Consider the following 72,089-nt stretch of genomic DNA (forward strand, 5'->3'; position numbering starts at 1 on the left):
ATGATACACAATCGTGGGAAATAGGTGTAAAGGAGAACTTGTCTGCTGTTCATACTGTCAAGAAAACAAGAAAATGGTATGTTGTTCAAGCTTGAATGGACTGCCACAGGCTTTAAATATTCCAAGAATTTTTTTTTCTAAATTACTTGATAGAAAAGACCGTTTTTGCTCTCGAGAAAAAGTATCATCCTCCCGTCACATGCCCCATAAATATTCAGTACAAGCATCATGGATGATATCCATTTATGATGAGACACAGTAGGTATGATGGTATAACAACTGGCATGAGACGATCTAATTAGAGTTGTAATAGCAGCTCCCTACACCCATTAGTCTCATAATAATTAAAGTTAATTAATATACTGGTGTACATTTCCAGATTAGGGGAACCAATTCAGTATCTACTGTAATAAACAGTTTTTGGCCTCAGGCTCAATTAGCTCACTAAATTAAACAAAAGTTATTAAGACATCTGTTTTTGACGTTCAAATGCAGATATATTCCATGTGGAGAGTGTTCCTGTGACATAAAATCTCTTGTCATTTTTCTGCCAAGTCTTCCGTGTGACGTTAATTCAGCAGAGGAGGTGTGACTCAGGGACGGCTGAAGATGAAACTCCAAGAGGACAAGAGTATAAAATGAGTCAATCATGTTGGACAGGTGATTACAAATGTGCCCTTCACCCACCCATCCATCCACCCACCCTCAGCCCTGTCTCTGGTTGGTAAGCTGTCAATGTGCAAGTACTTATGAATCACACTGAATTTGTGCTGAATCACAGCACTATATCATACTGTACAGGTCAACTCATGACTAAATCACAGAATCAGCTATGCAGTGTTACTATGTAATTCAACAGATTCTCACATTAGGAGGGAACCTGTGAAATAAAAGAGCTTGCAAGGTTTCACATCCTGATGACCTCATTTCACAGTTCTCAAGCTGACTTCATTTATTCAAAGGTAATGTTGATGTTGGAAAGCTCTGGTTTAAATACCAAAAAAACAGCAGAGCATCATTTTAGTCTCTCTCTCTGTTGCCATTGAGACAGGTGTGAGACTTCCTTCATTGCTTTAAACCTCTTAAATGTCAGCAGAGGGAAGAGGAAAGCCATTATTGTTAATCAAATGGCTCATTATCCTGAAGTGAGGGAAACTCTGTATCATTTCTGCAGTAATTTGTTTGTTGTCTGTTGCACTGTTTACATATTTTAGATGTGAAACAGGTCTCTGATGCACAAAAGCTACTCGTTGTCCACCCATCTGCCTCCTGCTGGTCGTTAGGAGTCATGACATGCTTACAGATATACACTGCACCAGAATCATTAATCATTACTCACCTCCTCTCAGAGATGATGCTTTGTGGGGCGCTTCATACCCATGACACTGTCCTGGTTTTAGACTTCCTGTGAAACCAATTACCCACAGGGAAAATACAGCTGACAAACCCTTCACATCTGGTTGTTGTCAGAGGGGACTGCATTAAAGACCCTGATTTTACCCACAGGTGCTTTTAGCTTTTTTCTGGCTGATGCAATATGGACTGCGTCAGTAAGAATAAGATGTAATACCACAACAGTGACAATCACACACATCCTGTCCTTAGATGAAGTCTAATTAGGTAAAATGAAATCACCTGTGTATGCAGGGGCTTTGTACATCCAGACTTCAGCTGTGTATGAAGTTGGGCAGAGTTACTATGTGTGAACAAAGTCCATGTACAATAAAAAATAATAGTTTAAGATCTAATAGAAGTCCAAAAGTAGTCTGTACACACCCACACTGTATTTAGGAGGTCTACTCAGGCATCATAGCTTCGCATAGCTAACAGTTAACGAAAGACCAATGCACCAAAGGTTCAACTCCTGCTGGCATTTTCATATAGTTTCTACATTGCAAATGCCATAAAAATAAAAATAAAACAGCAAGGTGTTCATTTGTCACTTAACACATATTTTTAGGTGTCAAACTCAGTCATTCCTACTGAAGATGAATTCTTTAGAAGTACACCACAAATATACTTTAAGCTTTAAAAAAGGGATGAATAGTTCCCTGTAACAGCCGGACACTGTTGTTTTTAGCAAATGTTAGTCAAACAGGAGTAAGTAGTACATTTGTTGGGGGAGTATTTTCAGCCACAGATTTGGTGCCATGGTGGGTATTTAGAGCAGCAGGAAGGTGTGTGTGGGATTGACTCAAATAAACTACAGTACTCATGTTCATTGTAAAACGGCAACATCTGCAACGCTGTGGCTACTTTGGTGTTTTTCATGGTTTTTTAACGACAATGAAGGTGTGTGGCATAGTGGAGTTAACAGGACTTTACAACAGGTGATACTTGTTAGTAGGATCGATTAATTGCTTTTTTGGCGATTTTTGTTTTCAAATAAGAAAAATGTCGAACATTATTAGAAGCAGTGGGTTTTAAATTCTTGACAAACGTGATGACATGTATTATGTAAACTACTATTACTCACACTGCTGGCATTTGAATACTGTGCATTTAAACCAAGGCTCATAAAACAGTTCTTCTTCAAATAATGAATTTAAATAATGAAATGAAAGTACCTTTCCCCCACAAAATGGAAATGACATTTCAGACACAATCTTTTCCAAAACAATCTGTTTGGCATTTAGGTATCACATTTAGAAAAACACAACATAAGGCAGTGCTGTTGGTCTATATGTTCAATAACATCTCTTCCTGAGTTTTATAATATTGAGTTGAATATTGTTTGCAATGTATGGCAACCTTAAAATAATGTCTTTCTTGACATAAACAGACATACCACACACACACATACACAATCAGGACTTGTACATGTACACTTGCACCGAAATCAGGAGACTGAGAAGAATATTGGTTTTGAATTTCATATCCTGGTTTATTGTTCAAACATGGCAGAACAAGATATACAATACGGTACAAACAATGCACCCACGCATTCTGACATACACACGGATAAAATGAAAAACAAACAAAAAAGACAGATGTTCACACACGCACACAGCTCCTAATCGTCATGATTGATGAGAGAGAAGAATTTCTCTGGGGAACCGCTGATCAAATATCCCACAGACACACCGTGTGAATTCATACACACACATACACTCACAGACAGATGAACAGACTAACCATACAAGCCAACAGGACAATGTGTGTATTAAAGGGGATTTTAAGGAGATTAAGGATCTGGTGACAGTAAAAGATCAAAACGAAAATGTTCAAAGTCCACCTCTAAGACAGAATTCACCTTTGTTATTGACATTTCAATGAGCCCGCTGTGGCAGGACTTAAGTGGGTTTCACAGGGATGAGAGCACATTTTCCAGCTCACATCTGTTCGTACTAGAGGGAAACAAGCCTCATGTGGCTGAAAATCAGAGTTTCTCTGTGTTCATGTACACAGAAAATTGATTTAACTTATACCAGAAATAACAAATTCTGCTTTATGGTGGATGTTTTTTTTTGTTTTTAACATTTAACTCAAGAATCCAACTCTGTAGCCACAGGTTAACATTTAAGAGACTTTGGCAAATCTCACAGCACAATAAGCCATCATCACCCAATCACCAATGTTGGCTAAAATGGTCACCTTTGCATTGTCACCATGAGCACTTACAAGAAAACAAAAATCACATCAAACTACTTTAGTGACTGAAGGCCACTTTTTACAAAGGTGATTGGATTTTAACAGCTTGTATATATTTACCTGCTCTCTGAAAATTGAAACCAAAAGACAGAAATTCATAAAAGAAAAACAGAAATTAATAAATGTTGTGCTTTTTTTTTCCACCTTCAAATGCAGAATGAGTGTTCTTACTCTCATTTAAAACTAAAATATATATTTTTTTGTTCACAAAAAATTACTTTATCGAACAGGGAAGCCGTTCTGCTGCAACCGCAAAGCAAATAAATAGTTTAAAACAAAGGATAAAATAACATTTAATTTCAGCGTAAATCAATCACCTTCATCAGCTGTATCATCATGTTGCTGTCAGTTGAAACCCTCATCTTCAGGATGTCACGTTTTTTAACAAACCCAGACAATCTCCCTTAATTTCACAATGATGCCCACGTGTTTTGTGAATGGCTAGAATAGATGTATGAGCTATGAGGTCACACCCAGCGCACAAAAGGCCAATTTCATTTTCAAGTTTAGAAAAAAAAAGAAAGATGGAAGACACTGAAATTAAGAGCTGGAGGGTTTTCAGCCGACAGCAGCGATTGTCTGAGTTGACCTCCCGACATCAGCATTACCATCTGAATGACGGCGTCCATAGTCGGCTTGGCTTTAACTGATCTTACATCTACAGTACTACTAGTCAGCATAAATACTCCCAACAAACACTTAGCCTCCAACAGTCTGTGTTGCAGACTTTAAGTCGACTGTACAGAAACCACAGAATGGATTTAAAAGAGAAAATAAATCATCTGTGCGGTCTGCTGCCGCTTTAAACTCATTTCACAGAGGAAAACTGAGAATATATTATGCGTAAAACTAAATAATTATAAAAGTACATTTATGCATGATCAGACAGGAAGCTTAGTGATGAATGTAATGCCTGTGTCTAACAGCAGAATAGCCTGTCACATTTAAAATCTGACAGTTTTAAATGACACATTAATGGAGCTTTTGGCATTATTGGAATAAAACTGCGTTCTTGACAACTCATAGTGTATTGTAGCAGTGTTACATTTTTAGTATCCCCAAATTAGTGTCTGACACTTTTTGTAAACAGACTAATTAGTGTCATTACTGGAGATAAATACATGTGACAAAGGGATATCAAGCTTATGCACGGTCTGTATGTGCAGGGGTGTTTGTCGACCCAAACAAAAAACTGGTGTCACTTTCGTTTGTGTTTCAAACAGTAAATTCAGAGCTTATCATTGAATTTATCTTAATTTGATGATTGTCTTAATGCTGCCCCTGTAGGACACACTTGGCTAACACAACAGTAATATACGATACTTAAAGCGTGGCTGGGGCCAGATCACTTTCTATAAATGTAGAAAACAGGCAGAACTGCAGTTTGGCATGCAGACAGATATCTTAAAAAGTTAAATAAAATGCTGGAAGTTTCCTGAAGTGGATGAACTGAAAGTGCTTTGAACCCAAACTCGCTGCAAAATACAAACAGTATGACAAAAATTTACACAGACCAAGTCCAACAAGCTGAAGTTCATACTGAAGTCTGAAGAATCCAACCAGTCAAGACTCTTTTGTCTATGAAGACAAACACTGGTTTGCCCAAATAAAACAGATGCTCAAAGAGAAGTAAGAATTTTCTTCACCTTAAACAACCAAGTTTAGAAAAAAAGGAACATTTTCTTTCTTTTTTTTCACAAGGACAAACCAAACAGTAAATCAAATTATCTACCAAACATTACATATTAGTTAGTCTAAAAGGGCAGTTTGTAAATGACAGGTCACAGTGAACCTTACATGTGCACATGTGTCTCTAGAGGAGTGCTTCACATATGTTTTCTGGGTCTGACGTGCAAACATAGACCCACAGCTGAGGGACGCGTCCTCGGATCCTCGGACATCAGACTTACTGAGTTAACTAGTAGGCTTAGCTAGCTGGCCTGTTTGGGATGGTCACCTAGCGTTGATCTCGAGCTACATTATGTATTTAACTAGCACTGTTTCAAGCTAGGTTCGGGGCAGATAGCTAGCATGACTGGCTAGCCGTTGGCATTGGCTAGCTTGGTTAGCTAGTCAGCATACTGGGCTGACTGGTTGGCTGGTTCAGGCTTTGAGCCGAGGGCTTACTGACTTTTCTAGCCAGGCCTGGCTGATGTTTTCTGGGCGGCTGGTTTTTCAGTCTCTGTGCCTCAGACCAATGATGTCACTTCCTGTTGTCTGTGGTGGAGTTAGCTGTAGTGTCCGTCTTTGTTGCAGTTTCCTCAGTGTTTCCAGGTGGCTGCACGTTCGGCCCGCCCCCATTTTGAAGTGTTTCCTGTTTGTATTGTTGCAAGGCGCGATTGACAGCGTCGTCGACCAATCGCCTGCTGACCCTCAGGAGCTCCGCCTCATCAGGCGCAGACCGATGACGCCCACCTGAGTAGAAGAAGCACAACAAATATTACATTATCATATTAAACAAATTGTTACATCTCAACATCATCACTCATTGACATAATGCACAGAAAAATCTGGGAGAATTTCTAATTTCTTATCACACTGAGCAAAGGCTTTTTTTTCTTTATTAAAGAACGCGACAGCCTTCTTGAATGCCCCTCATCTGTTTATGAAACAAAACAACCAGAGACCCAACAGATCAGTTCTAGCTGATTACTAGCTCAGATTTTCTCAATAACTCAGTTTATCTTCAAATTTGCCTTAATTCCAGTTGAGGGCAAAGGAACACTGACATAATATAAAATGGTTTCGTAAACAGTTGCTTATTTATACCTCCAGCAAACACAAAGAAACATCAGCATTCATTTGTGTTTCTGAGGCAGGCCCAATATGCGATCTCCATTTAGCTCCGTTTTTGGTCACCACCAACTCTCGAGGGAAATATCTGAGTCTTTTGCTGCTATATGCTCCACTATGTTCACCAGCTACTGACTAACTTCGTGTGCAGTTTGGTGTTGGGCAGTGTACATTTGTTTTATTTGAGCTTTTCTGCTAAAAAAAAACAGCTTCCTGCTGTGGCTTGAAACAAAAGCGATGAGATTGAATGAAACAGTCAAGTTATGCCAAAAATAATGAGCTACAATGCTAACCTGAGGGAAACTGCAGGATTGTTGACAATTCTGAGCTTTTCATTACAAGTGACCTCTTTCACATTACACATAACCATTTGACCCCTTGTCCATACATAAATTAATTAGCTGCTTTAGCAGCGTTAAAGCCAATTTAGTAATATGAGCCTGGAATAGCACTCTGTGAAATGCTCCACAGTTAATATTAATATTATTAATATTAATATTTTATCTAATCATGAAGCATTTAAGTAAATTTATTTGGGGTTTATAGTGACATCATCTTTAGTGACAAAGTCTTTAAGTATGAGCTGGAAATGTGTTATTTTAGAAACTTTAAATCAAAGTACAGCTTTGTTGTGTTACAGTGCACTGATGCCCTTTACACTTCCTTTCAAAAGCTGAGACATTACCATTTTGAGTCTATCTTCAAAGAAACAGTAATCCATTTCCAACAATATACATCCTCTTTGAAGTTAAAACCTATTATTCAACTGATGATGTCCTACTGTGTTCATGCACAAGCTGGGTGGAGTGCTCTGCTGTATGTGGCAGGAATGACATTCAAATTCTTAACTAGAGTGACCTTTAAAGACATAAACTCCAATATGGAGCCGACTGCAGCTCTAAGCCTCTTCCTGTGGTGTTTGGGTGTCTTTTCATATGATATCAGGGCTGATTTCATTCTTATATTGGTAAACTGAAAATGAAAATCTGACAGTGATAAATGACTATTGACTCACTGATCACAGACTCTACCAACAATAGATTGGACGTGATGGCAACAGACAAGATGTGACAGTTGCAGAGCTGATAATAAAAGATGGGGGTAGACAACATCTCTCAGCTACTATACAGTATATATGAATTTTGAATTTAATTTACCTCTTGGAGTGACTGAAAAACAAAAATGCTCTTTACCACATGACTTTTTCTACAAATAACGTGGCAGTGAAATACACGGGGAGTCAAACAGACATAAAGCCAGTTAGAAAAAAATAAATAAGTAGGGCAGAAAGTCAATAATTCATGTAGAAAGAGAGTTAGGCGGGCAGGCAGTAAGATAGACAGCCCGCGCTGAGCCATGCACAGTGAGAGTGATAGAGAATCACTCAACCATCCAGTCTGTCTGACACACACAAGATTACTGCAGTGGTTCAGAAAACACACCGTATCCACCTCAACATTTGATTACCGAGGTCAAGCACAAAATCCCAGAGCGAATCTTTTATACCACAAGCATCCCGCTGGGCCCATAGGTTTGTTTATATTAAAAGCAGCGTGGTGCTCCATTATTCATCATACAAAGAGAGTGAGGCAGCGAGCGAGGATGATGAAGGTTTGTTGTGGTCAGAATCAAATCCTTAGCAGGAGGAGTAATGGGTAATTTATTCTATTCAGTATCCCTCAGGGGTTTTCATAACAACCGTGTGTCTTTTTATGTTTTATTTAGTGGTTTTGTTTATCAGTTTCTTTTTTATGTTTTTGTTCTTTTACATATTAACTTTTCACCTTACACTTTCCTGCATTAAATGAAGAAACATGACTAGAATTATCTTTGTTTAGTTGTGTATATTACATTATCCCAGTTGTTTTGAACAATTTAAGAAATCCATTTTTGTAAACAACTTCATTTGGTCGCCTGTTAATGGCACCATATCCCCTTTACCTTCTACCAAGAAGTATATGTGCACAAGACTTAAACTTTTTAGATGCTGACCGTTGTTAAGTATATCTTTTAACCAAATTAAGGATTTTTGTCATTGGTTGTTTGGATCTTATCAGAGAAACAAGCTGAACAAACGTTCGGGCAGCTCGGCTCGCAGCACCTCTGGACATCCTCTAACCGCCAGACAACATTGGAGAAACACTGATTGAATGAACGTGAAACTGCACACACTATACACAAATCATTTCAATTACATGTGATTTGGGGCGACTAGCTAACCCCAACCTTCATATTAACCTGCCTTTGCCCGTTAGCTGATGAGTTGTAGCTAATCACTTCACCTTCCTCCTCCTCCTCCTCCTCTGGGTCTATGCAAATTTAGGGAGGTGTGGGTGGAGGCAGGAAAAAAACTGCTAAAGTCCCCGTCCATTTAAAGATGTGTGTGAGACAAATGTCATCAGTACTGCTACAGTCCATGACAACTTGACACTCCTTTCATCCTCTAGGTGGTCTGGTGGTTTGAGACGTGCATTCATTACCGCAGCATTTCACCATTACTGCCAGTTTGTTCAGCTGACACCAGCCTGCCCACTGCATGCCAAACAAAAACCAGGAGTGGTCACACCAGGCGGGACATTTGCACTCTTCATTTATCCAGTCACGGTCACCACGTGCCCACATCAGCATCGCTTTCTTATCTGTTGCTAAATTGATTTAAACCCACCGTGTTGCACTGTTGTAGTACATGTTACCCACAGTTTATTGAATTGTGTTTTCTAAGAAGCGCTGCTGCTGTTGCACTGAGATGCTATGTGATTACCTGTGGCTTGCTTGTCAGTCTGAGTGACTCACACCTTTGAACGCAGTTTGATAAGATATTTTTACCCTTGGGTCTGCTGCTGACTGAATATACTCTATTTCTCGGTAAACTGTGGACACTAGTATGTGGAATTCATGCAATGTTGGTGATTTCAGGGTAACTGAAACTGGCATTAATGATCAGATCATATTAACAGCTCATTTAATAGTTTCTGTACCAGTCCTAACCTCCACAATTACACAAATGAACCCAAACATATTGAAAAGATCTGAGGCACCCAAGAGGGAAACACCTTTAAAAAAAACTTTAATACTTCATGGCTAATTCAAAGCCTTCATCAGGGCAAGTACAACTTGTTGCCTTTAGGCGATGTTGGAATCACTACTACCTGTCCATACTGATAGTGTGATTACTCAACATCCACAGGCAGCAGCCTAAAGGGGACCATGTTGTACTTGCACTGATGAAGGCTTTAATGGCTGAAATGAGTAGGCAGATTTTTAACAATGACTAAGTAGCCATGAAATTAAATACTTTTATTGCATGATCCTCTTTAGCATCTCAGATCTTTTCAATAACTCTAAACTAGTAGGATGCCCAAACTGAAGAGCACCAGAGGGATACCTTTCTATACCCAAGCAGCACTCCATGCAGAACGTTTTTGACCCTCACTTGAAGTCTGAAACATTGTGGTCATGTTGGTGGTCATGAGTGTGAACTGTCCCTCACACAAAACTATATTTTTTTGTCTTGGGAACACAATTTTATATTCCTTTATCTGCTTCTTTGATAATTTGAATGCCCACTACAGGAAAATTGTAAAACAAACATCAAATAATCAAATAGTCTTCTTGTGCCATCTCTGGAAATGTGTATCCTACAAAATTTGGCTAAAATGCAAGATCAAGTAAAACCAGGACCATAATCACTGATATTTTTTTCTACAATTAAGAGTGTCTAATATAGAAACGAGCAGTGTGTGTGCTGCTGGCACCATTTTTGGGGTTAATGTAAGATTAACAGGCTAATTCTGAACACATTTTTCATTGCCGCTGGGTGATTTGCCAAACATTAGGCATAATCTTTTACTATCCTCTGTTAACTACTTAATCATGTGCAAGTTCCTACACAGGATTGTCTTAGTGGAGAATAACTATCTTTATTGTGTGTATTCACTGACCTAACGAGATCATAGCTGCATGCAGGCACACGACAGCAGCCGAAGAGAAAGGAGTACAGTGTCATGTGCCTACGATGTGATCTAATGTGACTGAATACATTTTTTTGTATCAATCCTTCATATTAGAAGCAAAAGTTGGTTTAGGAAGTATTGATTTAGGTACTGTAAAGAAATCTGCCACTTTACATGGTTTTATACTCAGCAGTATGTATGCTGAACCCAATACGAGTCTAGCAGTCACTGGACTCTGGATATATATATATATATATATATATATATATATATATTTGTGCCACACAAGAAGGCAGAAAACAGGCTCAGCTACTGAAGATCTCCCTTAAATCCTGCTTTGCTCAAGAAAAAATGCAGCGCTGTGGGGATGCTTGCTCATACAAGGCCATCAAGGCCATCTACTCACTCACTTCCTGCCTGGCTGTCCTAAACCAGAAACCTTTCATTGGATCATTTTGGTTAATTAGATTTAAACTGATGGGGGATGAAAATGATCAGAGAGGAGAACTACAGCCTCAGCTGAAAGGAAACACTGGTTAAGACACTGATTGTTGTATCAAATCAGTTGTGATGGAATCAAATCAAAAAAACATGATAATCACTTGTAATTTTAGGAAGAAATATTTCTGTAATTATATTATGCTCTATGTAAGAAACACCTCCGATATGTCTCGAAGAAAAATGTATTCAGATTATGTGATCTTTCAGTAAAATCAAATTAGTAAAAGTGATTCAAAAGTTGCAAAAAGTAATGATGTCATTTATCAGCATGGATTTGATTGTTCTGAGCAATTAGAATGCGATTTTAGCCTGTAATCAGGCATATATTTAATTAACCTTTCCGAGTCTGATTGTTGACATGTGATATAATGAGGAAACATACTTGAGTGGCGTTTGGCATGGAGTGGAGTCAAAGCTGCAACACAAGCACAAATAAATGTTAAACACGAACACGAACACACACACACACACACACACACACACAGGATATTTTGATGCCTCGTGGATTTCATACTCTCATGAAGAAGCAAAGTCATATGAGCCTCTTCTGTCTCTTAATACAAAGAAGATACTTTTGGCCAAAGCCAGCAGTGATTTTTATGATTAGGTTTGGACCCCTGGGCTACACGACTAAAATACATGCACGGAAAATTATGAGGAAATGTTGTTATGTGGAGCGGCTGACTGTCATACTGCCAGAAGCTGCAAAAGTAAAAATAGGGTGCAGGTGTGTACTTCTTTGGGGGGGTTATGTGCAAAGCAAGGAACGCCAAACATCAGAGCATAATTTATTACAAAAGCCTGCACATTGTAAAAAATATCTTAAATAAGAAATTAAATGTACTGAAAAAAAAAAAAAAAACACCAAACGAGTGGTAGAAATGCAAACACAGACAATTTTCTGAGTGTGTTTCAGATGAGGCAGCACTTAAAAAAATGAGTTCCTATATGCCTCTAAGGTAGAAAGATTAGTCACAAGAGTTCCTGCTGTCACGGACATTTATACAGCCAATAAGAAGCTTGAAAACTCAAAAATGATGGACTTCTGCTTGCTTGTCAAAGGTCTCTTTTGCAGTGGTATCTTTTAAAGAGGCGTGTGTTGGTGAGAAACAGTGTATATCTACCTATTCAATCTTGACCTGACAAAATGAAAACCTTTATGGTGGCTGTAAAGCTGCCCTCTGTACCCCCCCCCCCCCCCCCCACACACACACACACACACACACAGTCTCTCACAGAAACGCAGATAAGCCTTTCACACAGTGGATAGAAGGATTTCACAACAACAAGGCTGACAGACACAAGAATATCTCTTTCTCAACCTATCTCTGTCTCTCACACACAAGTTCAACAGTATCTCACACACAATTTCTCTCACAGTAAACAGACAAATACTTGAAGCCTGCTGCACATCCTCCTCTATCTTCTACTCTGTCCCTTAATCTTTAAACCCCCTCTATCTTTCTGTCTTTACTTTTCAAACATCTCTCTCTCTTTATCTAAACCTTTTCTTTTTTTCCCCTAGTCTGCCATTTTTTTGCTGGCAGTTGTTGTCATGGTGATGTGATGAGAACCAGACAGGCACTTCAACTTTTAACAACACAGTAGGTTGTACTGACTTCCATCTCTTTTTTTGGCAGGTTTCACTCGCTCTTGTCTTAAGTGGCCTCTTCTCACACATCAATTTGACTTTTTCCTTCTCCCTAAACCTTTTAATCTCTCTCTGTCTCTCTCTCTCTCTCTCTCTCTGAATCTGTCATGTCGTCTGCTTTGTCACTCTTTTAATCTTAACTGTCCCTCATTTGTTTGAGTAATCTGAGGAACTACATTAGCATTCAGAGGCAGGTGAAGTTTTTTGATGCACGGCAAAAGAAATGAGCTGAATTTCGTTCTAAGTATGCACCTCATTTAACTCTGTCTCTGTCGCTTAATTCATATCCAGTCAGACTAACCCTCTAAGCCAATATAGCACAAGCAAAGCCAAGTAGTTAATTCTGGTTAAACCTATAGTGGAAATGAGCTTAGTCCAGGATATGCTGTTTTGTGTCTAACAGTTATAGCATGCCAAGGTTTCTTTCTCTGCTCTGTTTGTGCCTCTGTCTTCATCAAAACATTTCAACTAAAGCCGCTACTAGCCATTATTTTCCTTACTGACTAATCTAAATTATGTTCTCATTATATCAATTGGCTTCGGTCTGTAAAACATCAGAAACTATAAAAGAAAACTCACAAATTTCCAGACCTAAAAGTGATGTCTTACAATGCCGTGATTTATCTGAACAACAAACCAAGGACCAATTTACTGTGATATAAAACACAGAAACATCAAAGTAAATCCTAATAGCTAAAAAAATAAATCACATTTCTATCAGTCTCACATGTATTTTCTGTTAATTAAAGGTTAGCATGCTAATATGCAAAACTACGACTATCATCAGCTAATCATCACCATGTTAGCATTGTCACTGTGCATATGTGATGTTTGCATTTCATTCAAGGCACCAGAGCTGCTATTGTGGCACTTCTGGTCTTTTTACTTTCTCCTTTCACTTTGTTCTTATTTAACACCTTTTCTTCCTCTGTCTCGTATCTGTCCTGGTTTTATAGTCACTCAGACGGGTTGAAAGGTTGTTGGTGCACAGATGCTGTGTTTAACACTATGACTGAACACTGTCAGCGAGCTGCCAGTCTGTACAATGTCAAGTGGCAACTACAGTGTCTCTGCTTTAGCTTGATTTCATTCCCCGCGTCACTGCTCGCCTCCTCTTGGCTCGACTGTCTTCTTCTGACCACTGCTCTGCTCTGATTTATTTTGTGCTGTGTAGTAAACCTTTTAACACTATTACCCCAAACTCCCTCACACACTTATTTATCTTGTTATAAAGGGACTCCTTCCTCCAAAGAACTAATGCAGTCCACTTCCTGGTTGGATCTGAGCTGACATTCTGCTGAAGTCTGCCAAAAATGTTTCAGCCAGCCTCTTTAAATACTTGTACTTTCCATGATGGAGTTGGAAGGAGCTGTCTGACAGTAGCTACTCTGAGTATGCGGCCTGAACACAAGCACTTCACATCCATGTGCAGTATCAAAAAGGTTCCATAATAATCTCTTAAGAATCTAAATCAAATTCACTGGATACAGCTGCCTAACTGATTATGTTTGCCTAGTCTAATAATCTGTTGCAATGACTAATTTGCTTTTGCTCCGAATGAACTGATTTTCCTGGAAGCTCTTTTAGGGCTTTAGGCAGAAAATTAATGCGGCCATCTCTTGTAAGAGGATAGAGCATAAGAAAAAGCAATAGACAGATGATGAAGAGGAGAAGAAGCAGGAGCAGAGGGGGGATTAAGAGGAGGAGGAAGATAACAGTACAGTACGTGATGTGAGGAAGAGAAGGGAGAGCACATTTATTTGCGCAATACAAGGACTTCCGAAATGGAGGTTCGAGGGAGAAAAACGGGAAGGCAAAGCTAAAAAAAAAAGGGTGCGTTTAAGGACAGAGGGAGGCTCGAAAAAGAAGCACTAGACGAGGAAGGTGGGGGGACGCAGGGGCTGTGGGGTAGGTGGGGGCATGAAGCTCTGATGGTGGGGCGGTTTCCTGAGGAAATACCAGAGACTCTCGGACACAAGATACTGACTGCAGTCCAACTCAACACATTTATGTTCATACTGTATTACGATGGCTTATATTCAGGTAACGGACATCCTATGAGCCAACCGCATGAAGATAGGGAAAACCAATGTGCACATTTACATAACTGAACACATTTGGATTTATTAAAGTCGACAAATAAGCTTACTGTACGTGCTGCTTCAAAGCAACCACAAACACACTGTCCATAAACACGCTGAATAAAATCAGAACACCACACACTCAATGGAGTTTAATCCAGTTAATTAAACATTAGACTAGAGGTGGAAAGTCAAATCAATAACTTTGAGCTGTGATCGTTTAAATGGAAGATGACTGACAGACCTGTGCAGCCCACTTTTCTCCTCAAACGGTATTTGAGCAAGGCATCAGACCCTTAACTGTACCAACTGAACTGTGTTTAATGTGTGGGAGTAACACACTATTAAGAGTTAAAGTTCTGCAGCTCTGTAAAGTACTCACTTTGCAACAAAATGTCCTAAAATACAGCCTGCATTTTCTTTTTCTTTTTTTTTTTTTTTAATTCTAGAAAGATGAAAATAATGATATTTTTTTGACAGGGTGTTAGAGCCTACTTTCCAACGGTGCACTGATCAACAATTTCACTGCCAATTAATTCCTCCATAGAGACAGTGGAGGGCATAAAAACCATCAAAGCTCTATTTCACACTTGCGCCTTTTAAGTGATTTGATGAGGATGATGAAGATTTAAAGTGGTGGTGGTGGGGGGGGGGGGGGGGGGGGGGGGGGGGTGGACTGAGGCAGGATGTGAAACTGCAAACACAAGCGATAGTTTGTCTTCATATGATACTGACAGAGAAACATAATCTGATTTGACAATAATGAAATTTGCTGGTAGAAACATTTTGTCCATGATGACAAACATCAAACACCCACCTTGCTGGGAAGATCAACCAGTTGTCCAGGAAAAGAGTGTATAGTAGTGCACTTCATTTATTCCTTAAATGATGAAAGAAGCACACTATATATTTTTTACACTATAGGGCGAACATTATTGCAACTTTTTTCTGTGTATTAAAAAAAATACTCTCAATTCGGGCACAGGACCTCTCTCTTAGCCATCTGAGAGCGGATGCAGACTTTTAAGCCGTGAAGTGGGACAGGTGTGTCGTCTGTGAGCTGTGCTTGACTGTACATCAAACAAAAAGCCCAGCCTTTCTAGTGTGAACAAACAGGCTAAAACCCATACCACGCTTTGATTTGACATATTTTGCTCCTCCAGCCTGGTGTCACAGCATAAAGGATCATAGCCTACAGTGGTCTGTTAGCTAATTTACAACAACTTAACAAGCCGTGACCCGGCTCAATCAGCTCTGCACAGCCCCACTGTGACTAACTGTGACAAAATGTTATTTTCATCTCTTAATCACTTCAGCGACAAAATGCTTCTCCCTCTCGGCTTCTCCCTCGTGTCCCCCTCCTTGTATTTGATATCTATGAGTGACTTTTATCACTTAAAATAGCAGCTTTAGTGTGTGCTGGATACCTTTATAACCAGCACAGGCTTCTTCTAGCTCAAACAGTGTCCAGCCAGGTTTCAGTTATGTTTAAAGAGCGGCATAGACGCTGGCTCTCATCAACACAGACATCGGGACAATCAAACACTGGGGACACAAAGCATACGAGAAGTGAACACCTCTTATTGATTGCAGACAATGAACAGTTTCAATTTGTCTTCGCACAGCTAAACCGAGGTCCCTTTACTCCCCTGCTAGGTGAACTTCAGGGCATGTGTGCAATTATTTACGCCCAGGTGTGCCTTCCTGCTTTGTGTCAGGACCTGACTCGGGGTTGAAGCAGCCAGGCGGTATTCAGGGGGCCAGCTTTTTTCAGCTCAGTGACCCGCCTCGCCGAGCTGTCGTCGGCTGTCAGACTCACACTTACAGACTCAGATGTAAGACAGGGATTGTAGAGCGTGAACAAGAAAAAAAAAAGGGGAATATTTCAATGTTTTACATTTGTTTAGACAGAAACAACATGGTGGTGCGATCAGGAAGAGTTAACGCAGAGCTGCAGCAGAATGAAAGAAGGAAACTTGGCAGAAAGAGCCGAATGGGAGAAAGAAATAAAGAAAAAAGAAAAAAACAGGACGAATTAAGCAGTCTCGAATGCATCTCTTCCCCTCCTCTTGTCTGCCTCGCTTTCTTCACCAGCTCTCTCCCATGGTGCATCACTCCCTCCCTTCTGTGTGTGTTTTTGTTAGTTCTTTCACATAAACATGAGAATTTTGTAACACGATTATTCAGCAGTACCACAGTTGTGCAAACCTTGACAACTAAAAGGAAAACATTGTTCCTGTCTGATTAAGGTCATTTCTGCTCTTTTGTTAGATTAATTCAGGTGAGCAGCTGCAACTACGGCCGAGAGCCGCCTTCATTTGCTTGTTCTGAGGAAGCCGTGTCACTCTGCGAAGGGCAAAGCTGCCTCTATCTAACTGTTGTCAGAGGAGGAGAATTAACAAAGATGAACAGTGTAAACAAAGGTTAAACCATTACTATGCCAGTGTGGTTGTATATTCATTTAAGAAGATCCCTGAGAGCAGCATGACGCGCTGAGTGAAATGTTTGAAATTTGTTCCATTAACAGTGTAGCTACTCAGTGAGGAAATATGGGGAGCTCTTAACAAGAAGAGAGGGGGTGGAAATAAACAATCAAGATCTCTAAATGAACAGCGGTGATGCAGTGAAAAGATAAATGTTCACTGCAGCACAATTTATTTGACTTAATGATTGAACAGAATAACTATAATGTTACATTTGTCTGTTTGTCCCATACTAGGAAACCTTCAAAACTGTTCTTACATATCTCAATGAAATTTGATGGAAAAGGAAAGGAGGAAGAGCTCATTCATTTTTTAATGCAGATCGCATGCTGTTTTCACACATAACACCTCAAGTGTGAAGACAGTAGAGCTAAAAGAAGCCCTCTGGACTAAAAGATTGATCTAAAAATAATGAACAGGTTAAACGATACTCAAAAGAATGGTTAGTTGTAGCCTCAGGCTGCAATGACTTTACACTGGTCCTACAGATGCTATCCAATCTGATTTGCTGAATTTTCAGAGTGCCTTGTTAGCCCAGTGGTTACAGCGCATGCCACATAATGGCAGGGAGCCTGTTTCGATTCTGGCCAGGGACCTTTTCTGCAGGTCATTCCCCTCTCTCTTCCTGTTTCCTGTCGGCCTCTCTGCCACCTACTAGATAAAATAAAGGCAAAAAGCCCAAAATAAATCTTAAAAAAAAAAAAAAAACCTGATTACAACACATTCTTATTGGCTCTGACTTAGAAGCTTCTGTTGTAATGATGACAGTTAATTCAGCATAACCTGCAGTCATTCCTGCCCACATTGCCACCAAATGTAAATGACATACTGTACATATATCCGAGTGAAAGTTTTACGGCATTTCGCCAAATAAGTGGTGCAACAGCAGCTTGATATATGTAAATGGATGTAAGCCAGAGGTCATACGTTGCATCCACTTGAAAGTTTGCACAATTCATCCTTGCATAACACCAGAACATTCCCTGGGTTCTTGACGGTTGCAAATGGCTGGAGAAAATGAGGATCATAATAAGATGATAAGATGTCCTCGCTAAAGATCGTCTCTCACTCTTCTTTTCTTTAGAATGGACAATAATCGCTGTGATTGCTGATATGAAAATCTTCACTGAAATATCAGTTTATGCTTTTCATACAAAGAAATTCACTCAACTGCGGGCATCTGTGTGCGCGCGTGTGTTTTTCACCTGCAGTGACTGCTCACACCTCTTTGCGACACCTTGTCATGTCGTTCACGGTTGAATTCACACACAGACACACAAGCTTGCACGCTTACACAGACACAAACGCTCGCTCCTTGCTGCGCTCACGAGGGTGACTGTCACGAGGGTGACATCACGGGGTAGCATCTGACCAACACACACTCTCCCTCTTTGTCCGCCTCCCTCCGCCTCTGCCTTTGTCTCAATATCACCGTTTCTCTTTAAGCCCATTCCCTACTTTCCCCCTCATTAGTCTTCAGTCCCTGCATCGCTCTTTCCCCTTCTCCCTCCATCTCTCTACCTCAACTCGGAAGTAGGGCACAGTGGCTCGACTGTTCATAGTGATGCAGCTGTAAGCGGTGAGAGAAGAGAGAGAGGGACACATAGGGGAAAACACAGAAGGGATGAAGAGAAGCAGGAAGAGAAGAGCGTGCAGAGTAATGTATGTGTGTGCAGGCAGTTTAAAATGTTTTAACCAGTGCAGCGCTGCAAAAAAACACACATGAACCCACACTGACAACCACACCCACACACCCACACTGTAAAGGCCATACAAATTATCAGATCATTTTTATTACTTAGCATCACTGTTAAATCATTAATCTAACCACCTTGGTGTAAATATCTACAATAAATTTGATCTACTTCAGTTTCCTGCACTAGAATGAAAACTGGGACAAACAAGTGACTAATCTAATTAACTCCCCCAAAACACAACAGGGAGAAGTATGAGTTCTGCCTTTATTGTAGCCTGAAGCCTTCCCTTCACTGCAGCTAATCCATATCACACTCTTAAAATAAGCCCATGTTTGAGCTCAGTTGAAGACACCAGGATCAACATACCAGCCTGATACAGTTACACTATTAAAAAATGTTATATTGTCACCAAAAATCCAACATGTGAAGAAGAGATTGTGTTGTTATTTTCTTGTAATAACACAGTTGTACTATTAGTTCTACTCCAGCGTGTAGTAGCATCAAAACAGAGCTGTACATTCACCCAAAATCTAAATGAACCCACTACAGCTACTACAGAACAATGGGAGACAAACAGCTGCTTAAAAGCTGTAATCAAACCACAATCTGCATTGGTAATTATCCGCCAGAGATCTTTTAATTTTATATGAGCTGAAGCAGAGCAGCCAGTTTCCACACCATATCACTGTCATCTTGTGGAAAATTTGGGCCTTTGCTTCGGTCTTAAATTGATCTGTTTTAACGTTCCTTTCACTGACCACTGATGTTGTGTAATGACACGTGTTAGATAACATCAGTGCCCGAAAACACTCATCCAGAAACAGTTGTGGAGATATGGAGATACCAGGCTAATCTGTGCCACATGGTCGTGGCCCTTGAGGAGCCATATATTAGTCATGTTTAGTGTCGTGGCTCTAAGAGAGGCAAAGTCGGTTTGTCCACCTCTTTGGTCCAGACTTCCACAGACAGAGATTCATGGTCCCCCAGAGGATGAATCATACTAATTTGAATGATCCTCTGACTTTTTATCCAGTGGCATCGGCAGGTTGACACTTTTGGTTTTTAGTAACATTCTTTGACAAGTATCATCTAGACTGCCATGAAATTTGGGACCACCATTCATGTTGCTCAGAGGATGAATCCCAAAGACTTTAGTGATCCCCAACATCACCATCAGGTCAATCTTTATTTGGCCAATACTTTGGTTTGATGACCAAACAAATACTTTTTTAACTCAATGCTAGCATGCTAACACGTTAAGCTAAGATGGTGAACAAGGTAAAAATACCTGATAAACATCAGCATGATTGCCACTGTGAACATCTTGGCATGCTGATGTTAGTATTTAGCACAAATAACTGTTTTGCTTAAATACAGCCTCACATCACCCTGCTTAACTTTCAGGCCATTCAATTTAAATGCTGAGGCAACACAGTAAGAACTAGTGACGGACGCTTCAAGTGGTTCTCCAAACAGGCTGGAAATGAAGAAATCACTTCTTTATCAAACTGTTCATCTGTTCTGTTAATCATTTTTGTTTTAAGACCACAACTGTATGGCGTCACCCTTTATTGTCTGGAGATAATCAAATCTATTTAATACAAGGTGAGACCATAACTTTAAGTTTAGTACTCAGACTTGGTATTCAAGCATAAGCTCACAGATCATAAGTTAAGCAGAGAGTCACTAAGCAATGAGAGCTGAATTACACCTCGACTGATACTCTACAAATGTGTCCACATATACAATACTGGGCTGCACACAAAGAGAACTGAATCACACTATCTGTCACACATACAAACACTCACTGTCCATCTGTAGGACACACAGTCATAGATGTAACTGCACAAACACACACACACACACACACACACACACGTATGATCGAACACTACATGCATACAGACCCTATCGACAGACAGCACCACTGAGTACATCAATCTGATTGGTTTCTCCAACAACACACACCCACGCATGGAGACACTTACTGATTTTCTCCTCGGCTTGGGAGAAAGGAAAGCAGCACAGCTGACCCATGGCGCCTCCTTCCCTCTCCTCCGGTTCCCCTCTCTCCCTGCTTTTATCCCCCTTTTTTCTCCCCCCTTGTTCTATGACAGACAGATGGAGAGAAAGAGTCCTGCCTCTGTCTCTCCCAGTCTTTCTCTCTCAGACTCCCTGTCTCTGTCACTGTTTCTCCTCCCTAGAAGGAAAGACGGACCGGTGAGGATGGAGGCAACAAGAAGAAAAAAGGAAAAAAAAGAAAAAACCCTCCCTTTCCCTGCATGCAGCCCGAAGAAGCCGGAGTAAGGCAGCAGACGATGAAAAAAAATGAACGAGTGGCTCCTTGCTCTCGCTCTACTTTGCACTGACAGGGAGGACGGGAGGAGGGGTGTGTGCGCGCTTGTGTGTAGAGAGAGAGAGAGAGAGAGAGAGAGAGGGAGAGGGAGAGGGAGAGGGAGAGGGAGAGGGAGAGGAGAGAGAGAGAGAGAGAGAGAGAGAGAGAGAGAGAGAGAGAGAGAGACAACAGGAGAACTGGACTGTGTGTGTGTGTGTGTGTGTGTGTGTGTGTGTGTGTGTGTGTGTGTGTGTGTGTGTGTGTGTGTGTGTGTGTGTGTGTGTGTGTGTGTGTGTGTGTGTGCACAGGAGACAAAAAGACAAAGAGAGTGTCATTTACAATATCAATACAAATTAAGAGTGTGAAGTGAGGAATGCAAAGGAAGGGCGTGTATTTGTATAAGACAGAAAGTGCGTGTGTTAATGTGACTGAGAGGGGACAGAGGAGGAAGGGTGTACTGTGCCAGCAAGCTTGAGTAAGTGTGTTTTTACGAAAGAGACACAGAGAGTGAGCTCTCTCAACAGTGTGGAAAGTGTGTGGAAGAGGAAAAGGGAGCGGTATATAGAAGGAGACACTACTGCATATGTGTGTGTGTGTGTGTGTGTGTGTATGTGGAGGGGGAGGGGGGCTACAAGCTCCACCTCCCCTCGTCACAGTAGCTTGAATAATGGTTGTTGAATAGCCGGGAGCTGCTGCCTGCTACTGCATGTATCTTTAATGGTATGCTGTTGTGATTAAAAAATATTCCCTAATGAAGAGAAAAAGATCAATTAAATGAATCCTTATATATAGGTCAATTTCAAAGTTAAGCATGGATTATAGTTGAGGCAGTGGTCAGGTGTGAAGATCGACATCTCAAGGTGAGTGTCAGGGGAATATATAGACATAAGTAGATTATGATCAGTTTATATTCAATGTATTTCACATTATCTTTAATGTTGCAGTGATTCATGAAAATGCAGCAGGCCTGACTAATACTCTCCTAACTATGTGACTGTGGTTTTTGACTTCATGGTTTATCGTCAAAGCTTGAAAATAAAAAGTTATTATGACTAAAAATGTATAATATCAATTATTTTTAATGCCGTAATGACACTGATTGGTTATTTGATCATGTAAACTGAAAATAAGCTAAAATATTAATTTTGAATACAATTTAATAACCAAAATCCCAAATAAAAAAGGTCCCTGTTTTTATATCTTAAACTACAGTTCATATATATTTTTGTAACAACCTTTTCACAGATACATCACCTTGCAAATTTTTTTAACAGATTTTATTTTATTTTACAGACTTCAAGGACCAATATGTAATATATCTACTGTACTAACTCTGTTCAAACTCATAAAACAACTATGATATGTTATCAGAAATTAAGGATACAATGTTAAGTTGAAATACTGGCTTCTCCGACTATAATACTACAGTCATTACGTTCTCCTTTGAAATTTCCATTTGAGCGAAGAACATCGTTTTTTGTTTTAGCCTGTGTGATTCTGCCCACTGCCCATTTAACCTGATTGTAGTGCTGGCACATTAATTCTAACACATTGTGTGCCACCACCACTTAATGCGGTGTTAAGAGGTCGGGGTCCTTTCACATATTTTTGTGAGATCAAGTTGACGCCCGTTTCGACACCCCAGGTCGCCAGATCTAAAATATTGGCACACAAACACGGCGTGCGGCAGCCATGGAAGCAAACAAAGTGGTTCAACTGAGACAGATTCAACCCAACCTAAAAACCCACGTGAGATTTGAGTCTGGGGAGCAAAGGTGTTGGGAGAAAACTCTCTCCAATAGTTTGAATTTGGACTTCAGTAGCAATTTCTAAACGCTTACTGTCAGTGTTACATATTTCTCCTTTAATGGTCACTTGTTAATGAAAATAATTAATGGTTGGGACACAATTTACTCATCCTTTACTAAATGTAGTCTTGCCTGTGATAAAGGATTCCCAAGTAAAACAGCAGTATCAGACTCCGGGCTGATACTTGGCATTCATTTGTTTATCCTTATTTGGTCGCGCTACATCATATGACAAAACAGGCCTCATGACACATTGTTAAAACACTGGAACAGCACAGTGTTACAAGTGAGTAAACATCTACATAAGCCCATAGCTGACCAGACTGGTTTCCTGATTGGGGTTTCTCAGTCTCATTATTGTTGTCTCTCGGTCTCAATTGATGCGCTCGGATGTGATGACCTGAATCGAGCACTCACAGTGGGGGTTCGGTATTGTTTGGCTGCACGAGTTGCGAGAGATGATTGTAAATTCTGACCGATGAAATGGCAAAACAAGAAATACTGCCTTGCGGTTGTATGCCTCTACCAACCAGTCATGTTATTGACACCCATGTCTGTCCACACTCATATTTGTAGTGAAGACTTTAATAAAAGGTATTTAATAAAAGGTATCAAATGTGTTTTCCTTGTATGTGTTGACAGGCTTGGCCAATAAAGCAGATTCTTACAGAACATAAAGGTTATAACCATGACAGCACACGATGCTTCAGATATGGAGGTTGCTGCAAAGAAGCTACAAATTCAGTCAGTTAAATGTTTGTGCCAAATCTGAAGAAATTCCCATAAAGCGTTCCGAAGATATCACATTCATGAGAATCAGATGGACGGCCAGACACTCTGAAAACATACTGCCTTTGGCCACAGCTGTCGTTGGCCTGGAGGCTTAAAAAAGTTTTGGTTTTTCCATCTCCTGCTGTTGTACTGATTCTACTGGTGTAATGGAATCAAAATATGATGACAGCAAACTGACAGACAGAGAGCCAAATCAAACTATAAGACTACTAAAAAAAAGCAGTGTAGCTGAATGTAAAGGGACGGAAAGGAGTGGATTTTCGCCTCTTGGAAAACGAATTTGAGTAAGAGTGAAAAGGATGCTGAACTAAAACTACACTTACAATTACCAATTATTTCAAAAGAGTTACTTAAGCACATCCCTCAACCTGTGCTCAGCAACTGCCGGCAGCCTAGCTAGCATTTCTAAGGTGGTCACCACAAGGGCCAACATCGTCAACTTTGTTAAACATACAAGCACTACTAGTCAAAAATGAATTATCAAGAGCATTCTGTGAAGAAGTCTGATTCGGCCATATTCAAGGCATGAAAAATCTGTCTGTATAACAAAAAACATAATCTTAAAATAATTATTTACAACCCACTTGTTTACAGTATTTTGTTGATATGTGTTTTTTTTTTTTTACAAACCTTTATTTATTCAGGGGAGTTTCTCTGAGAGCAATGCCTTCTCTTTCAGGAACGCCCTGATCACATTCACACACGAACACATTCATACCTGGAAGCTTCCCAGTACAACCACAGTGTGACCTGCTGGTCTCTCAGCAGCTCCATTGGATTAAAGGCCTTGCTCAAGGGCAGAAGGGCTAATGAAGGAGGTGCACATGCTGCTTTTTCACTTTCTTCACCCAGATTTATAGTGCTGGTCTGGGTAATTGAATCGGCTGGTCACAAGCTTGCTTCTTTAACCTTGCCATTGCTGCATGTGTGTCTGTGTAACGCTGCATGAAATGATGAAGATCGGGTAAGAAGGTGATTAGAGGTACTGCTTTTCAACCAGAGGGCTTTGACTCAAGTCCTCTCCTCAGCCCTCTTCAGCAGCTCTGCTGATGAGCCCTTGACTAAAACAATGAGTCTCCACCAGCACCAAGGATGCTTTTTTTTCCGTAGCTGTATGTGCATAACCCTTCAGAGAGGAGGCCTAGTTATAAACACATCTTTCTACTCTGCAGGATTAATAGAGGATTACAAACAAGGGGTAAGGGGAAGCAAGTGTGAAGAGTGCAGGAGATTTAAAAGCCAACAACTGAACCACATACATTGTGATGCATTATGCCCTGAGCACAGCTGCATAAGTACACAGTGGCGTGACCGGCGTCCTGTCTCCAACAGGGGCATTCAGCTCACAGCTGCCACTTTACACGCAAACACTTTGCTCCTTCACACATGGACATGCAGCTGTGATGAATGCTATTTGAAGGGCTCGAGTGTTAACATTGATGAGACCCCATTGCTATTGAGCATCAGTTATACTCTATAAAACCCACACATGCACATTAGCACACACATTATCTTTGCATACACACAAACACAACGTGATTTGTGCATTTTTATGGTAAACAGAAAGCAGGTTATCATCATCAGGCCACACTTCTATAAAAATGCTGTAATTTCTGGATGTTAAAATTATCTTGTATATTGCTTTTGTACAGCTTAAGCTGTAAAACATCTGTTGTTTTATGGGCTATTCAACACATAATGCATATATATTATGTGCTGTAACATGCAAGTTTATGAGGGCCTGTTTAAGACGACATTAAGTACACGTTCATAATGCAGAGAGAAAGAGAGAGAGAGAGAGAGAGAGAGAGAGAGAACAAGAGCGAGAAAGAGAGTGAAAGAGCTACAGACAACACTAGCAGTGTTGACTCTGTTCAGCTGAAGGTCAACTCATGGTGCCTCAGTACTTAGTCACAAGACAGGTTATGCACACAAGGGAATAAGATGACTGCATGGTGCAGATAACAGCAACTATAGTCTACTTTAGCGATATGGCGTACTGTTTATCACAGTAGTTTCATGAATAATTAACTGTAGACATGCTAACATAAGCATAATGCACACACTATTATGTGAAAGGAAAAGAACAAGTGCATACATGAATTATGTTAAACCTGTGGCATGTAAATACAGTAGGTTTCAGTTCCACATCTGCAATGAATAATAATGTTGGTTTATTTGTCCATCATCACTGTACACACTGAGTCATTTTAACTGCTAATATGACAAACCCCTCCCAATCAAAACAACAGTACAGGTGTTCATTGTTTTAGAGGCCTTGCTTTCAACTTCTCCAAATGTCATTAAAAGCTGCTGATCGCTCTCCTGTTCTTTCTTTATTTCTTTTTTCTTCAGCTATAAAAAGACTAATAAATAAAAAGTTTTCTGTGATTGACAAATGTTTGTAACAGTGGTGCAAATTTTCCACGTAGATTACTGATCTTTTCCGGCTGTTGCCTGAAAAGAAAATAAGCCTGCCATTTGGCTGGATTTTCATCATACAAATCCAAGTACACTTAATCCGAATGACAAAGACAAAGATTATTTATATTCATGACACATTTCGGCCAAGATTCACTGCAAAGCTAACTATTGAGATGTGTAGTACACATTGTTGCAGTTTTGTAGAGCTAAGCAACAGGTGGGCATTGATATTTAGCATCAAGACCACTAGAAGCAACAGTAATATTTTAAGTGTTGTTGCTGCAGCTTCGGCATTCAAAAACCTGTTGTCTTAAACACACACACACACACACACAAGCTGCATGGCATTGGTTTATTGTATACAATCAATCTGTTGAGCCTAATGTAAAGCTGCATTTTTCACATGTATTCATGCCCCATCAGTGATCAATCACACTCCAGTGAACAAACTGACATTCAGTAACTTAATGGGTGGAACGTGGCATCACTGTGGGATTTGTATGTGTTTATCCAGGCAGTTTAAGTTGTTAAAGCTTCTCTGGCTCAGTTGTACAGTTTATGACTGCAGTGATCTTTTATATTCTGTGGAATTGTAATACTTTGATCATTAGAGGTTGTCACCATTAGTCACATAGCCTTTTTAGTATTTGCTAATGGAGATATTCCTACCATTGTGGCATTTTTATTTGCATCAAAAAAAGGTCATTTTTAGGTTAATTTTGAGTTGTAACTACTTTGCACCTAACATAACATAAAGACTTAGAGTTAAAACAGTGGTATTAGTTTCCTGATACCACTGGTTGCTATTCAATGTTTAATTTTTAATTTGTTAACAACAAAAAAAAAAAACAAGTAGCTGAACATTTCCTGGCTAATTATTTTCTGTTAAAATGTTTGACAGAACTAATCTAAATAAATGTGCAAAGTGTTCAACAATGGAATAAAAGCAGAGCCAGAACAAGAAACAGATGGAACCAGATGGAAACAGATGGATTTTTTTAGGGGGTGGGTGGGCGGGGTTTGGGTTGATTCTCATCTCATCTGACACAGAAAACCAGAGGGACAATTCTCTGTTTCTAAACCTCTATCCAATCTTCATCTGGCTGCTGCTGTATTTTACTATTATTCCCTCTCCTTTTCTTTCCATCTAGCCATTTGACTCCTTCATCGCATGACCCTTGTCAGCCTCTTTAGTCCTCCCTTTAATAACACATTTCAATTCTCTTTTGTTTAAAGTCACCTTCCCTCAGACTCTCAATTTTCTTTCGGTCTGTCTGGCCACCCTATCTGCTGTTCTCATCCTCACTATCTCCTCTATTTAATTCGAGTGTCTCTGTTAGCCTGTTCTCCTTTCCTTTCTGCCTCTCCGTCCTTTCTTTCTCTATCCATGCTCATTCATCATTCTTGTTTAATCTCACTCATTCCTTATTTTATCCCATCCAATCTCTGCCTCACTTATCCTTCCATCCTCCTATCTGCTCAGTCACTGTTGCTTTTAGTTCTCCTCTCCTCCTCGCTCTTGTCTCTAGCCCACCCTTCTTGTCCTTTCTTCTCTCATCTGCTTAATCTCACTCCGGCCTTTGTTCTATCCTCTTAACATTCACTACTGCAAGCACTAAGTTCTCAAGTGCTTATTGTTTGCTGCACTCACTGCAGCTTTAGATACCAACATGAGATAACGTACTAACTCAGTTGCATAGGTGCTACATCTATACATTACTATTCTTCAGTGCACTTGCTTCACTGAAGCCCCAGCAGGGTCTTCTTGCTACTGGAACATCTTCAGATTGCTGTAACTCATAAGAGTTGTTAAAACTTGTCTCTTGACCTGAGTGAGGTTTGCAAGTGATAATCAAGTGAGTAGCTCTGGTTCTCAAAAGTGAAGCCAATGCAGAGTGCCTTAAAGCTGTACTCTTTCTAATAGTCAGCAGGGGGTGACTCCAATGGCTCCAAAAAGAATTCAGTTTGTATAGAAGTATGGGAAAATGACCCTACTTCTCCCTTGATATATTTCCTCTGTAAACACTTTCCTAATGAGTTTATTGTCTCAAACACTAGGTTCAAGTCTTCTTCAACACAGCTTGATGTTCATTTTGTAAATTACGATCCTATTTAGATTAAAATAGATGATAAAGCAGGGTAGGCTTTAGGGCATGGCTACCTCGTGATTGACAAGTTGATACCACGGCGGTGCTTGAGGTGATATAGTTGGACCCTGAGGAGCTCCTCTTCAGGTCGACCCTCTCGTCCAAATACTCTCAGTTCTGGCTTAAAAAAAAACCAAGATGGCAATGGTCAAAATGCCAATCTTAAGGCTTCGAAACGGGAGTCCACAAACCAGTTGGTGATGTCACAGTGGCTAAGTCCATTATTTTTATTCAGTTTATGGTGATTACGAAGGATGTGCCACTGAGTGCACCTACATCATTCTTCTCTTGCTTCAACCTGCTTTACAGTTGGGCGCAGAAGAACATTCTGTACTCCTATTTTTCAACGTCACAGAACACATCGTAGAAGTTGTCAAAGCAGGCAAGAGAAGGCAAACAAACTGTGTCTTCCTACATGACTCACTACGTCAGATAAAACGAAAAACTGTCATGCAGTGTGCTAATTTTTGTTCTCAATGCTACACATCTGTCAAGTCATTAGGGCGCTTATATCATGTAGTCTGACAATGTGAAATAACGTGCTTGAAGTCAGCCGAAGTCTCAAAAACTTTCATTTAAGGGAGCTGAAGACAGCAAGACACCTGACAACAGGTCCATCAATGCTAATGGTGAGAGTTCTTGTTGCAGTTCACATTTAAGTCAAGGCTTTTACTTTTTTAAGAACAGCTACCTTTGCTGTTGGATTGCCAATAACATTTCTTTCCAACAAAGAGCACTTTATTCAAAGGTGTAATTATGCTCTGCACTGCCTTTCAGGCTATGAAATTACTTAAACTTCAAGTGTGTTAAAATGCAATACTGCTATTACAAACTCTGACAATGCTTCCAATGTTATGAGACGCATATATACAACACTGCAACAAAGGCCTTATTCAGATACTTGCTACAGATACTTTGTCTTGAATCAGAAATTTAGATGATTAGAGTGAAGAGGCAGGGAGAGTGAAAAGGAGAGGGAAAGAGAGAGGGAGGGAGCGGCAGAGGGTGGAGGAATGTCAGAGTCTATTCAATACAATTAATTATTAGAAACAAAGCCAGTAGTGATGAGCCAATTGTTTCATGACAGATGCCTTAAAGCCATACCAGATAGCACCTTTAAAATACTTGAGGCTAATTGGTTTTGATTTTTACTGTTTTCATGTCCCGTTGCACCGACAAGTTGTTGTGTTTCCTGCTGCAGGAAGACACGGATCAGTACAGTTAACAATAAAAGAGGTCCTCGTGTAACGATGTATTCTGGTTATTTAGTGTGAAGAAACGAATGTGAGGAAAATGCAAATGAGTTTGCCCTGCATATGAAATAAGTTTTATTCCTAGATAACTGTCTGCCTTGTTACTCTTAGCATAGTAAGCAAACCAATTATTATTTTTACTAGTATTAGTCGAAATAGAGTAGATTTATCTTTAGTTTTTTTGTACTACAGTAGGTGTACAACAACAATCCAAGCAACAAATCAGGTTCATAATTTCAAATTTTTAAGTAAGTGTAAGTAAGTACTTGTGTATATATTTTATGTCTGATAGAATTTATTGTCATTATTAACAATGTCTTGATGAATTTAACTGTCATATTAATTACATTAGATCCTGTGTAATCACATTGTGAGTCCTGAATTACAAACCATTAGAACAAGGGTTCATTGAGTTCAGAAAAGCTATGAAGTAGAAGTCCTTGAGTAGGTAAGTTCATTGAGTTCGTTCATATAAAGACAACAATTACATATTAACATACATAGGAAGGAAAGGCATTTTATTGTTCAAGCTTTCTGAAGGAACACCGACTGTTTAGGAAATGTTTTATAGACAAAGTTGATGACTAAAATCACTGAAACTGTTAAAACTAATGAACTGTTGCCAAACGTGAGATCATTGAATAGACTATAATGCACGTGCAGTGACATATACGTAGTATACATGTGGAGAACTGCTGTGGACTCTTTGCAAATACTGTGTATGAATCCTACTTTGTTCTCCTCCAACTTCCTGAAGAATAAAACTTAACAGTATCCACCAGTTTTTTTTACACAATATCTTACATTCAAGCATAAATAAACCCTGTGTATGTCAGTGTTACCAGATTCAATATGTCTCCACAGACAAATTAGCCCACTTACATGCAAATTAGCAAATCACATCATCTGGCACTCTTGGCTGCTGACTGGATAATGAGCACTGCCAAAGACTCAATATATGGGGAAAAAGCACAGCGGCACAGTCCGTAGAAAAGTGAGCAACCTTATCTCAATAAAATGCCAAAAGGCCATAGAGCAACAAACCTTCATCGGTCCATGTGTGCAGACTGTTTGAGTGCTGTGCTTTTGTGTTGGTGTATGTTTGTATCTGCAGGCTGCCTGGATGTGATTCTATAAGTAAATCTGTGGGTGTTCTACTGTAAATACCAATAGGGCATGGCAGGAGCTGTACCCACCAGTTTACTGAGAGAGTATTATCGCCACTTGAGCGGTCAACTGGAAATGTCACACTGACAATTGTTTTTTTATGTAAGAACACAAACATGTAAGGATGTGTTTCTAAAGCCGTGACATTTTGGAATTTCACTCTCAACTCTTCTGGCCTGTCAACTACCCACTTGCTGTAAACTCGCTCTTGGAAAACAACTAAAAGGAATACATTATAAATTTCATTCTTCACTATTTCTTTCTGAGGCAAGGCATGGACCTATTATCTATCACACACACGCATACACACACTTCTATTATTATCTCCTTTTCCAATACAGCAGCCTGTGAAGAGAGAATGAGAAGAGGCTTGAATGTGTTTATCAGCGACCTACTTCTTTTGCAACCAGTCCAAACAGAAGAGGACGGGGCAACACAATATTTGTGCCTTTCATCTTTAGTATTTAGCATAAAAGGACAGAAAAAAAAGATGTGGAAGCAGGACGAAGAATGATGTGGTAGAATAATCCTAACTAGAGCTCAAACAATTTGTGGGTTTAAGCCCCACTGCACTCAAAAATGGGTTTTTGCTTGATGTCAGTTCTCTTGGATGTTTGAGCTTCACTGTGCAGAATAATGTACTGTTTGTGCAGAGTTTGACAGCAGAGGGCAGTTTGCATATTCATCAAATCAATTCAAGGTGTGTGCTGACAAGTAAACACTACAGTAAATCAGGTTTTGGATGTTTTATTAGAAAAAAACATAAATCCTGATCTTCGGGTTTAAGAAATTGTAATTTGTTTCACTATTGTTTGACATTTCATAAACTAAACTAAGAACTAATTGATCTCAAAAATATTTGGCTAACATAAACTAATTCATTAACTAATCGTTTATGAAAATAATCCTATTCATATTCGTTCTGTATATTCTGGCTACCTCCCCCTTCCCCACATACAAACTCTATTGGGTTGTATTTCACAGGGTCTGTTGTGGATTATGTTGTACTGTGGATTATGGGATTAACATACACACGCAGACACACACACACACTCACACGTGCACACATACAATCAGAAACTGACCTCGGTGCATCGACAGGAAAAGTACAATGAACCTCAGTGGCAACCTGTGAGCAACAGGGATGCAGAGCGAGATAAAACCTGAAATACATCAGTTTGAACAGTTTCTGTCACTTTCTCTAGTGGAATTTACACAGCTTGATAGGATAATATGATGTAAAGCAGCAGTATCAAACTCAGTGGTATTAGGTGGTAAAGATGTCGAAGATAGATTTAAAAAAAAAATAACAACCAAACACTTACTGAAAATGAACAGAATGCAATAGTGTTGATCATTTTAATTATTCATGTTAGTAGCAATCTATCTGAGCAATAAGGCTTCTCTGTGCTGAGTTTACTATGGAGAGCGTTTTTAGATTGATGAATGTGTTTTCGCAACTTCAGTGATGCTTTTTCACGATCATGTTGACATCCTTCAAAAATTGACTCAAAGAGACTTGATGTTTTTTTCACAGCACAGCATTTTTTCTCTCATTTTTGACACAGTTTTGGTATTGCTGCATATGGTAAGCCCCCCTGAAAGAAGAGACTCATGTAAAACGTATTTCTTGTTGGTGTGTTTAAGTGCGTTACAGTAGTAAAAATACCTTTATCAACCTAAAAACTTATGTATGCTTATGGAGAGTATCCATGTCATGTTCTTGGCATATTCAGTCATGACATTAAAAAGGAAAATTCCAGTTTATTTGAACCTGATGTATTTCCCATATGTGTCCTGCTAACTTTGCTGCCTGCAGCTCCATTATTGAGATTCAGATTGAATTCAGACGAAAGTGGCCTTGCTTATAATGACAGTTACCGAGACAACATCCGTCAGCCTCCTACTGCTTTAGAAATAACCAGGACTTTTACAAGAATCGCTTTAAAAGTTTGTTTGTGAGTCAGAATGAAACTAAACACAGGAACTGGAAACTTGTAGGTTTGACTAAACTGGATTAATTAACATCTACAGCAGGTAACCTGCACAGAACATCTGTCACTACAAGTAGTTTTTGTTGTAATTACTAGTTCATTTAACTGATTCAACATGTTTAGGCCCTAAAAGTTATACACAAGTGGACACGTGCTATAAACTGCAGTTCCTCTCAAAGCAAGTAAGTGCTGGCTCAAAGGAAAAATACCATGAAAAATCTCAAAATGTTTCCCCATTTGTCTTTTTTTAGAAGTTAAGATGTCCTACCTTCTTCTTGTAATGTGTAGTTTGTGTGTTGAATGTTTAGATGCTGGTACATTCCTCACTCTTTAATAGCACTGCTAACAACAGTGTGTCTCATTGGCATGCAAGCTACATCACAAGACTGTTCACTTTGCCTCTCGATCCCCTGCTGCAGCTCGGCCTGCCAGCCACTGTCAATCAAACACAGACAGACACCCAAATTGCGGAGATGAAAAGGCGCATTACTGACATTTCACCAGACCTGTTTTTCTTTGTTTTGATAATAAAAGAACTATGGAAATTACACTCCGAAATACACTGATGTTACTTTTGATTAGAAAAAGATTGAGGAAATGTGATTTCAGCTGGACTTTAAGGCTTTAAGAGAAGCATATGAAACTGAGACTATGTAACTGAATAGCGGCTACAAGAGGCACTTACAGGATAATGGCAGATTGAATTTCCTTTCATTTCCCAAGATGAATTTGATTCAGTTGCTTTAAAACCATCAACACTGGGTAACCTGTTTTAGAACAGGTCAAAGGGGATCACAAGTGAGAATCTCTCCCAGTGATGGACAGTGTGTTTACTTCTTTCATTTTGTGATAATACCATTAAATGTTTATCTGGAAACTGTTAAAATGTATGTAGTGTAACAGTAGCACAGTAAAGAGGCAGCAAACCAGCCCATTAATCAGTCAGTTACAAAGCTGCAAATATTAGCCACTATAAACTACAGCTCATATCAGAGTGCACTGATTTGAACAAGGGTATGTTTTCATTGCCTCTGAATTTTCCTTTTCATTTGTGAGTAGAAGAAGGTGTTTTTTTCTTCCTTTAAAATTGGCACAGTCTGGCTTTTAATGCTTGTAACATTATATAACGTCTAAGCTTGAGGGTGATTACTTCTTAATCCTCACTCACAGACAGCGAGCATTATAACTTTGTATTCAAACCTTCCACACCTCACCACTCTGGTGTAGACATTGCACTATAATATCAGACCAGAGTGTTCGGCTTCACCGTTCCCGCATTTTAAAAGAAGTATTGTTGTTGACGAAAACACAAGCTTTTTGATGATGAGAAGTGTGAGGTATACATCCCCTTGCTGTCTCTCACTCCCACACACACACACACACACACACACACACACACTGTCGCTCTTTGTCTCTCACAGACAGCCCAGTGATCCACAAAACATTGTGACAGCCTAGTTCCACTCATACTGACAGCCCACAGCACACACACACACACCAACACATACATAAACACACAGTGACACCAACACACAGAGCTATTAGTGCAACTACTTGACAGTGGGACTTGGGGAGTCCCCTTCTATCTGTGTCACTGTATATATTCATATGGGTGCATTTCTATGTGCTTTTGTGTACTTGGATGTATACATTAACTCTGCGGGCTCCATGGTAACAGTGATCATTAGTGAGGGGCTATCCTCATTTTGTATGATGAATTCTCTTATTTTCCTAAGTAAATTACAGTTTAATATACATGACCCCCAGCTCAAACTGTTCCTGATGTACAAAGAAAGATGGTCTGTTGATGCTTGGTACAAACCTAAATTAAGAACATATTATCTGATGAAAAAACAACTACAATGTGGAGCCTTATGTGAAGCAGAAGATATCTGTGTGCTCAGTCACGTTCAGTTACATAACCATTAGCTATAGAAACAGGCAGCTTTACCACTGTGCAATGTGATTTAGATAAGACTGAAGACAAAGTCCATTTGGTGCTTTATTGTTCATTACTCAGTGATTGAAGGACTGCACTGTGATGTACAATGTCCTTAATATCTGATGAATTTCTCTGGATTAATGGTTATAAGAAACTTGAGCTGGGTTTCAGGAAGAAAGAAACTTTTGTGTAGCTGAATTTATATGTAGAGCTTGGTACTTATTTGTAATGTAATGTAAGTTTTGTTCTTGTATGTGTTGTGTGTTGTCTATTTGTATGTGAATGACACAATAACTAACTAACTAGCCATCCATGTACATGCGGCTATTGGTGAGACAAGTTTGCATACATCAGTTTTGGCGGATAAAAAGATTTAAAAGGGCTCATTCATATTACAGCACCTCACTGCAGATCAACCACATTGCCTTTTTTCTTTAACATAGCTGTTTTGAAATTGTTTTTGTTTTTTTCCTAAAATGTATAAAGTACACACATGAAAGAAGATTGGTCCAATATTAAGCCATTATGGTGCAACATCAAACAGTTGCAGTTAACAGTGACCTACATAACAGACCCCATCAAAAGCTACTACTACTGCCTTTAATCTAAATAGGTCTGATTATACTTAAAGGAGACCTATTGTGCTTTTCCTTATTTTCAGTAACACTGTCTGAAACATCTCACTGTGGCTGATTCTGCTTAGCCATTTAAAAACGTTTGATAAGAAGCAGTAAAGCAGGAAATGTTGGGTTTGCATCAAGGGTAATTTAACATGACTCTGATACAGTTGCCCCTCCGCAGGCTTCTGGAAAGTTAGTCAATCAGAACAGAGTGGGCTCATAAAGGGGGGGCTTAAAGAGACAGGAGTTAAAACTGCCTATTAATACCCAGAGGCCAGTATAAGATAAATGAGTATTTTAATCAGTGAATAACTCAAAGCTACTGAAGTGGAGTCCCACAATAAAACTATAGAGCTGGAAATGAGCATAAGATCAACTTTAAACACCCTGTGAAATCAGCAACCCATCCCTCTTACTTCCAAAATTCCACCGAGGTCTTTTCTTTCTGCATGCCTCCTTAAATGTAGCCGTTTCAATGATTCAATTGTACTGCAAACATAGATTTTTCAATCTCGCTCAGACATCTGTCATTAGGGAACAGGAGGCAACACTGCATTTGCTATTATGGCTGCCAATCGATATTGGCTCACCACAGTCAGCACTTGTTGCATCTAAAGTCCCTGTGTGCTCAGCTGTTTTTGCAACAACACTGGATTAAAAGCTGTGTGACAATTCATTCTCACAAACGGTTTTATCTGTGGACATATAAAAGTGAGACATTTCAGGAAATGATCCTCCATGAACCTGTTTTCTTTTAGAGACAAATTGTCTATTGACCTTTGCAGGTGTCTGGTAATTGCTAGACCCCTGAAGCCCACAGATACTGCTTATCTGGCTGCATCCCAAGTGAAGTCCCCACTGCCTGATAATTGATCTAGTTCTGCAACATACTTCATCTGATGATTGTTTCACAATAGAGACTGAATATATATGCTCCTCACCAATCTTTAAAAAGAAGTCTGTTTTCTCCATGCTCCAGTACTACACATCAGTTAGTTCCTGGTCCCACTGCATCTTTGCATCTCAACAGTTACAGCTGATATTTTACTATGGTGCCAAGTTTTGAATGGACCGACAGAGTGACGATAATGTTGTAACTGGGCAGTAATGTAAAGAATGGAAAGTAAGTTTAATTGTTTTACATAGAACTGCTCAAAAAATGACCTAGAAGTCTCAACACCAGCATTTACATCTTTGTTAACTGGTATGAAAAATACCAATTAAACCCATACTTGCCTTATGTATACCCTTATGACCATTCAAAGCACATGCTAACATTCATCCATTCAAACAAACACACTTCATACATTGATGGCAGAGGCTGCCAAGCAAGATGCATACCTGCTCATCAGGAGGAGTTTCTAATGATCATTCACACACACACACACACACACACACACACACACACACACACACACACACACACACACACACACACACACACACACACACACACACACACACACACACACACACACACACACACACACACACACACACACACACACACACACACACACACACACACACACACACACACACAGAGCAAAGCTTTCGAAAGCAATTTGGGGTTCAGTATCTTGCCCAAGGACACTTTGACATGCAGACAGGAGGAGCCAGGGATGAAATCGCACATACTGCAAAGCTGTCCCATGCTCCCCAGAGATGAAAAATAAAGTAAATAAATAGAAACTGTAGCAATTTATTACCCACTAAAATGAGCCACTGCCAGCAAATGTTGCCCAAATTACACACCTATGGACAGCACCTAGCTGGAGAAACTCATTTTAGTGTGTGTGGGCAGACAGCTCCCTCCGGTGGCTCAATGACAGCCTGACAGTCAGATACACACAGACAGTACACACACAGTATGTCTCTGTTTGTGTGTGTGTGTGTGTGTGTGTGTACTAACCAAGCTGTAGTGAAGTCTCTGTATGGTAATATCCGTCTTGTTGCTTCTTTTTCAACATGGAACAAAGATCCACCCGCTCCACTGTTTGGTCTCCAAAAAATCTAAAGCATTTCAATGAGAAAAAAAAAAAAAAAGACATTGTGTAATTGACATACAGTATGCATACATTTTCACTCTAAAAACTACAAAAATACAGCCATCACAAAATGTAGCATTACTGTACAAATTGTGTATTGAACAATTTCGAGGCACAGCTGAGTCAGATGATATCAAGTCTTTGCCAAGAGACAGATTTAGATTTTCTACCTCTGGGAAACTAAGTCAAATCAGATGTAGTTCTTCATATCTTTCTTACTGGCCTAAAGCCTTGATTACAACAACAGTTTACATTTTTCTAAGTGAAAACTAAGCACCTACCTGTTTGTATAGCTGGAGTAAAGGGCTGGGTCCACGCGCTTTATACCCTGAGAGAGACAAAGGACAAATACTGTTTATATCAAGTTTAGTCCACTTTTTAGGACATGCACATTCATTCTCGACAAGCACAAACAGAAATATAAATACATGGGGGAAGAACAAGAGTGCCGTCCGGCAGGCGCCAGACAGTATAAGATGTCATCAGGTGTCAAAGGAAAACAAGGTGCTGTCCTTCCTGTCTGTCTGTCTGTCTGTCCTTCTGACCACTGCTCGTCTGTGCTTATCTTTTTCTCCTTCCGCCTCCTCCTAACTCTTCTTTCTTTATCAATTTCACACCCAATACATCCCAGCACCAGGCTCCTTTCTTCCTGTCTCTTTCCCTTTCCCCCAATCCATCACAATATAATTATTGTCTCTGTACCTGATTTTATAAACTATACATTGAACTTTATATTTAATTGTATAGTTTATAAATCTCACTATTGGAAGACACATTTAGCAGCCCCTGAGAAGAAAGTGAGGGGAATGAAAAAGGACGACTGGATACAGAAGTACACCACTGCAGCTGTTTGGCAGTTCTGTAAAAGCGCACTAATTCGAGTTTTGCATTAAAACTGTCTTGGCAAAAGGATGAAAATGTTTTGACCTTGGCTATTAAAACTGAAATGTTGTGCCAGTGCAGTCTGTAAAACCAGTTAAATTAAATCACTTAAATATGTCGGTAAGAAATATATTGAAAACACACATAAGTATGCAAACATATTGTGCATCTCTACACAATACATATGGTTCTTTTTTTTGATCACCTACTTCTATCAAGGGGGTGTGCGTGTGTGTGTGTGCGTGTGTGTGTGTGTGTGTGTGTGTGTGTGTGTGTGTGTGTGTGTGTGTGTGTGTGTGTGTATATTTGCACACCTGAGATCTTAGTTTTGATGCTCTGGATAACTTCATAATGGTGAGGTGGGGTTCAAACCCACGATTGTCTCCTTGCATTAGACCCTGCTCCTCAAAGCGGCTGCGCAACAACTCTGCAAAAAACACACACACACAAAGTTTAAGTTTCATTTTACCCGGTGTGACCACACGAGCCAACCACACAGAACACCATCAAAATACATATAAATATTATAAACTGCAAAGCAGACCACCCGAAAGTATTCTGTATATTTCTTCCCACTGAATCATCTCAACTCCTGTTCAGATTTCTGTAAAAAAAAAAAAAAACATACCCACAACATAACAAAAGACATAGATAGTGCAGACGCAGATGGCTGTGGATGCCAATGTATGTCAGGGGACAGAAAAAAACCTTTTTAGCCCATGAATCATTTGACCACTCAGATAAAGACAGATTCATGAACAAGGGCACAAACACATAAGCAACCTGCAAGGGCAGACACACACGCACACACGCACACACGCACGCACACACGCACGCACACACACCAACTGATGAGGTTTAGAGGGAAACCACAGAGGTATTTTTAGAGGAGGATCGGGGAGAGAAAGGTTAGTATATAATCAATAAAAGTGGTGGAGAGAGCACACAAGAGGACAGGAGAGTCTGACTTCCTGTTATTTGCTATTGTGCTCTTCCAGAAATAACCACAATATGGACGCTCTTCACTGTAATCTTTTCTTGACGTCATTTTATTTTTCATGTCAGAAACATGAATTTTAAAAATGAGACTCGGCACATATCTTTTGAATGCTCTTTGTAGAAACGATAACTTGTTTAAATTGTCTGGCTCCATGCCCTGCAACAACAGCTGTTCCATCCCAGGATCTAAATCTACACAGTGTATTATTGTCCTGATACTAGCATTTTTGTTGTGGTACTAACATAAAATTATGAATTCTTATTGGGACATGGCAATATATTGACATTATATCAATAGCGTGACATGAGACTAGATATTGTGTCATATTTTGGATATTGTAATAGGGTATAAGTGTTGTCTTTTCCTTGTTTTAAAGGCTTTTATACTCAAATATATTATTGTTCCTTACTTTAAAACATTTCCTGTCAAAAAACACATACTTTGGTATAATAAAAAAGTCAAATTAATCATAGTACTGGCATTTGTTGTGCAAAGTAAGGTAGTGCATATGGCAATCTTAAAATAATATCACATTTACATAAATTGAAGCAATGGTTTTGAAGTTTTATCCATCAGTAATGTCCCTTCTCTTTTCTTTTTTTTTTTAATTCATGTTTTTTTTCCAAGCGGTGCATTTATCACAGCAAGCCATCTAAATGTATTTGCGCTAGAACAATGATATTAAGAAATGGTGTGATTATCCATGGAATAGATAATGACATACTGAAGGCTAATTTTTCATGAAGAAGAGTCCCAGTGTTGTCATCATATACATATATGAAACAGTGAATGGCCAAAGAAAACGTCTCTGTTACGATGCTGTTTTATACAACCTTTTTGCCTGTTTCAATCATATATGTACAAGTGTGTTTCAATTATTTCATGGATATAACAAAAACCTGACTAACACACAGTAACCTTCCAGGGTGTTTGACACTTTGATCAGTAGCCTTTCATTAACAGCTCAGTCAGAAACATTCTCAAACTTTACAGAAATCCTGTTGTTTGATTGATTTGTTTAATTTTATTTTTGTCATTTAAAGCCTAACTACTGTCAGGGATTACTGTCAAGATTAAATGAGTTCTTGAAAAAAAACATATAGATCAACAAAAAAACGTTTTCAATCTTTTTGGAGAATGTTTAAGCTTGGCCATCACTCATTTTCCAAATGCGGCATTTATTGAGCTGTATCTAAAACATGCTGCTTCTTATATTGTATATTTTGACAATTGAATATGTATTTATGAACATCAGCACCTCTCCCAGAGCTAGAAACCAAACAAAACACACAAAAAAGTCCCCAAATTCCTGTTGTGTGCTGTGTGTGAACACAAACCCATCGCTGCATGTTTTAGATTTAGCTGATGTGAGTGAAAATGGACAGCATTAAGCAAATGTGAGTTCATTTATTCTGTGTGTGTGTACGTGTGTGTGTGTGTGTGTGTGTGTGTGTGTGTGTGTGTGTGTGTGTGTGTGTGTGTGTGTTAGTGTTGCAAGTGCAATGGAGCGAGAATCCTCTTAGAAATGTTGGCTTAACGTTGTTGCCAAAGGCACAACACAAAAACATACACGCAAATGCTTCTGCTACACCCCCAATACATGTACACAGATGCAAAGGGACCACATCTGAGAAAATTAATATAGAAATATCACACAAGCATCTTAATACACAGATGCACACGCACTCATGCTCCAGTAAATGGAACAGAAATGAAAGAAAGAACATGAAAGGAGCACGATTACCATATGATTTAACCAAATCCACTTATGCTTGTTAAAGAAATAGGATGTGGTTACACTGAATGCCAGATAAAGAAGTTGGTGGACTGTTCAAAAATTACAGCTTACATACATTTGCACAGTTAACATGCTTACAGTGTTTTATTTTCAATTAAAGTCTCAACCTCGGCCCAAGCCTAGTTTAGCCAAATTTTCACCACTAAGTGTTTATATCTAAAATCCCTCTAGTCTTACCTGTTCCTTAGGTCACTCCAGGACAAAATACTGGATTAGATGACTTATGAACTTTGAATGTGTCTGAGAGTTAATTTTCCAATAACAACCCCCCAGAAAAATACTCAGCAATCACCTACAGCTGCCTAATCTGTGACTTCCTACAGCAAAGCCCCCAAGACAACAAGCATCCATCCAATTAAAAGTGATCTTAACAAAGACAGCAAATCCTCCAACCAGCTAAAAGTCTCCTCAGCTGACCCCCAAGTTCAGACCTACCTCCTCACAGATTCAGAAAGACAGGTACTGTGTATCATATTAACATCCTCTAATATCATTTATCTTCTAATAATGTCACGAAAGTACTTATAAAACTACATGATAAATTCATAATTCAATCCATACAGTGACAGATGAACGATAGAAGAAAACAAGATGAGGAGTGTGGAAAGCTAAATGGTGTTACTGACCTGCCACGCTGTCCAGTGTGTGTCTATGTTGTCCAGGGACCAGGCCAACAAACACGATCTCCTTCCTGAAATGACTGATCCCTGAGAAGGGCAGCACCAGATCCTGCCCCCCCAGCAGCTTATCCAATGACGGCTCGACTTGGGCCAGCACGGCCGCTGCCCTAAAAGGGAATATACACATGAATATGCACAACACACACTGACAAACACACACAAGCGCGCCAATTCACAACTTAATCCTCTCTCTGCCTCCCTCTCATATTACATAACGACAGAATATAGTGATTACTATGACACAATCTTCTACTTGGTGTAGATTAAGCATTAGTGTCATCGCATAAAATGGCTCGCACTTCCAGAGCTCTATGTCTTATTGAGCTGTGTCAGTGAAATATGAAAAGTCACTTTCTGATGAAATGAAGGAGCAATTTTGACATGTAATTTTTCTGCACAAAAGTAGGCACTTAATGTTGTTCATATTTCTTACAGTTTAGCTAAAGAATGAACAAGTTTATACTGACTGACCTATCGAAATCAGGCATTTTTATTCTCATTCTGATTATTTGGGGAAATAATAAGATGAGGAGGAATGCACTACCAAAAAAATCCATCCTCCCTTTAAAAAAACAGTGTCTTTAAGAATTATTATTGGAACCAAAACCTGAGAAACGTATAGACCTATCTTCCAGTTTTCCTGGAAGTGCTGAGAGGAAGAGATAAGACAGAAGCTGTATATAACGTGACATGCTGGTAATTAGTCACTGCAGAGCACTGCATCCCTGTCTTCAAGCGCTAACTTTAGCCTTTATTCACTACTGCAACAAACAGAAGCAACAGAACTTTGATTAGCTGTCTAACTGGTGAAGTTGTCACAATGCAAAGCATGACGGAGAATGAAGGAGGTAACATGAGAAAAATGTTATGGTGGCATAAACAAATATGAGTGATGCGCCGTTTGATTTAATGGCAGTATTTATGATGTCACCTTTGTGTTGTATTTTGGCATCAATACACTGTATACAGGCTGCGGTCGTTTGTATGTTTGTGTATATGTGAACACGTGCATCCACTCACAGGTCAACTTGCTCCTGATTGGCGAGATGAGTGACTAATAGCGTGATGTGGAGAGTTGGGACAGGGATCATGGCTTTGGTCAATTGGGGTTCCTGCTGAAGTATCGCCTCTTGGACCTCAGACACAGCTGAGCTGATCTGTCATTGGACACAATCATCATCAGCAGCGGTGAGTTACTACAATGAGGGAGATGCTGTCAGGTGCAGTAAATGTTGGTTCAGTCTCATCTTTCACCTCTCCTTTCAATAACTAGCTCAGTATGGATGAGAGGAGGAAAGGAGGTGAGGGGGGGGGGATCAAAAGGAGACGGTTGGGGCAGCATCTGCACTTTAACAGATAAAGCATCAATAGATGATAACCATAGTAAATCAATGTCCACTCAGAGGAGCTATTTGGTCAATAAGCATTAACATTTCAGAGTCATTAGCTGTTAATTGAATCTTTAACTATTTTTCCGTAAGAGACTTCTAGTAAAGATTGTGCTACACTGACCATGTCCAAGTGTCAGACACTGAACTCATCAACAGTCTGGAGAGAATATATTCAAGTCCCAATGTGTGCCTTCATCTTCTCTATTACTGTAAACCCTAGAGGAGACAACAAGGTCGACACCCATCTGTGTCTGCATTACACAATAACAGAAAGTGGTGGCAATATAAAAAAACAATGATTTTTTTATTAGCATCACAAAAAAAGTATTCCCTTTATAGTAAATGGCATGATCAGAAATGATCCTCTCCTTGTGTTTAAATATGTAATATCATGGTTTCTGTATAGCTTTTACTACAAATAATAATCAATTTACTTTGCAGCAACTTTCCATGCAGCCATTGATTTCCATTTCATTTACCACAGTATAAAGTGAATGTCCAGTCAGCTTTATGTATTTTTTTCCCAAAATTGCATAATTGCAAAGTAATAAAGTACAACTGAAACTCCTGATTCTGTTACATTTTGAGACCTCTGAGATTACTTCTGTAGAGCGCTGCGTTCACAAGCTTTGCTGTTGGAATATCAAACAATAAGCTAACATGAATGTCATGAAAATAAATATGATTGTGAATTTGGTAGCAACTAATGATCAGATTGCTGCTGACAAAAGTGTGAGCTTGACGATTTCAAAAAAATCTGAAATCAGATATCAGTGGTATGATTTGGTTAATGGTGAGCAATAAAAGTATCTCTAATTTGTAGTAAATGGAGTAAAAATTGGAAAAAAAATAAACTGCAGCATGCGCCCATAAGTACACTATTAATGAATAGAACAATAATTCCTTACCTGTGTGTTAGTGATAGGGATGGAGACAAAGTAGTTGGGACGTTTGCTCTCTTTCATTTTTTTCTTCTTGTCTGCACCTTCCTCACTGTCCACTTGCCCTCCACTGTCACCTCTCTTCCTCTTTCTCTTCTTCTGGGTTGATTCTTGGCTGGAGACTGGAGAGAAAGGGGTATATTAAATATGAAATAATAATAAAATATTAAATTAACAATAACTATAACAATAATATTAAATTAATGACAAATCCAGCTAAAACAGAATTCACATGAATTGACCTTGATACTACAAAGTATTCATGGCTATGGCTGTTTTATTGTGCAAAAAACATTGTTCCGTTTTCCCCGTCTCTCTGAAAATACATTTGTAGCCTCAAGCTGCTCAACTGGACAGATTTACTGCACACTCCTTGAGCATATGACAGTAAATATTATAGGCAGCTGGCCAATCTATCAGCTACTAGGTTGACACACAACTTTGTCAGTCAGTAAATCAGAACTTCAAGTCTTTAGCCTTCAACTGGTTAAAAAAAACATGTAATTCAAAGTTTCAAGACAGAGTAGTAAGAAGGACATACATCCAAGTTCCTTCCATGCAGTTGGGCTGGTCAGAGCAAATGGAAGCTCCGACATTAAACTGTCTGAAGTTTCAGCTGATTTGAGTTTTTTCTTCATCAGCTTTCTCTTTTCCCTCCTCGTCTTCCTCTTAGTCTTTTTTTCACTTGATCCTGTGGGTTTTGAACACAAGACTTTAAAATAAAGATTAAACAAACACACGAACACAAATATAAGCACTTATACATGTGAGATGGACATTATTCAGTTCCACAGTAAACCTTCTTCTGCACAGCTCAGAGGACAATCCCATATAATACTGAATGTCATGTTCACCAAACAGGGAGACAAATACAAAGGCAGTGTGCTGCATATTTAGTGCAGTGTTCTATGGACCCCTGTGAGCTGTGTCCTTAATAAAGTCTTAATTTTATTGCCCTCAAAGAAAGACACGCTATGCCATGCTTTAAAAAAAATTTTGGACTTCAGTATCTCTGGTTGTATTAAGCCACTGTTGGAAAAGTTGCACATCAATAAACAGCACTGCTTTATAGTCATCAAAGTAACTGGTTTCCAGGTTTTTAATTGGCTGCATTAGAAACATTCACATGTGCTTGTTTATTAATTAATCAAATGGTTTTCCAGAAAATGTACTATGTTTCAATACAAATAAATATCTCGATGTACATTTATATCTAGCATGGCAGGGGATTTTATCCAAACCCTCCATCCCTTGTAGCAATGATGGGAAAAACTGTGTGACTGCAGACTGCATGTATGATGTTGAATTTGTAATATTAAACACTGCAGTAACTGTGATTTGAATAATTTTAGGTTACAGATATAACTGCTATTTGTTAGGTGTATGAATACATTATTTAAGCAAAAACTTAAAGTTGTCATTGCAAGTATTGGCAAAGAGAGTATAATACCATTTTCATTTGATTTTCACCATGCTGAGTGGGTGCATTTAAAATCCTCTGCTGTTCATCATGATGTTGGAACACCTGCCACTTTGTTCATGCACACATTTTTAATTGTGTCTCCTTCCATCTGTTGCAAAGTGGTTCTGCCTCAGCTGCGTTTTCAAAGTGTACCCAATCGTTTGAGTTCAGCGACTACTTTACAACAGTTTCGATAAACCCAGTTATTATTTCAGACAATGAGTCCAATTCACCTGACAGTGTGGAGGCTCCAGTGTCAGTCACCTCTTGTTGGACCTCCATGCTGGCTGCACCCACCAGGTCTGGAGTCACCATCATCATCTTCCGTAACTCCTCAACGTCTACACCCCTCTCCTGTCCTACAGCATCTTCATGACCACCACCGCCCTCATCATCATCATCATCATTTGTTGAAACAGCAGTAGTCTCTTTGCCATAGGAGATACTGGCAGGCTGCATGTCATACACGGTTACTTGATGCAGACAGGACAGTGCTACAGCCTAAACAAGACAAGAATGATACAACCAGAGCACAACCATCACCATATTATATTTTTGTAAAATATGTTAGATAAGATATCATGAGAGTTTCTTGTTTTTTCATTACAAGACTTTTCGGTTATTACCTTGAGACTGCTCCGGTGTGCAGATGGATTAAGCGCGTTTATGTGTCTATGACAGTAACTTAAATAAATATGAATGTGATTCAGCCTGGGAACTGATCGGTCATTACCGGCAAAAATCTTCTGGAAACAAACACTTCTTGAACACGTCGACCTGAGGCTCAGCAGGACGCGGCCGAGGAGCATGACACAAGTGTGACCAAAGTTTTACTGACGTATGGTTGACGTTAAAAGCTAGCTAACGTCACTTAAAAGGACACTACGGCTAATTATAGCTCATCTAGCAAGAACATATTAGCCTTCAACTACTTTCAGGACAGTTACGGATGTAAAACCTGAAGACTTTGCTACCTTGTCGTTGACACCTGTTGAAATGAATCAATCAGCCATGCTGCCAAACATCTGCTCCGCTAAGTTAGCTAACTGTTAGCAAACTAGCTGCTAATTTTCTAAACTAACGGAGATTTAAATATTGATAACTTGTCATTGTCTAATGGTTGAATAAACTAATCGGTGGCATTCTTTTTCAATAAAAAAGTACAAAGAAAAAGCTGAAAACAACATTTATTTCCACGCTCATCTTTGGATTACCGCCTGACCGGAAGTAGCGTCTGTTTGTAAACAATGTTGCACTTCCGGTTGAGGTTTTCAGCGCAAAAGCTTTCTCTTTTCAAAGTACAAGTACATGGCACTTGACCGTACATATTCAAACATATTGATAATTATACATGTAATAATACATAAAATATGTTGTTATAATAAATATGTTAGAGTTCCCCACTATAAATATTTACTTACATACATTTAAAATATACAATATTGTTTGTATTGTAATTGTTTTATTGTTTGTATGTCAAAAGACTCTTTTATGTACTGTAATTTAGACCCAGGCTGTTTAAGAATTATTGGTGTGCTAAAATACTGGACTACAAAAGTGCATTTGCACATTGTGTGTGGTGAAGTTCTCTTGATTTGTTTATTTAGCAGAGTTCATTGTTGAGTGATTAACAATAAACGTAAATCAAAGTGAATTTTGACACACTGTTTCCTTATGTAGATACATGAATATGGTTCATATCTTTTGGTTGTATACAGTATGTGATGCAATTCTGTTAAAAAAATTATATAAAAGACTAAACAAACATAGACACCATGATTACACTCATGCATTAAGTTTACTCAAAGCATCCCTTTTATTCATTATCACATCTTATACACATTCCAAGACTAAAATCTAATTTAAAAATTTAAGTAGCTAAGGCTAAAATACTCATAAATGCTTCAGAGCAACACAAAAACAAAAAACCTTACTACTATTAGTCATCCTCATTAATTTAGTGGTCATTGATCAAGACAAAAGGTAAGGTAAATATCAGCTACTTTAGGGCTGTTTTCTTAAAGAAAATCTTCTCCACTCTGTCCAGTAAAAGTTTTATACAAGGTGCTGACTGGTTGCATGAAGAAAGGCCAAGACTCATAAAACTATATGAGTTAACATTACAAAATCAACATAAGAAAATGTGTGGAGATCTACCTGTTTAGGAAATGTACTATATAAACAAAGTTTACTTGCCTTGCCTATAAATCAATCAGTTTTGTTGCTTTACATAATATTTTTTAAATTCTTGCTATTTACAGATCATAGATTATTTTACTTGCGATAACTGTAATGATAACACCATTACCACAAGCAGCATTGCGGATTCTACTTAATTCGACTTAAATGGCATTTTGAAACTAGGTATCCAAGTGTAATAGTTGTTGCCAACACCACCACGAGTTGAAGGATCATTCCAACCACCACCATGCATTGCAGAAGCAGTCACACCAGCGGCACCTCTAACAGCCAAAGCCTTTCCACTGATGTCCTTCCTTTCCTGAATGCTGTACTCAAGTAATTTGTTCTTTATCATTAAGGCAGCCTCATTGTTCTGATGACAATTCAGTAATCCATGGATGGTATCATGGAAGAAAGTGTTGACAGCCAGCACAATGTTGGGGTATTCAGGCCATGTTTTCGTAGGAACTGTGTTCTTAGCATCACGTGAGTGGTGCATCAACACCAGAATGACAGGTTCATCACCTATGAACACCAAAAGAGAAGAAGAAATATAACAGAGTTCAGAAGAACACGCTCAATGATGGACATTTTTTTGAACTGAAATTGTAAGATTCAGTGTGAAGTGCATTCTCTGACCCTGTTGTTTAGACTCTGAGAGCAAAAGATGTACAAATGTTTATATTTAAAATATCATCTCTTTTGCAGATACATTAACATGTTGATAAAACTGATTTAGAAAGTCAGGTAAAATCTTGTAAGGACACAGAATGAAAACAAGTATAAGCAGTTTCCACTCCAATAAGAACTGGCTCAAAAAACGTTTCCTTACCTTTAATGTCAGACATGGCTGCGTCCACGTCTGATCCAACACGTGAACAGATTGTACAGAAGACAATTATGACCTTGCAGTCCTCTTTGTTTTCAATAAGAAGAAACTTATCTTGATCCTCTACTTTGTGCAGCAACTGTGTGTGGGCACCAAAGGTTTTACCACTGATGACCTCCCGGTACATCACTTTGGACACAGAAGTATAAACTGTTGTGCAAATGACACAGAGTTACATACTGACAATAATTCAGAGTACCTGACAGTAAAGTAATGTAAATTTTCAGAAATGATTTTTGCTATGCAGTTTCTAAAAAAAATAAATAATAAGCTTTTTAAAAAATGTTTTAAAAAGAAAAAAGAGCATTAATGTGTAATAATCAAACACTCACCTTTCTAATGGTCCTTTGTTAAGTGTGTTTTACCCTTTTAATAGCCAGAGATAGATATATTTCTATTTACATACAATCATTTATTTAATCAACCAAATCATACTGTCACTTTAAAGGATGGAAGGTATTTCAGTATCAAAAAGCTGTGTGTTTAAATGTTTCTGTCGACAAACAGAATATTTATATATTTATATATAGCTGTCAGACCTTACTAGTGCAAAAACTTAATTTAATTTAAGTTAAAATGCAATCTAAAACTGAATACTACTCACTGCATATTATCAGAGCAGATTTAGTCACTAAAAGAAGGATATTAATGGGGCTTCTGTTGGAAGTATTAAATATACATGAACAAATTTCATATTTCATTATGAAAAAGAAAAATAGATTTACCTTGTGCTCCTTGTGGATTAGTTTGGCCATTATAGGACATTTGACTATATCCTTGTGAGTTATGTGTGCCTGTAAAATATCCCATCACATAAAAAGACATGAATAAACACTGCAAATGTGACCTGGAATTTGAGTAATAATACAATCTTAAATCAAGATTTAAAGAATGCAAGACTTACTTTGGGCTCCTTGTTGATTAGTTTGGTCATAAAGCATCATTTGACCATGTCCTTGTGAGGTATGTGTGCCTGCGAAATGCCGTGTCAAATAAAATGACATGATGCAATTGCTGTTGCCTTATAGTAGTAAAAAGCAAATGAGACCTGAAATTTGAGTAAAAATATCATCTTAAAGCAGATTTAAAGAGTGTAATGCTTACCTTGGGCTTGTTGTGGAATGCCCTCAGTTTGGCCACTACAGGGCACCACAGGACCACTCCTACCTGGGGCCATTGTGTCTGCCAAGGAGCCTGTCACATAAGATAGAATACTGCATTAACTTATTCCAAATCTTTAAAACCAGATAAAAACTATATGAAGGACACTAATAAACACTTCAAATCAGCTTTGATCAATATGATTTAGTACTGCTAAGCCTAAAGCTGTCTGACTGAGTTGCCATTTTGCCTGTGATAATAATGAGGATTTCTAAGTATTAAAGTTATCATGATATTAAAATAAAACAGAAAAGGCATTTTAACCATTTTTGGCGAATTCCTCCAGTAAACCGATATGAGCATCAAGGAAGGTCTGGACAGTATTCATTTGGGTCTTCATCTCCTTCAGGATATGGAGGTAATCAACCAGGATCCCATTGTTAGTAAGAGCAGCTGGAGGGAGAGTATCAGCTAGAGTTTGAATTTGGACAACTGAATAAAGTACAACTGATTCAACATGATAAAAACAAATAGCAGTCAAATATGAAAGTGAAATAAGACTGTACATACCCCTGAAAGAGTCATCAGGGATGAAATCTTTCACTTCTCTTATGAGCACATTGATGTCCTTCTAAAATAAACCATTTATGGAATAACCTTGTTCAATTTTTACATGATACTGATACCAGTTTTTTCATGTTAATCACAATAGTATTACAACAGTAATTGGCAAATAAGTACAGTTCTGACTCTTTTCATGTCATGATTTCTTGATACATTCTTGATCTTTCAGTCTACATCTCACTCTAATACAATTTACACATCAACTTGTTTCTGTAGCTCACCTGTTGGTGTATTATTTCATAGATTTTCTTCCTCAGTTTGAGTTTCTCAATTCGAGGAAACAGCTCATGCAAGTCTTCTCGTGTCAGGGACCGGATCTCAGAGTCAGTACGGAAACCTGCTTCTGCAAGTACGGCACAGGTGTGGTGTGAAAGCAAGAACCTGGAACATCCTGGCTGATTATAAACTTCAAACAGGTGCTGGACCAAAGACACAACGTATAAAAAGAAAGATGAAGGTCCGCACACTGTAGCTCCCTTTAATTGAATAAGACATACACCATTCCATCATTCAATTAGATTGGATTGGTGGATGTCTCATTAAATTGCATCTGAGAGAGGCAAAGTGTGCAGACCTTCATCTTTATAGGCTATGGTGATGATACAGAAAAAATATATATAATTCAGTTAATCACATGAACATTTTCTAGCAGCGAGACAGGTTGTGTCCAGAAAAGACCCTCACTGTCTGTGCTGTAAAATCAACCTACAGAAGGGGTGTTCCTGTGTTATGTACACTATGAGTCAATCACACTTACTCTCCAGTGCTGAGGCTGCAACTGGGTCAAAGCGCTTTATTTCCTTCAGTAAAACTGACATGATTCACCTGAAGAAAAACACACAAAAATAGAGAAAGGCAGATAAGGATCGCATGGATTTCTATCTTTTCTCTTTTAATCATTTAATACAGTATTAATACCGTACTCATAAAATCCTGATACGATTTCCTTGTGTAAACAAGCTTCGTCCGAAAGAAAAGAAGGTGAGAGGAAGGAGAAATACAGACCTTTAAACCTTTCGACCTGATTGATTATTGACGATGATCAATCGTTACAACAGGTTCTCGATTTCTCGACTCAGCTGTTTTTCAAACAGATAAAATAAAATTTACGAGTAGATGATACGTCCGCAAATGCAAAACAACTCACCGTTTGCAGTGAATAGAAAGTGAAAGTTTAGGAAAAGGGTTGTTTCCTTAAGCTGTGACGCAATGACGCTTGAAACGGAGGGGGGCGCACAGATGACGGCCACGAGACAAAATAAAATGGTGATGTATAATGGCACTGACATTATCATTGTTCTTTATTTACGATATGGATTGTAAAGTGTGTTACTGTAAAGCTTTATTTTATTCAGGAAATCTTATTTTAATCTAATTTTGCATGAGAGACATGTCAACAAGTTACACAGTCAGGATCACAATGAAAAGGACCATGCACATCACAATCACAAACCAATTATCATACACACTCACATAACTTAAAAACAATCACTGTCATGGTTCTGTCTCAGTCTGGCTCCGTGTCCCTCAACCAGTCCACCAGACACCCATTTTTCTCCCGTTTGTTGAACTGTACTGAGAAGTCAAACTTGCAGCAATTTAAAGGCTACACCAGGCTGTTCATTCCACATGTCTTCTCTATTTACAGCCAGGGCATTTCACTGAGATTCTTATTCAAAAACTGAATGATGTATGTTAAATGTCTGGACTCTTCTCCTCAATACATTATGAAAAAAGTCAACATCTGTTGCTGTAGATTTGAATAATTTGCATTTACAGCCTCTGTGTGACATCAAGACATTGAGAGTTTGCAGGTTTTGGGCATACTTGTGTATTTAAGTTCATTATAGATGGGTTAATTGGATATAAGAAGATGTGTTTGTGGGTTTTTGGTTTTCTGTTTGCCTTGTGTTTTGTTCCTGTCTCCCCAGCCTGCTGTTCCCTCCACACCTACCCATCAGTCTTGTTATATTAGCCCTGCACTGCTACCCATGTCTTCCCCAGACTATCAGCTCCTTTCCTGCTCTCCTGTTCCTCTTGCACCTTTTCCCCTTGTCAGTTTAGTTTATATTTAGGTCCTGGTTTTCAGTTTAGTGTTGTTAGATCCTTTGTTCTGTTAGCTCTGCTTTCTGCTCTGCCTGCAATCTCCTGCATTTGGATGCATCTGCTCCGCTCCACCTAACAGTCGCAAACAATATAAAGAATAGCAATTAGAAAAACGTTAAAGTCCCTCAAAGGAACAAGTGTCTCTGACTTTAAACTGTGTTGCAGTTCATTCCAGTTGTAAGATGCATTGTACCTGAAACCAGTCTTCCGCAGTTCAAACTTTGTATAACGAACTTTATAGCCAACCTCCTCTGTGACCTGGTGTCATGGTTATTAGCTCTGAGCTCAACTAAGGATGTTAAATAACTCATCAACTAATGACATTTAAAATATATTTGTCAGTGTATGTTACATGTGTTACCTGCATAAATGTTAGATTAACGTCCAAATGATTCACAGTGAGTTCCATGTAACTATGTAATGCTTATCATCTAAGTGAAATTTAATTTATCTCAGAAAAAGGCTGCATACTTGACATTCATATTTAGGAGCTACATGCAGCTTTAGTTGAGTCAAATCAAGTCCATTTATTTATAGAGTACATTTAAAAACAACAGATGTTTACCAAAGTGCTTTATAGACAGAATTACAATTTAAAACACACACACACACACACACACACACACACACACACACACACACACACACACACACACACACACACACACACACACACACACACACACACACACACACACACACATAACTAAAATTAAGATCATACAAACACAGCACCAGTAATAAAAACAGACCAGTCCTGTGTTCATGATCACCCCTGGATTTTACCTTGGAGCCCTTGAATGACGTAGACTAAATGCTTTGCTGAATCACACAAGGACTGTAGCTTTTTCTCATGTCAGACTGAGCAAAATGTTCCGACTTAGTTCAGTCCAGTCCCTCTGACCTCCAGGCTGCTGCTAATGAAAGCAGTGCTTTGTCACTGTTGTGGTGCTTTGTCATTAAATTGGCATCATTCTCCATTAAGAACCAGAGTAATGAGAGCCGAGCATGAGGAAAGCATGTCTGTGCATATAGTGAAGCCAACAGGGGGCAGCACTGTACAGCTTTTATTACCACATTGCAGCATCTCAACCTGCTCAATACAGTAATTCAGTGACACATCAACAGCAATTTGTTGGCAATTGGTAAGATGGCTACAAATTGCTCTGTTCTGTTTGTATTGGAAGCAATAGGACACATCAGTACACAGCTCTAAAAAACTAAATCATCATCTAAAATAATTAGAAACAAACTCACATAGTATTTCTGGTGTTGCATGTATAGCCCAAAAAAAATGTTTAAAAAAATTATATAAATGTGCTTTTGCCTGTCAGAGAGGAACAGTTTCCTCTGGAGTCAGCCTGAATTCTCGACTCATTAAACGTTCCTTTGCTGCTTTTTAACTAAGGAAGAGGATATGACTGGGTACCATTGACACTCGCCACAACTACAACTAATATTATGCGCATTATATCATTATCATTGAAGCAGAAAATTCAGACATTTCAAAAACAAAGCAAAAACTTTCTGGGCCATCTGATTACATTACTGAAGAAGAAAGGCACACCTATTTACTCGTTTAATCAACTTCTTTATTCAAACAGCATTGTGCTGAATTAAAGCCTTTCATTTCAGGGGATAAACAGGAACACTGGGTTGAAAACCACTTTTCTTACATTTCCAAATATCACAAGGCATCTTATAGGATAATCACACCATTTCCCTATAGGATGCCTTGTGACGTTTGGAAATGTATAGTAAGGGCAAGTCTAAATTTTGGGCTTCGGTTAAGCACAATGCTGTTTAAATAAAGAAGAAGTTGATGAAACGAACAACTCTGTGTGTGGTTCTCAAGACTACCAGCACCAGCATACATTTAATGGGGTTGACGTGCTTCTTCATTTGATACAATCTGATTACACTGACATTACATTATATTATTAACATTTCTTTATCCATAACAATAAGATCAAGATAGAAATCGAGAACACCATGATGCGCATTGAACTATGAGATCAAATGACTGCAATAAATAAAGGTTAAAAGTTGTAATTTAAGCACGTTGCCTTGCTTCACAGGCCTCACATGTATTTTTATTTAGCTCTTTCTCACTTGTTTGTCTGCAGGTTTGGACAGCTACAGCCCTACCATGAGTTTTGACACTAACAAGGTAGTTTACTCTGTCTTTAGAGAAAGTTCTTTCCTTTACAGAGGAGCTCTATGCTCCACCTCTTAAACTCAACCTTGTAGGCTCAGTGCAGTCAGCAGAAGAAAAAAAAAGAGACACCTTGAAACAAGAGCTGCTGTGAGTTTGTCTGTTGTGTCCAATGTCATTCATCAGTGTGTCTACAGGTTGCTGGAAGCTGAGCCTTTTCTCCTTTTGGCAAACACTGACAGAAGGTGAAGTGTTTTTCTCTCCTGTGTCAGGCTGCCTTTTCACAGGGGGCGAGACAGCTCCTGGTGGCTCCACTCAGGCGTCTTCATGTATGATGGCGGAATAAAAGACAGTTTTGTGTGGATCACATGCAAAGACTGTTTGAAATAGTGGAAAATACTCCTTCAGTAGCTTACCAATGTGCCTGGGATGGCTTAGATAGTAGATTCAGCCTTTGAAGCCTCTTCAGTAGCATCTTTGAACAGAACACAAACATTAATTATGTCAATAGAAAGATTAAAGCTTTAGTTGCAATGTGCACAAGTGAAGTGTTTTGATATTTTCAGTATTTTCAGCTCATCTGCTGTTGTGCAAAGAAACTCAACATAAATTAATGAAGAACTAAGCATATGGATAAACAAATTAAGAAATAAATGAAGAAGGGATACTAAACCATGGATATGCCAAGCTTTGTTCAGTAATCTTCATTATTTTTACAAGCAGTGGCAAACTTTGGCCAGAAGATGGTAATCTGGCATCATAAGTCTAAATCTGTTTGATTCAGCAAATGCAGGCATCTTAATAGAGATAGTTTAAGGGCTGATTTGGCCTCCAGCCTAACTTTTTTATCATGCCAAGTCTGCACTGCATCAGCAAGTTTTAGGTTGGAGCCAATGGTTAACACAAACAGATTTCTCTTTCGCTGATCTTACTCTGACTCATTTACAGTTATCAAGATGGTATGATTATAAGTAAATAAGAAAAATTGAGCATCTAGCACACAATACCAAACAGGCCGGATTGTAACAAAACAAACAGAAGAGCATAACATTAGTGTGCAACATGAGTGCAGCAATAGAGTTAAATCTTACATTTAAAAAAAATGTCATTTCAGTTTCAATTGAAGATGATGGTGTTATGGTTCTGTTCCCTTCTGGCTCTATGTTCCTTAGCTGCCTTCATCCAGCAGTCCACCATGGTCCCTCCTCCTGTCACATTAAGCATAGACTCAGTGGGAGAAGGACACATACTTTGAATATTAAGATGAATTCACTGTTTGATCCTATGTGTATATGAGTTCTTACATTGCCATTCATGCCCTTTGTGTTCATTGATTGATATCTATCAATATTCAATATCAAAATCAGATTGAGGAGAAATCTGTTGGTGGATAGAATGTGGATGTTCAGTAAATATCTAGCATGCTAAAATAAGATTTTGTTCTTATTTATGCTGGTTTCACTTATATGTTTGAAAGTTTAATATGTTGGTTTGACATATTTAAGACGATTTAGTTTGTGGGTTCTTGATTCGCTCTGGGTTTTATCTCCTGTGTCTCCAGCTCGCGTTTAACTTCACACCTTCCCTCCTCACCTGCTCTACATTAGTCTCCGTATACCAGATGGAATAGTGGCAGTTTATTATAATAATCATTATTTATGGAGCATCATAGAACATTTTTCAAAACCAGAGTTACAAATTGTTTCATTAAAGGCAGCAAATTACAATCATCAAGTTCCGATTTTCCTTTTATTAAACCTGAAAAAAAACAATTAATTTTAAAATAAGAAGGTAACTAAGGTAAATTAAAATTGGAAAAACTCATCTTTACGGAAGAGATTTAAAAACTATACTGACTCAGCCAGCCTGATTTCCTCAGGCAGGTTTTTCCAGAGCCTCGGGGTCCCGACTGCAAAGGCCCTCTCCCCTCTAGTCTTAAGCTGGGCCTCTGGAACAGATAAAAGGCCTCTGCCCGAGGATCTCAAACTAGTTGTATTGTTCTAAAAGGTCAGACACATAGCAAGGAGCCAGGCTTTGAAGCCTTAAAAGAAATTAATAAAATCCTCAACATACTGTGGAACAAGTAAGGAGTGTAAGGAGGTTAAAACATGTAGGATGTGGTCACGTCTCTTAGTTTTTCTTAAAAGCTAGGCAGCTGGGCAGTCTGTAGTCGATTTTTGGTAAAGACCACTTAAATCAATAGCAATAATAAAGAGCAATAATCAAGAACTGAGTAGGTAAAAGTGTTTAAAAATAGTCTCTGTGTCTTTAAAGGTTACAATAGATTGAAACTTTGAAATAATACAGAACATAAATGAACAAGCTGTGTAACAAACTGCTCAAAACTGAGTATAGAACAAAACACCAAGACAAAATGTACAGCAAATATACAAATTCCTTTCATGTAAACCGAGATCTGGGAACATCCAGCAGACACCAACCAGAGAATCTTTATGTTACTAAATGAGCACAAGAATTCAGAAATGTACCCAGGAGCTTCCCTGTAGTGCCTGAATAAAAATGTCAAGACTCAAACTGGGTCAAATCTTGCAAGACTCCTGTGAGGTGATATAAACAGAGGCTTTACTCTGACAGCACAGATCTGTTGCCTTTCTTTTAGATCCCAGTTTATTTGTTGCTCAGCTGATACTCTATGTCTGTTTTATTGGAAGGTTGATTTTGGATCACAAAGGTGAACGCAAAGCAAATTGACAAAAGCGGAGACGCTTGCTGATGGGCTCAGAATTTGACAGTATGATCAGAAATATCAGACTGTAGTTGAGTCACAATAACAGGATTATATGCATTGTGAAACCTGATTGCATCTGTGCACTTATGTTACTTTACTTATCAGCGGCAGTGAAGGGAAAACCACTGTAGTGTCTTGGCAAATAATGTAAAAGGTGTGCATGTTTTGTTTTCTGTGACAGGAAATACTTTTTGCAACACCGACTGTAACAAAGTGGAGCAGACAAAAAGCAGACAACTACCTTTTAAAATTCCTCTTGGGAGGTGGAATTGAATTGCAAGATGGTAAAAATAACAGCAGCTAAAAGAATTGAAGATTAAACAGACCAGCTGCTATACTGTAGGAATACATAATGGGAGTTTAAATACTTTATCAATTGCATAAAATCCGTATCATCTTGAAAATGAATTGAAGAAATCATTGTAATTCCACTGTAACAGTCAATGAAATCCAAAAGATAATCCAAAATTGTGTTATGAATACTAATTGTTGCCATTCTCTGTAGTTATGAAAATTGGAGATGAGTTTGCTATTTCTCAGACAAATGTCTCTTGTGCATATTGAAAAGAGCAGATGTTGACTTTTGGATGTTGTGCGCAAAGAACTGAAACGGGAAAGGCAATGTCAAGTGGAGAGAAGGATTTTTTATGCATTTATTTGATACGAAAGGCAACAAGATAAGAAGAGATGAGACGCTGCTGTAAAAAAAAAAGAAGAAAAAAAAAGGAAGCGCACCAATGATGCAATTCATGCTTCGTCACACCAGCAGTCTGATCTTTCCTTCTTAACGCGCTCAATTATCGAAAAATGTGATTTTCTCTCATCTAGGCGTAGGCAACATGCTAGATTAAAAGTCAAGGCTTTGTAGACACAAATCCAGACACACACACACAGACTGGCACACACACACACTTGCTCACAGTCACAGACATTGCCCTCAGTTATTATGCATTCATAAATCAAAAGGTTGTGACGGGAATTAATCTAAAACGATGGTAAGTGTAAGTCACCGGATGCAAATATGACAGCTTTATTAGAAAACTAGATTGCTTGAATTTGTCTGAATTAATGTGACACTTTTTTTGATTAAATAGCCCCCCCCCCCTTCCTCATCCCTGCCTTACTAAGGGCTGAAGGGGGAGGTAAATTAGGCAACAGCAGGAAAAACAGAGGTGGCTTTTTCTCACTCAGTGTTTTCCTGTTGTTATCCCTTTAGTCTAGCCCACAGTACAGCAATCCTCATTAATTATGAATGAACATGGATTTAATTTAAATAAACCATAGATTGTCCATGATCCAAATGAATTGAAAAAAGTGTTGAGACTGTATAGGTTTTTATAGCACACTCCTAACATAGTCATTTGACGAATCTACTTCTACACCATTCAACCTCCATAGACGGACAGCAAATGGATGTGAATACTGAATCAACTGCTTATGATTAACAGAAAATTAATAAAAAAAACACTTTGATAATTGATTAATCATTTTATTTCATCTATCAAGCAAAAATGCCAAATATTTACTAGTTATAGCTTTTTAAATGTGAGTATTTGCTGCTTTTATCTGTCTTATTTTAATATAGATCCCAATTTCAGTTGGTTCTCTCTCTCTCTCTTTCTGTCTCTCTCTCTCTTTCGTGCTTTTCCTGTTCTCTTTGTTGCCCGCTCGCCCTGCAGAAATGTCCAACTTGTGAAGTCAGAGACTGACTTGAAGCTTCTAAACCCATCAGAATACAGAGACACACACAGTATCAGAGATGTTTGTCCAGCAAAACTATTATCTTCAGTGGAGTACCTTTCACTGTAACACACCTTTATACCCTGGAGTAAACTTGATATATCCAAAAGATTACATTTAATATAACTACACTTTGATATCAAGAAAACTTTGAATATGTTGTCCCAGCTGCTTTACTAAATCAATGTTTTAATAGTTTAGCTGCATGTGACTTAAGGTTTTAAATAGTAGCATATGCTGACAGCATTCCTAATGTGATTTATTTCTGTTGACTAACTACTTTAACATCCTTTTTAGGCTTTAGTGATATGTCCTATCCATTCATATGTCACCTTGATGTGGCTGCCTGGCATTCATCAGGGATCAGAGGATTAAAAATTATATTCAGTTGCTGTAATGTGTGCATCATACTTAAGAGCTGAAAAACTAGTGTTATTTGCCTCAGCTGAGTTGATCTCAGTGAAGCATTAAGAGCACAACTCAAGTCACAGATGTTTACTGTTTCTTTGATCCTGCTGCTCCATTCTGGATCAGCATGCACTGTTCTTTTTAATCTTCTGTTCTTGCCAGATATCTTATATACCGTAGTCAGGAATGTTTTTATAATTTTTCATTTCTGTTGCTTGTGAACCAGGCTGTTAGAGGCCTTATGACTATGACAATACAATTTCTTGTATATTTCCTTTCTCGCCTTGTTGTCTGTACGCTTTTCTTCTCTGTGTGACATTTCTTGGGTTTTCTCTTCTCATTTCCTGGGCCATGGCTTGGCCTTGCATGACCTCTTAGTTTCCTTATATCAGGTTCTATCTTCTCTGAACCAGTCAGAGACAGGTGGACGAAACTTTGTGAAGCTACTCTTTCCCTGTGTGCACAGATGTAGGAATAAAGCCTTGGTTTCCCGATTGATCACTATTGCTGACTCCTGAGTCTTTTTCTCTGGGGTATTCAGAATTTCTGTTTCATACTTGTGGAACAATGACATCACATCGCCACATTACAGTGAGGCTTACAATATTTTAAATTTAATTTAACTAACTCAACTAACCTACAGCTATGCATTGCACAGTGTGAACTAACCAAAATGCAGGACTTCTTTAGTGATGAGACACCAGATGTGAATGTGAGACGGGGCATGAAGCAAAAGAGACAATGGAGCAATTAGTTGTAATTTGTATGTAGTGAATCCCCAAAGCATATTTTCTGATATATTTATACTAACAAGATATACGTTAGCAGTGGCGTGCACAGACATTCTGGGGGGCAGGTGCTCAGTGAAAAATAAGGGCACTTTGTGCGGCAGGTGGAACTGCCGGCTGCCTTATTATAGCATTGTGAGATTTCTTTTTTTTTAAACAAAAAAACATTACAGTTACATGTTGAATGTAATTGCATATTTATTTATGTCAATATGTTAATATTGACCTTTCAATTGGACTATAGCACTGATCAGTCAATCACTGTTGTCTTATTTCTCTGGAATATACGTACATGAGGTTTTTAGCAAGTTAGGCAGCTACAATCAGTGATGTAGTGGTCCCTGGAGAAGTGGGTATACTCTCAATTTTTGCCCTTTTTTAACGCAGACCAGAAAAACACCCTGTTTTAGAAACAGTGACATGTAAGACTCTATTTAGTTTACTCAAAAATCTGTCAGTAGTATTTGCTCATTGTCACATAATTTTTGCTGCTTGATCTCAGGGAGGAAGGATTATGAAGTGACTAAACCAATACTGGCCCACAGATTAGTGAGAGACAACTATGCATTGTGAGTGAACTATTAGTCCATCTACACTGTGGATGGACTAAGGAATAAGGAATGACACCTATTCTCTCACTTGGCAAGTCAGTAGTCTCTTTGAACAGCTGATTAGCAACAGATAGTGTCGGCCAGATGTGCCACTATTATAAAATTAACATGACTGGATCAGGAGCAGTTTGTAGGTATTAATGGTCACACAGGCAGCCTGCATGAATCTAAAATATAAATGAGGCAAACATGGTGTTTCAGTTATTTTTTGAATATTTATTTAAATAAAATACTTCAGATCTGAATTTGACAATGCATCCTTGTTAATATTTCACCTTAGATAAAAAACAAAACACATATCATTCTCTTCCACACATCAAAATCAATCAGATAAACTCAAAAGTGTTTTCTTCTTGAATTGATGCTTTAATAGAAACTGTCATGACAGCTTTGTGACTTAAAGAAGACGCCTCGTCAATTAGGACAGCTAATTTAAGGATGATGCACTGATGCTACTGACATGTTGCTCTGCATCTCACTGGCAACATGTTGTATTATTTGTGTTGCACTGTTCTCTGTGTCCAATGTTTCAGAAGTTACCCAAACTAGCAATCTACCTAAACGTACCGGTTCATTGCATATCCTAAAGGCAAATCATTTAAAGTAAACTTGTAAAAGTAAATGCGTCGGTTAGCAATATTAACCTCGGCATGGCCCGCCCTTCCCTGCCTCCGATTGGCTCATCAGTTTACTGATTAGATTGACAGCGTGTACTAGCCGATTAGAGGCAGAGTAGCGTGGGTCATGGCTTCACCATCCTAGGGAAAAATGGGCAATTTGGCTCGCAGATACTACTGAATGGTGCGCATAAGGGGGGATTTAGAAGTGGGTATACACAATGCTGACTGAAAATTATTATTATCACACGCTTTTAATCGTCGAGCATTTATAGATTATCATGTCAACATGGGCCACATACAGTAGACTGTTAAAAAATACAAAAAAACAACACATTTTCAAAAGGGCACTTGCTTGGTCCAGAGGGCAACGGGCAGGTGCTATAGCACCACCTAGGGTCTATCTGTGCACGCCACTGTACGCCAGTCTAATGATATAAGCATATTGTCATGTGTACAATCCATTACTTCCAAAATGTTATAATTGTTTTAATCCTTATTCTTTAATCATTATTTAATCATTCATTTTAAGCCCTTTACACCACATGTTTTCTGTTTACCAGAATATTATTTGTCCATCTTATTTCTCCCCCTCTCCCATGAGGAAGTCACACTGGAGAAAAAAGTTATGCCCACTTATCTCTTTAGTGGATTATTTTTCATTCCCATGCTGTTTGAATCAAGCATTTTATTACCTATTCTAAAGAGGATTTCATTCTTAAAATGTGGCCTAGTAATTGCACAAATGAATATGAAAGGAATGTTAATAAATTACATTAAATGCCATAATACTTTAAGCTTTGCTGCCTCTTCTCTAATTGATAAACTGGAAATATTTTTTTTTTTTAGAGCAAATACATATGAGAATAAGAATTTAATCTCTGTATTAATCTTGTAGACTATGTGGTGTGTGCATGATTGAATTCCTGTTTTTGTGTGTCTGTATATTTATGACCTCACTGCTTCCCCAAAACAGCTATGCAGATAGCTAAACTAACTCCACACTAAAGAAACACAAAAGTCTGGCTTTCTTTTAGGAGGTTTACTTGTTTTTCAATGGCAAAGTGAAAACTGAAAAACATAATACATGTAATTATTAACGTTGAGTCAAATATTTCCATTAATGATACAGTCTGATACAGTAAGATAAATGTCACATCTTAGGAGATGTTGAATTTGATGTCTCCATAAATCTCTTGACGAGACACTTCTCAGTTCGACCAGATTGGAGCACAAAAGGAAACTTCCCAGATGAGTAAATGGACTGCAGCACTTTGTCTAAATGTGAAGTACAAATTCAATGCCAATGGCAGCGGTCATTGTCAAGAAATATTTGACCATTGCACATTCAATTTAATGGACTACTTTGCAGCATTCTGAATAATGGGGCACAGTAACTAAGCAGATATAATGTTGTGACAGTTTGCCTCAGCTTATTTCAGTCTGGATGAAGGATCGTCACCTTCTGCTCAATCTGTCAAAAACTGAGCTTTCAGTATATTGTGCCCTGGCCATCAAATACAATATTAGCACTGAAATTGCCTCAACATCATTGACTCCAACTAAAGTTGCACAGACCCTGGGTATAATAATTGTAGATTTCAATAATACATTTATGAGCTATTTTGAAGCAGTTTCTATTCACCACAAATCAACTTAATTCTGTCACACACTACTCCATCAACCAAAAAGCCATGGTGTTCTGCTACTTTATAGCCTAGAGTACACCAGATGTAGAGCATTATCATATGGCATTGATTTGAGGTGAAAATATTATTCTTTTAATAATAAAAATGCTTTTATTACTAATTCCACAACCTAACAGAATAAAACTCTATGACTCCATGATGTTTATGCTTATGCTGGACAGCTCCAGACCTGATTTCAATAGAGCTGGACAATAAACTTCATAATAAACTATAGAAATCCAGTGTTTAACAAATGCTGGAGATCTAAAAAATAAGTTGAAATACTGTCTGCTTTTAATGTTAGGGATACATATATTGACTTAATGATTGATTGATTGATTGATTGATTGATTGATTGATTAATTGATTAATTGATTGATTGAGTGACATTAATTTACTTATTATTAATAGTAACATTGTTTGTCCTTATAATAGTGGATCATGACATCTCGTCCTGCTCTATCATGAAGGTAAATCACTAGCAACATATCTTTGTTTACATCTGTTCATAGATGCCTCTCCTGCCTGTCGGGTAGTTGTGCTTTTAGACCTTGATGCCCAAGGATTTCTTAAGGCACTTCGGGATAATATCGCTGAGTTGCCAAATGAAATTTGAACTCTGTAGAGTCAATGGACAGCAAATTCCTATACTATCTGAGGAGCAGTGCCCGAGGGACATTCATTCTCGAAATGCCTTAATGCCTCTGTGCTGAATCTTGACAAAGTTTGTGACGGGACTGCTATCTTAGAAATAGATGTGAAGGACACAGACGGACTCATACACACACATACTCACATGCACTAACATGCATGCGTGGCCAGTGCAGCTACCAAAAGAAAGAAGAGAGAAGATCGGATAACAATACAGTCAGAGGGAGTGTGACTTAATTCTCTGCTCCAGTCACCATTACTCCACTATAACGTTACATAGCAAATTTGCTGACATTCAGTGAGACTCACTGTCATTTATTGCACCTTTGAAAAAACTAGGAAAAAGAGAAATGAAGACTGACATATATGTTTTGATATACTATAACATTGCGCCACAACATTGCTATTGTGGACATACATTACAGTTGTTACAAGTTACAAAATATGCTTGAATATTTCTTCAGGTAATTAAGTAAGTTATTATATAGAAAATGATATTTAATAAAACAAATAAGGTTCTATGAAATGTAGACTTTAACTCAAGTCACTGTTAATAATAATTTAGGCATCTATTTTTTTTAGATTTCAGCAGCCAATCACCCAGAAGAGCCAAAAATCCATCAGCCTGAGGAGATAAGGTAAGTGATGTTTATTGTCGTAGTTAAGATGCTCAAGTCTACCATGGGAATGTACTCCAGCAGCCTGAGGTGACGAGGCAAGTGGTGTTTATTCTTAACTCTCAACTCTGAATTTAGAATTTACATTTAATAATAACTGTTACTGTTGGATGAAAGTTTTAATAATTTGATACAATCCTGTAAATATTGTATACAAAGCCTTAAACACACTGTCATCACCCTTTTGGGAAGCCAGTGTCACATGAATTTGGTGAAATTTATACCTTACATCTAGTTAAATGTATTATTTGTATACATTTTCCAAGGGGAAAGACGAGTCATAGAGCTCCACATCATGAGTTGCTCTGTAATTACCAAGTTTGGTTCAAATTCTCTGGTTTGCTTTATTGGAAATCCTTTCTCATACTGCTTCAGAATTTCAAAATCCATCTTTTATAAAGTATATATATATATATATATATATATATATATATATATATATATACATATGTGAAAGCTCTCCTTTTCTTTCAAGATTGCAATGCCATCCCTGAACATTACATTACACTGATACATTCATCAAAACGCCTGCTGTTCACTCCCATTTAATACTTACAGAAATACAGTGAATGCATTGTGAGTTCATGTATTAAGTAGTTTGAAATGTGTAAACCTCAATGAAGTTAGACACAATCTTTTGACATTTTCTTGCAGATTATTAATGTTATAAGTAAAAAGCTCCCTCAGAATTAGCTCCCTATTACTGTAATTACTTAAAAACAGCAGTCCCTTGCTCAAAATATCACCACACAGCTAGAAAGCTGATAGTCTGCTCCATTATGTATAATGGTCCATTATACATAATGGAGCAGACCCCCGCTGCATCAATGCAGAACTTTTTAAGATGATGTGCAGTGAGAGGCCAGACATCTCATGTTTTATCATCAATTAATGTGGACCTCTTCATGGAGGAATCACTTAAGAACAATATGGACAAGGTAACATAATGAGGGTAATTTAATGATGGCTCCTGTAATTTAAAAGGACAAACATAACATGGCGATGGATAGTGCCTGGTTGAGGTTTGAGTGGAAGGATGTAGATGGTGATAGTATCGTATTTTATTATAATGACACAGGAAGTTCAAGAAAAACCAAAGCCCTCTGGAATTATAAGTGTGTATAGTTTTTCATTTGTTTTTTTTCTCACAAACTGTCTTGCTACTTACTTTAAAAAGTTGTGATGTGCAGCACACAAGAGGAAATGGCCAGCTTTGAAACAACAAATGGGGACTGGATAGATGGCTGTGTTGTCCTGAACATTTTCACAGCCACACGGAAAGCCCAGAATTAGGGAAACGACTGTGGTTTTTCACTAAGAAATGAAGATGGAATTAACAATGAGGTGAGACACCTCAGCAGTTAGCTGACTGTTGATATTATGTGGACATTTGTTCTGTAAGTGTTTTTACATCCAGTTTTACAGGGAAATTCAATTTGACTTATCAGTAAAAGGGAATGTAGTTCACATCAAAGAAAGACATTTTCATGAACGCCTATACATAAAAAAAAAAGTAATTAAAAAATAAATACAATAAAATAGATCTATGTGTATATACATGTGCAATGTTCATGTGTGTGTACTGGATGTATAAGCCCAACAAGTTATGGTTCTAGGTACTGGTTTCTCCATGAAGCACAGGCAACACAAGTAGCTTTCTTGACACGGGTTTATTCTTAATCTTCGAATCCACCGTGAAAACTACACGAATAAAAACACAGTTAGCAAAATAAAACATATACAATATGTGCAAAATACTTCTAAAAGTACACAAAATAAACATAAATTACCTCGTTGGCTGCGTGCTGATTCAAGAGAAAATCTTCCAATTCTTCTTCTTTTAACACTTCTTAAATGTCTCTTTTACCCTCTTATAGGATATAACTTAATGTGCCTGCATCTGCACCGATGCTTTTTCCTTTTTTCTCTCAAGCTAGAACAGCGCCACCAACCTTACAAAATCAAGGTTGTGATTTAACAATAAAACTATGTTTAAATTAATACAAAATGAGAAATATAACTGAAATACTTTGTAGAATACAATCATACCGTTACATATTACCAACAACAGTTACAGTACTTACAGATTTGTTATCTAATTTGTAAACCTCATTTCTGAAGCACAGCACACTAATGCACAGGATCAGAGTTAATGTGAGTCCCTGTGGCAGTCCCTGATGCATGTTACTGGGTGGCAGAGACTGTCAGACTTGGTCTGGCCTAATGGAAAAACACCATAGATATACATATAGTACATACACTCATACAGTATTTGTTTGTATGCACATGTGAAATATCAGTGGTGGTGACAATTTAACTGTGAGTGGTATATCGTTTTGAGTCTCAGTCACTGGAGGTAGGAGGCACTGGGTGCTGTGGTGTTGTGAAGTCTGATGGCACAATATAAAGCTCCCTGAGGTGTCAGTGGGTACATTAGAGGTGCTATAGGGAGGTTCGGCCCGTGTTGAAAACTGGATTAACTCATTAGGACCTTTCTGTGTCCCTTTTACTGCTCCTTCCGACCTTTTCCTGCCAGTAATGCTCCTCGCTTTCCCCCACATACCTTGGGTTGTTCGGCTGCAGCTTCCCCTCAATCCTGCTCTTGTAACAGTCTTTAACCGTCCTCGGCTCCTTCTAGATCTCTTTCTTGGCATCTTCACTATCCCCTGCCATGAAAGCCCTCTTCCTCCTGTTCAACAGGGCTGTTATGTCCCTGTTGATCCAAGGCTTGTTGTTGTGAAAGCAGCGGACCTTCTCAGTGGGGACAACACTCTCCTCCCAGAACCAGATATATCACACTGTGTGAAACCCTCAGTGTCATCCCTGTGGTCTTCCTGAAAAAGCTCCCAGCCAGTTATCCTGTAACACTGCAAGCAAAAACAACTACATACACCAGTAGAAAACAGACATAGCTAAACTTACTTCCTGTTATTTCCAACCAACTCTTTGATGCAAAGCACAAAATGCAAGGCAATCACTCTTATATAATTATACATATCTCAGTTCTTTCTCTCTCACCACACAATCACACAACTGATTAGTTGCTGGTGTGTTTTGCAATCACAACAGAAAATGTAATTATTATAAAGAAATGAGGATACAGCAATTCTACAATTGCAAATTACCTTCAGGGATATTAATTTCATCTGAAGGATAAGTCTGAATTTTGGATGAAAGCCTTTGGCTCACTATTAGAAAGAAAGAACTCACATACATAAACCTTGGTTGGAAGCATCAACCTCTTTCTGTATTTGTATTAAAAGCAAAGTCCTAACATGTACAGTGCCTTGCAAATGAATTCAACCCCCCTGAAAGTCATCAGCATTTTCTTGTTTTCAAAAGATACTAAACATATTTTTGCAATCAGTATTTTCTTTGTATATTTCCAAAGGCAAAATGAGTCATTTTTTTCTCACTTAAGCATTTGAATCACTTCATCTCTGCAGTCTTCCTTCTCTCTGTTTTTTCACGACCTGTCTAATGACCCTTAGACTGAGTGATTTTTATATCCAGAAGGAGATCTCTACTTTAACCACTCACAGGTGCATGATTCTGATCTTTTATTAAAAAAATGAGTAACATCATTGCATCATTTGTGAATGATTTTTTATCTGTAATTCAAATTGGATTTGAAAGCTTAATGTGAGTAGTATATTTAGGCTTTTAATTCATTTGTTTTTAATGTTATTTTGCCTTTAGAAATGTACTAAAGCATAAATGTTCCCAATAAAAATACTGATTGGGAAAAAACATCTAACTCAGAAAATGGTGATGACTTTAAGGAGAGTTGAATACTTTTATAAACCACTGTATATAATCCAAAACCAAATGCTTCCCCCATCACTGTAAATGGGTCTTGGCTTGTAATGCAAATGAGGAATGCAGCATATTCATGGTGAGGCAAGATCTATAATTGATAATGGTGGCAACATTTTGGTTTACTCTATGAGATGGTTCTTGATAGCCCACTTGCTTCTCTGTAACTGACGACTGTGACCCTGATTTAATCACTGTGGTGATGGTGTGAATCAACATTTTCAAAATAGGACAATTTGATGTTTTAGATTTTAAGATTCAGACGACATCTCTTCTTGTGTAAAATCCCATGTAATGTCAAACAGTGTCTCTGAAAGTATTTAATATATGAATGTACTGTAATTCAGTGTTCTCCAGACTAATGTTGGAACTATGAAAAGGAACCTAGAACGTGTTATAATAAGTTTTACCTACCACTTCTACATATGTCAACAAAGGGGCAAGTTGTTATCACATTTTAGGAGTTGTTGGTGTTTGTGACTGAGGCTGAAAGCCTCCCACTACTGGGGGTCCAGCAGTCATGAAGCATAGAGTTTTATGAGCTGGAGCCAAGCTTCCCTATGCATCGACACGCAGCCTCTGTCTCTCTCTCCTGAGAGGCACTGTCAGTGTCACTGGAAGGCCTAAATGGTTTGGTTAAGAGTTTTGCTTCTGTGCATATTCAGTACAGTTAGGTTATCACTATTTTGTAATTAAAATGAAGCAATAATATTAATGGCCTGTTGCCATAATTAACCAGAGTTGTTTTGCACAAGTTGATGTGGACAGCTATTGAATATGACCATGCCCAACTATGAAGTGCCACTAGTTGTAATTAACAAATTGGGTAACTTTAATCTTGATGACGGGCAAAATGCACAGATTACACATAATGCCACTTTCATTGTCTTTAACATTGTACAGTCAATTTCTTTCTATTTATATAGAACATTGAAGGATTTTGGTGGTTTTTATTTCATGACATTACTGTATCATATAAGTCAAGATCTCCTTGTCTGTCATGATGATAAATGAGTGGTGCCAGGTCTGCTAAATGAGTAAATGTGAATGTTTAATAAACACCATGGTAATTTTAGGCCACAGTTAAATTGATACTTGGGCAGTACCAAAAACACTCAAAATACCTCCCTCAATTGGCCTCGTCAGCTGCATCCTTGTAAATAGAGTTGAGACAGCAGAGACATCATTATGAAACATTTTGATTTGGAGGACTTTCATCCTGCAGTGCAGACACATTCTTGATGATTGCACACAGTGTCTGTTGATGGATGATGTTGGACCTAGTGTGCTACTGTTAAAATTAACCAGATACGGTATGTTGTAATTAGAAGCAAGCTCGTACACATCATGATTAGTGTAACCTTACAACAGGATTAAGTAAAAGGTCCATACACACTGTTGACTAATGCTAAGTTATAGATTTGCCCATGAAGATCATTGGGCTCTGATCATTATGATATTTTACAAACATTTGCAGAGGAATTTTATGGGGCATGGTTAGCCTATATTTTGAAAATCAGCAACCATTACATTTTTCTTCTATATATGTTTACATTCTGAAATTCTGTTGTCTGATTTCTTGTAATACTGTGATTGTTACATGCTAGTGCCCCTGTAAACAGAGTGTGCCCACACACTCCTCTAAAATCTCAGACATCTGGTGAGTAGCCTAAAGTAGGCGGCCCACACCTTCCCCCATCTCTCCATGTGTCAACTTTTAGCGCATACCATAGCTACAAATACTCGTGAATCACAATTGTATTCTCCTACGTAATGCACATTATTAAGAGTTAGTTATTGTTAGGTGGAGTGGTGCAGGTGGACCCAAACGCAGGAGACGTCAGGCATAGAAACTGAAGAATGTCTATTTAGTCTCAAGCGCAGGCTGAGCTAAACTGAACTGAACAGAGCAAAACTACACACTGCAGAGCAGAACAAACAGAGCAGACTGAACAAATGAAACAAGGAACAGGTGGCAAGACACGGGCAGGCTGTGGGCTGATTGGCTGGGGAAGACACAGGGAGCAGGGCTTGGCTAACGAGACTGAATGAAGGGAGCAGGCTGTGGAAAACAAGAAAAAACACAAAAGGCAATAGCTGCTCTGGCCTGGGGACAAATCAAAAGCAGAATTTTATCCATGAGCCAAATAAAAGTACACATACATAATCATGGCACAATCCTCTTGATATATAAACCGTTATACACCAAACTGTCCTGGAATTACACAAATATAAGAGCACAAGTCACACTGAGCAAACACAGCAAATAAACTTCATCATACATTGCCAACTTAGGAACATTTTCCAAAAAAGACTAGAAACATAAATTGCTGTTGCCAAAAAGAACCAATAAAGCTGTCAAGTGTGTAACATAAATTGGACTAAATGACAACTGTTGCTCTGAGTTTCAGTTCATTTTTTGCAGCTAGTAGTAAGTAAAAGTATCTCAAGTGGTCCTTAAGCACAATCTGCAAACCCTCTTATCTGTCCTACTCCCACTCAGTCCAGTCTTAAACTGGCAGAAAAGCCTGAGGGCATCTGGTAGACTGATGGAGGGCCAGACTGGGACAGAACCATAACAGTTACAGATGCAACAATAACTACACATATGCTATCTGCATGACACACATTTGAAGGCTACAGAACATGCAAGTGGTCCTTATTATTGACTGCTGACTTTGTAGTGACTGGTGTTTTATGTTCACAGCTGCCTGAGCAAATGTTGTGCATGATCTTCATCCCTGTTGTGCTACAAGTACGCTGGCTCTAATATGCACACAATTCTAGAGATTCGTGAGAGAGGAATCCTGAAGGAAGTACACTACTTCTGGCTTGACAGTAAGTTGGGTGTCATTCCCCTCCCAACTTTTTAGATGCAAAGCATGTCTGAGCTATAGGTAAAAGTCACTCACTCACAGGATCATGGTAAGCCATAGTTGCACTCAACTTGGACATGCCCGTTTGCTGCTTCTTGTGTTGCAGCAAGGGCTGAGAAAAAAGTTTGTGAGTGGTTTGTGCTTTTAAAAAAAATGTTGTTTTAAGAAAATAAGTATTTATTTCAATTTCACATTTCTCTTGCAGTGGTTTTAAATTCCTTGCCGTGGTGTCACACCACTGCATGAATACCGAGGAGACACTGCTACTGGAAAATTACACATTTAAAAAATCTGGACCTACATTTTACACATGAGCACTTCTGTTCTTTTATCATCCAGTGTGGTGAACTGGAACCCATTTTTAGAGGAGTATAGAAGGACCTACAAAACTCTGAATCTAATCTACTGTTGCATTCAGTGCAATTCTCTCCACAAATACAGTGAAGGCCATAGTGGATGTGGACAGAGAGGAAAACTGCAAGGACTTTATTGTGAAAATTACCTTGCAGAATACTGCAGCATTGACAGTTTTTATGTAGCTGAAGGCACTCTCTGTGTGACCTCTTCATCTCTACCTCACCAAAGCAAGCTCCTGAAGAATTATTTCTGGGGAATTTGTTTTCTTTTTATAAGCCGTAGAAAAGAACTGGCAACTGTTACAATTTCATTCATTCAAGAGAGACAGGAGATCTGATACTGACCAGGCTGAACCCAATTGAAAGTGAAATGGAAACCCTGTTTTGCTGTTCTTTTCCTTCATCTCAAAACATGGCATCTGTCATGACTTGCAGGAAATTATTATCTTGTCTATTGTATTTTAATGTGTAAAATAGGTTACATTACCCTTTATTAGGTCAAGGATACTCAAACAGATTTTAGTGTCTTTATTTATTTTTAGACATTACATGTTTTTTTTAA

General features: G+C 38.5%; 2 protein-coding genes across 3 annotated transcripts; both read right to left on the reverse strand.

Moving 5' to 3' along the window:
* Positions 1-2,865: 2,865 nt before the first annotated feature.
* LOC133997810 (A-kinase anchor protein 7-like) lies at positions 2,866-46,704 on the reverse strand. 2 transcript variants are annotated; one of them, XM_062437521.1, is made up of 11 exons: positions 46,121-46,704; positions 45,728-45,995; positions 44,574-44,723; positions 44,000-44,154; positions 42,721-42,857; positions 41,647-41,807; positions 38,537-38,649; positions 37,622-37,668; positions 37,205-37,305; positions 11,281-11,313; positions 2,866-6,066 (listed from the first exon to the last, which is right to left on the reverse strand). In XM_062437521.1, exons 1-11 carry the CDS (start codon positions 46,301-46,303, stop codon positions 5,855-5,857), a joined length of 1,560 nt encoding a protein of 519 aa, XP_062293505.1. In that variant the 5' UTR covers positions 46,304-46,704; the 3' UTR covers positions 2,866-5,854. The 2 variants fall into 2 exon arrangements, with proteins under 2 accessions (XP_062293505.1, XP_062293506.1); XM_062437522.1 differs by lacking the exon at positions 11,281-11,313.
* A 494-nt stretch (positions 46,705-47,198) lies between these two features.
* LOC133997619 (uncharacterized) lies at positions 47,199-51,427 on the reverse strand. Its single transcript, XM_062437283.1, has 10 exons — positions 51,295-51,427; positions 51,047-51,114; positions 50,511-50,632; positions 50,236-50,296; positions 49,990-50,118; positions 49,669-49,758; positions 49,469-49,537; positions 49,290-49,358; positions 48,508-48,714; positions 47,199-48,200 (listed from the first exon to the last, which is right to left on the reverse strand). The coding sequence occupies exons 2-10, from the start codon at positions 51,105-51,107 to the stop codon at positions 47,827-47,829; spliced, it is 1,182 nt and encodes a 393-aa protein (XP_062293267.1). The 5' UTR covers positions 51,108-51,114; positions 51,295-51,427; the 3' UTR covers positions 47,199-47,826.
* Positions 51,428-72,089: the final 20,662 nt, after the last annotated feature.

The sequence above is a fragment of the Scomber scombrus genome, chromosome 17 (genome assembly GCF_963691925.1).
Source record: "Scomber scombrus chromosome 17, fScoSco1.1, whole genome shotgun sequence".
NCBI classification, from domain to species: domain Eukaryota; kingdom Metazoa; phylum Chordata; class Actinopteri; order Scombriformes; family Scombridae; genus Scomber; species Scomber scombrus.

Coding starts and splice junctions, on each gene's coding strand:
- LOC133997810 (XM_062437521.1), bottom strand. CDS start 46,303: ATGCTCCTCGGCCGCGTCCTGCTGAGCCTCAGGTCGACGTGTTCAAGA. Junction 42,858..43,999: donor TCCCTATCACTAACACACAG/GTAAGGAATTAT, acceptor GTCCAATGACAG/ATCAGCTCAGCTGTGTCTGA. Junction 41,808..42,720: donor AATCAGGAGCAAGTTGACCT/GTGAGTGGATGC, acceptor ATTCCCTTTTAG/GGCAGCGGCCGTGCTGGCCC.
- LOC133997619 (XM_062437283.1), bottom strand. CDS start 51,107: ATGTCAGTTTTACTGAAGGAAATAAAGCGCTTTGACCCAGTTGCAGCC. Junction 50,297..50,510: donor ATGAAATAATACACCAACAG/GTGAGCTACAGA, acceptor GGTTTATTTTAG/AAGGACATCAATGTGCTCAT. Junction 49,538..49,668: donor CATTCCACAACAAGCCCAAG/GTAAGCATTACA, acceptor GGCATTTCGCAG/GCACACATACCTCACAAGGA.